Source organism: Garra rufa, chromosome 5, assembly GCF_049309525.1.
Source record: "Garra rufa chromosome 5, GarRuf1.0, whole genome shotgun sequence".
Classification (NCBI taxonomy): Eukaryota; Metazoa; Chordata; class Actinopteri; order Cypriniformes; family Cyprinidae; genus Garra; species Garra rufa.
This window is the reverse complement of record NC_133365.1, coordinates 24,133,882-24,205,970: the sequence shown is the minus strand read 5'-3', so window position 1 is coordinate 24,205,970 and position 72,089 is coordinate 24,133,882. Positions and strand designations below refer to the sequence as shown.

The 72,089-nt window shown below is 37.5% G+C and overlaps 2 protein-coding genes across 7 annotated transcripts in view; both read left to right on the top strand.

Moving 5' to 3' along the window:
• LOC141335682 (uncharacterized) overlaps positions 1 to 11,431 on the top strand; it is a 13,798-nt gene extending 2,367 nt beyond the window's left edge. The window contains exons 3-9 of one of the 2 annotated variants that reach the window (XM_073841214.1): positions 513 to 833; positions 1,684 to 3,454; positions 3,614 to 3,670; positions 7,447 to 7,660; positions 7,794 to 7,927; positions 9,253 to 9,324; positions 9,415 to 11,431. In XM_073841214.1, the coding sequence (XP_073697315.1) occupies positions 513 to 833; positions 1,684 to 3,454; positions 3,614 to 3,670; positions 7,447 to 7,660; positions 7,794 to 7,927; positions 9,253 to 9,324; positions 9,415 to 9,685 (2,840 nt within the window). In that variant the 3' untranslated portion in view covers positions 9,686 to 11,431. The remainder of the gene's footprint in view (positions 1 to 512; positions 834 to 1,683; positions 3,455 to 3,613; positions 3,671 to 7,446; positions 7,661 to 7,793; positions 7,928 to 9,252; positions 9,325 to 9,414) is intronic. The other variant, XM_073841215.1, reaches the window with a different exon arrangement.
• Positions 11,432 to 20,331: 8,900 nt separating this feature from the next.
• Positions 20,332 to 55,754, top strand: pisd (phosphatidylserine decarboxylase). Of its 5 annotated transcripts, none has more exons than XM_073839515.1 (8): positions 20,332 to 20,411; positions 20,920 to 20,978; positions 23,069 to 23,223; positions 44,718 to 44,954; positions 46,099 to 46,237; positions 47,937 to 48,086; positions 48,290 to 48,450; positions 54,454 to 55,754. In XM_073839515.1, exons 1-8 carry the CDS (start codon positions 20,353 to 20,355, stop codon positions 54,676 to 54,678), a joined length of 1,185 nt encoding a protein of 394 aa, XP_073695616.1. In that variant the 5' UTR covers positions 20,332 to 20,352; the 3' UTR covers positions 54,679 to 55,754. The 5 variants fall into 5 exon arrangements, with proteins under 5 accessions (XP_073695616.1, XP_073695617.1, XP_073695614.1 ...); XM_073839516.1 differs by lacking the exons at positions 20,332 to 20,411; positions 20,920 to 20,978; positions 23,069 to 23,223 and adding exons at positions 30,031 to 30,149; positions 32,448 to 32,711; positions 41,410 to 41,575; XM_073839513.1 differs by lacking the exons at positions 20,332 to 20,411; positions 20,920 to 20,978; positions 23,069 to 23,223 and adding exons at positions 30,031 to 30,149; positions 32,448 to 32,911; positions 41,410 to 41,575.
• The last annotated feature ends 16,335 nt before the right edge of the window (positions 55,755 to 72,089 follow it).

Here is a 72,089-nt window from a genome sequence, read left to right as displayed (position 1 = left end):
TTTGTTGTTGTTCTGCACAGGAGTAGCTTTAGAAATGTATGCATGTTTTCCTAAAATGAACATTGCAGATGTATATTCTAAAGCAATTGGTTCCAGATGGAATCAAACCAGGTTTTTGGTACCTAGTTAAGATACAGACAAACCAAAATTTATTAAGACACCTTCAACATTTCTCACATTATCACAGTTTATTCACTATAGTTTGGAAATGGTAATAAATATGACAAGAACTCAAGAGTTAAACTGTGTCAGAACAAATTCATCTTGATAATGTCAGATACCTTTGATAGAAAGGTATGTAACAAAACATGGTCATATTTGTATTAATTTGACTGGTAGTCCACTCTATGAAGAATTTTTGGGTATAATATGTAACATTCTACTTAATTTTGCTATCCTCACTTACATAAATGAACTATAGTGTCCTGCACCCACTAGTAAAACAAATATCACATAATTTTTGGTTTAACTATGTTATAAAGTACAGCTTTTAATAAATTTCTCCTTTGCAGAGGCCAAGTTTAGGGATCCACGATGGACATCTGCCACCTTTAATTCATCTCCTCCACCTGGACCATCAGGAGAGCAGCTTGGAGTTCTGGAACAATTTCTTGTGTCCCATCAAACTGAGATGAAGCGTCTGCTGACTGATACGTTCGGATCTTTGACCCAACGTCTTGAGGCAATGGAGAGGAGGATGGACCAGCTGTGTTCACAAAGCAGTGCACATACCCGCAGTTTAGCTCAGCTGCACAGTAAAGTTGGCCAGCTGGGAAGAGACTTGTCCTTTGGCTGTTCAAATACTCCAAGTATTTCATCAGCTTGCAGTCGTGGTAAATGTTCATGTTAGCATAATAGTCACTTCAGTTAATAATTGTGTCATTTCAAGGCTAGGCAAGGCCTAATTTGAAGCTAAAAATCTTAAAGATCCCATCCCAAATGCTGTGATGAGAAGACTTTTCTTTCCATGTATTTTCTAGTGTAAAATGAAGTTGAAATAAGGAAAAAAACATTTTATTATGTATGTTAAAGCCACAAACCATGATTTCATTAGTACACTAGCAGTCAAAAGTCTTGGACAGTAAGATTTATAATATTTTTTTAAAAGAAGTCTCTTCTGCTCACCAAGCCTGCCTATTTGATCTAAAATACAGCAAAAGCAGTAATATTGTAAAATATTTGTACTATATGAATAACTATTTGAATGTATTTTAAAATGTAATTTATTCCTGTGATCACAGCTAAATATTCAGCACCATTACTCCAGTCTTCATTGTCACATGGTACTTTAGAAGATTTCTAGATTTTTAGAATGATTTCTGATGTTACAAAAGACTTCTATTTCAGATAAATGCTGTTCTCCTTTCTATTCACAGGAATAATTTACATTTTAAAATATATTTAAATAGAAATCAGTTATTTTAAATAGCAAAAACACTTCAAAATTGTACTGTTTTTGCTGTACTTTGGATAAAAAAATGCAGGTTTGGTGAGCAGAAGAGACCTCTTTAACTGTTGACTGGTAGTGTATGTTTCATCTGTTTTTCTGGAAGATAAATTCTTCTAGGTGTTTTCTAAAAGATAATTTAGTCAATTTTTAGAAGTCCACTAAAATGTAGGTGATCTCAAATCTAAGCAAAGACAGATTACATTTTGATTTGATTTACTGTTGTGTCCTTGCAGGAGTGGACACAGACGTGCCAAAAGACTACAAAGGAATCATCTCAAATGTCTCCTCTTCTAGGCCACAGTCTCTTTATAGATCACTGTCTCCTGAATCAAAGAAGGACCCTGTGTGTTCTTGGGCACTGTCAACTCATTCCCAGTCCAGCCAAAGTCCTGCTCATAAGCCAGAGGACATAAGCTGTCAGGATCTAAGTGGAAATTTTAGCAGCTCCAGTTCATCCTGTGGAATTCTAAAATCATCCCCTCAGGGACAAACTGACAATTGTTTGCAGGGTAACTACTCACCCGTTTCAGATTTTGAAGACCTGGAGATGGAACTGGAAGCTGAGAAGGACAGAGTTACGTTAAACCTATTGGTAGATTCTGTGCTTAGCAGCTCAGATGACAATGAAAACCAGGGACTTCCTTGTAATCAAGAAGTACTGTCTTTTGATAGTGTGGGGAATAATAAATCTGATCAGGAAGGAGAAGACATCTTAAATAATCAGTGTTTACATGTTCCTGAAAACCCTCGGGTGCCTTCCATTCAGCTTCTCAGATCTTCAACTCCTAGTGGCTCAAACACAAATACAGATCATCTTTGTTCATCTTTGAACTCGAAGCCCTTTAGGAAACCAGCAGCATTAACAGATTCCTCTAAAGACGAGTTCTTTAGTCAAATTACCTTCCCTTTCTCCACTAAGCTGCTAGGAGTACAACCCAAACCTGATAAACTCAAGGGTTGTTTAGTTCAGACTTCTATTAAGAAAGAAGTAGCGATCTTGGAGAAGGTCAAGCCGAATGGTCTTTTTCACTCTACTACTACCTCATTGAGTAATAGTACTTCAGTCTTGGATCACGTCACAATGTCAATGGATGTAGATAGACTGACAGCGACAAATGTTAGAGATTCTGGCGAGAGCACAAAGATAGGAAGTAAAAGACAAAGCATTGGTTTTCAGTTCTCATTTTCAAAGGGTAGCCCAATGAAACTCTCTATTCAAGGGTCATCAGTCCTGCCATACTGTGAACTTGCTTTTCCAAACCAGTTGGTAAAAGGTGTAGGTGACCAAAGATCACTAGGTTCGATTTTGACATTTCATCAAGCACGCTTCAGTCCCCATCTTTCGGCCTCAAGAAATGGGTCCTTGAAACCATTTTTAGACAGTGATACTAACAAACTCTTGAAACATCTCTCGGATACTGCCTATCGCTTGGTGTCCAGAAGCTGTTCCTCTAATGACTTGATGGACAGATGGACTGGTTACAGAAGAACTGGATCCAAACTCAAACACTGTGGTGGAAAGAAGCATCACCTTTCCGAGTTTTCCACTCCTAAATTTGGAGAAACCCTTTCTTTGTCTTTCTTTGAGCAGGCAGGAGAGATAACCAAACATTGGCAGCCGATTCTTGAGGACTCAATGCTTTCTGTCTCTTCTCAATTGGCTGGTACAATAGCTTGTCCTTCAGATGCTTTACCTATCAAACTGGATAAAGACTCTGCGTGTTGTCCGAGCTTATCTCAACTTTTTCGGCCCAGCACTCCTCCTTTGTCTACTTTAAGCAAAGGGAGCTTCTCTGGCGCCGGTGTTAGTACCGTCCTGGCTTTGTCTTCTCCAACTTCCTTCAGGCTGTGGTTTCGCCACAGGCGGGTCAACTTTCCTCTTATGCAGTTGTCACGTCCTAGTATCAATACGGTTATGAGTCGGATTTTGGGGAGGTGCAAGTGTCATCCTTTTCGACCTCTGGTTGACTTCACTGCCCCACCAGGAGTGGACAACGATCACCAGTGAGTTAAAGCTGTTGAAGATGTTGAAAACTTTGTTTTGCATGTTTTGATTGCAAGGAAATTTGATTTACTTAATCAAAGGTGAATGCTAGTTTTTTACCTGCATGCTGCTTGCACTTACAGTTCAACCCATTTTGATCTACATCTTTTCATTGATAGCTATATACGCCGATCCAGTCAAGAAACTACACCCAGCAGGAAAAGAGCTTCAGCACGGTGGGCATATCCCCCTGCATTTCTCGCAATTTAGCCAGTCTGTTGATTGAAAGACTTTTTTAATCAATCTTTGCTAATCAGTTATGGTTTAGACTGAAGGTGAAGTGCATCATTTCAGCACAGCCAGCAACACAAAATCAAATCGCTGAAAAGCTTTCCAAACCTATGGAAATCAGTAGTGACCAGGTGCCTTTATTATGTTTTGTTTCTTGTTTCCTTGAAACCCATTTTTTGGCATCTGTGGGTTTGATGTGTTTGGAATGCAAGCACCACTATTATTACTTCAACTACACTTATAGATATCAAACTTTGCATTTTTGCTGCATACATGAATGATAAGCTTGGTGTGTTTGAGCTGTGCTGTTACTTTTCTGTACAATTTTCAAGAATAAAAAAAGCTTGTAAAAGGAGTGACCAAGCCAAACCTACAGACAAAGATATCAGAGAGAGCTGAGGGTGGATTCTTTTGGGATGGGCCAGTATGAAACCACCCGGCATTCACCCAAAACATCTTACACTATGTCCTAACCCAGGGGAAGGCATGTTTGGTCGTAGAGAGCCATTGTCCTAATCAAGCTCCGACCCTTATCAAACACACCTGAACAAGCTAATCAAAAATCTGACACAGATCTGACTTTGCACACGTGTAAACACAAAAATCCATGAGATGCCTTTTTTGCATAATTTTAATTGGATACATATTCAATATCTGGACATCTGACCTATGTCTAAACACGCATATCTGATTTCCCTCAGAACTCCAAGCCACCACAATCTGAGAGCAATGCGTTTGCCCATAAAGAGAACATTTTAACGCTGGCATGCTGTATATGTGTTTGCATTTTATTGAGACAGGAACTTTATATGTAAGAAACTGCGCAACATTCAGGAGTTGGTTTTCAACCCATGCCCCCTGAATTTTATAAATAAAATAGCTTTGCTACTAAAACCTACACTATATTTTTCAGCAATGAGATGATAACTTAGCTGTTTTTGTAATTAAACCAACAAGATTCAAGATCAATTCATTGTGTAACGCTTTCCTCCATTTTCTGATACAACCAGACATGCCAAACTGGACATGTCTACGTTTTTGCTGATTGGCTTGCGTGACAATGCGTCATGCAAATTTTCCACTCAAGTTCAAACTTGCATGGAAGATGCATTATCATGCATTCGCGATTTGGGTAATCTGATTTGCGTCACCTGATTTGTGTAATTCGCTTCTTTGCATTGATTTTGTATGTATTCTACTCACACAAATGATTAAATGATCTTTTGTATGCACGCACCATTAGGCTACTCACTCACGCATTATCGCTCTAGATTAATCGCAGAGTGTTTTTCGTGTCACTTGCGCAAATAAAATAACCAGGGAATGCTTTCCACCATTTTCTGATACAACCGGACTTCCCTAAATGGACGTGTACATTTTTTCGCTGATTGGCTTCAAAGACAATGCGTCATGTGAATTTTCCACTCAAGTTGAAATTTGTCAACTTGCTTGGAAGATGCGATGTCCCACGTTTGCGATAATCACATTGCTCAATTTGCGTCATTGCTCACGAGATGTTTTTTGTATCACTTGCGCAAATAAAATCATCGCATAATCCTTTCTTCCATTTTCTGATACAACCAGACATGCCAAACTGGACATGTCTAAGTTTTTCGCTAATTGGCTTACGTGACAATGCATTATGCAAGTTTAAAATTTGTCAACTTGCATGGAAGATGCATTATCGTGCATTTGTGATAATCAGGTCACCTGATTCACGTCATTCACGTCTTTGCATTGACTTTGTATATAATCTACTCGCACAAATAATTAAAGGTGCAGTGTGTAGATTTTTGCGGCATCTAGCGGTGAGATTGTGAATTGCAACCAACGTCTCCCGTCCACCGCTCACCCCTCCCTTTACAGAAGCTACGGTGGCCCACACGGGATTAAGATGTCGTCGTTTTAGACAACAAAGAGTAATTAGGTTTCTTTTAAAACGTAAATTAAGGAATTATATTTACTTAATAATTCAATAAAACGATGTTATTGTGAATATTACGGTTACATGTTCAACATTGTGTCAGTGTTTTTCCGCTAGAACAACAGTGATGAAACGCGATCTGTAAAGCAGTTTGTCCATTTAGGGCTACTGTAGAAACAATACGGCGACTTCCATGTGAGGGGACCCGCGGTGTATGTAGATATAAACTGATAATTCTAAGGTAATAAAAACATAATGGTTCATTAAGTAAGGTCTTTATACACCCCTGAGAACATAGTTATATATACTATATTGCATTTCTGTCTAGAGATCATCTTAAATATTACACATTGCACCTTTAAATTAGCTTTTGGTGTGCACACACCATTAGGCCACTCACGCATTATTGTTCTCGATTAATTGCGGGATGTTTTTTGTATCACTTGCGCAAAAAAAAATAATCAGATAATCCTTTATTCCATTTTCTAATACAACCGGACATGCCAATCTGGACATGTCTAAGTTTTTCGCTGATTGGCTTACGTGACAATGCATCATGCGAATTTTACACTCAAGTTGAAATTTGTCAACTTGCATGGAAGATGCATTATCTTGCATTCGCGATAATTACGTCACCTGATTCACGTCTTTCGCATCTTTGCATTGACTTTGTATGTAATCTACTTACGCAAATAATTAAATTCGCTTTTGGTGTGCACACACCATTAGGCTACTCACTCACACATAATCGCTTTAGATTACTCGCAGGATGTTTTTCGTGTTACTTGCACAAATAAAAGCACCCCATAATGCTTTCTTTCATTTTCTGATTGAAATTTGTCAACTTGTTTGGAAGATGCGATACCACATGTTCGCAATAAGCGCATTGCAATGACATGTATGTAATCTACTCGTGCGAATAATTAATTTAGCTTTTAAGGCGCACACACCATTTGGCTACTTACTCATGCGTTATTGCTCTAGATTACTCACAGGATGTTTTTAGTGTCACTTGCGCAAATAATCGCGTAATGCTTTCGCCAAAGTGCCAAAATGGACATGTCAATTTTTTCGCTGATTGGGTTGCATTATGCGCAAACAACGCATAATGCAAATTTTCTTTTTTTTTCTTTTTTTGTCATCTTTTGTGGAATATGCACACACCATTAGCATAGGCAGGTGAGGTTTTTTTTTTTGGAGCTAAACTCTGCAGGACAGCGACTCTCTAGGACCAAATTTACACCTGTCCCAACCAAATGCGATAAGATTTCTAGTGACAATTTGTCTGTCCACACCAGTTGCGACATATCTACAAGATATGCAAACACAAATCGGTTCAAAATATCGGTTATCTGTCTACTTGATCTGTTATAATTGCCATCATCCCTAAAAAAACACATATCGGCCGACCCCTATCAGTAACCTATGGCTGGTTATGCCAAAAACTTTATTAACATAGAAAGGATGTTATTCATGTTGTGGCATTGCATCAAAAAATGTAAAAAAAAATCTTGTTTTTCTTTTCAGTTTGGTGTTGCTAGTGGTGCAGAAATGACTCACTTGACCTTAAAGTGATCTGCATAGTAAAATAGGAATGAAGCAATAAAATCAATCTGTCTTTTCAGACATTCTGTCATGATGGTTGTCAGATTTGAAGCATGAAGCCAATCCAATTTTACAAATCACAGCTATCTGCACTTCTAAGCTGATCATTTAATGATTTAGATATTGATAGATGTTATATTAGCAATCTGGTACCTGGTATTCTCTAAAATGCTTGCTTCTTTCACTGTGTAGGAAGGCCATCTCATCTTCATCAGTGTGTCATCTGTCAAAAATTCGTCTCACACCAGAAAGGAGCCTGGATCACACCTCTCGGCACAGCATCAGCCCCAAATCGGTGCGATTGGATGGACCCCCCACTGAATCTGTGCCCAGTTTCGTTATTGCCAGTGCAAATGTCAAATACCCTGGTTTGCATAATCGAGGGGCATCTACAGAAATAAACCAGGTATTATATCATCTCGTCTAGCATTTGTACAATGAAGGAAGAATGCAAGCTGGCGAAAATATTTTCAGACAAAATATATTTATGATTGAAAGATTCCACATTTCTCAAGGCTAGACATTTATTTTTCTTGTAGGTGGAACTCTATGACACTAATACTGAAGCTCAAGTAGGTCAACGTTCCAAAAGGGTCTCTCAAATCCGTATTCGCAAGACTGTTCCCAAACCAGATAACAACCTTACTCCAATGGGACTTCCCAAACCAAAGAGGTGAGCATTAAAATAAATGATGATGTGGAATCTAAATAGAATTGGCTGATATATAAATGTTTATCAGCCTTTTGATTTATTTGTGGCAGTTCTTGTAATTGAAAAGAGGGACCATACAAAATGCATGTTATTTTCCATTTAGTACTGACCTAGATCAGATATTTCACATACAAGACGTTTACATATAGTCCACAAGAGAAAATAATAGTTAAATTTATAAAAATGACCCTGTTCAAAAGTTTACATACGCTTGATTTTTGATACTGTGTTGTTACCTGAATGATCCACAGCTGTTTTTTTGTTTAGTAATAGTTGTTCATGAGTCCTTTGTCCTGAACAGTTAAACTGCCTGCTGTTCTTCAGAAAAATCCTTCAGGTCCAACAGATTCTTTGGTTTTTTAGCATTTTTGTGTATTTGAACCCTTTCCAACAGTGGCTTTATGATTTTGAGACACTGAGGACAACTGAGGGACTCATATGCAACTATTACAGAAGGTTCAAACGCTAGATGCTCTTGAAGGAAAAACTATGCATTAAGAGCCGGGGTGTAAACTTTGCTGTTGGTGTGAACAAAATTAAAATATGTACATTGTCATATTTATTTCATTTAGTACTGCCCTTTAGAAGCTACAGAAGATACTTAAATGTTTCCCAGAAGAAAAGTAAGTTAAATTTACCCTGATCTTCAAATTCAGAAATGTTTCACCACCACCTCTTAATGCATTGCGTTTCCTTCTGAACCATCAGTGAGCTTTTGAGCCTTCTGTAGTTGCATATGAGTCCCTTAGTTGTCCTTAATGTGTAAAGAAAGATCTCAAAATCATCCAGTCATTAACCAACTCATTGAACAATTATCACTAAATAAAATAGAAACACATGCAGCGGTGGATCATTCAGGTAACAACACAGTATTAAGAATCAAGCATATGTAAACTATTTTTTTTTTTATAAATTCGACTATTATTTTCTCTTTTGGACAATATGTGAACATCTCTTATGTGAAATATCTTATATAGGTCATTACTAAATAAAAAAAATAACATGTATTTTGTACGACCCCTTATATTTTGGTAAAAAAAAAGTAACATTTAGCAGATTCTGCAAGGTGTTTGTAAACTTTTGATTTCAACTGTATTTGCTTTGAATTGGCCCACAAGCTTTTTTCCTGAATCTTATTCTTTTATATTCAGAGGAACAATTTTCATGACACAAGAAGCAAAACTGTTCATCAGGAAACTTCATTGTAATATTTACGCGTTGGTTAAACATTGATTATATATCATAAATATTCATTCATCTCTAAAATGTCTAAAATATCTCGTTAGGCTAAAGAAAAAAGAATTCAGCTTGGAGGAGATCTATACCAACAAGAATTACAAGTCTCCAACCCCTAACAGGTTTATTTTTACAAATGTATTAACTTCTTTCTTTTATTTACTCTTCGTGTTATTCTGGAAATTTTCTGATTTTGATTTTTGTTCATGCAGAAGCCTGGAGACAATATTTGAAGAACCGAAAGAGAAAAATGGCTCTTTAGTGTGCATCGGCCATCAGAAACGAAAGCGAGTTCTAGACTTCCCAGATTTCACCCTGCCTCGCAAACGCAAGGCTAAAACTAACCTGGGTCCACTGCGCGTAAAGGGGCCACGAGGACGAGCTCGTAGGGGTAGACAGGATGACGTTGACCTTGATGTGTTGCTAATCGAGAAGCTCACAGAACTGGAAGACTACTTTTCTCGCCAAGGTCTCGAGGTTTAAGCTCTTTATTCTCAGTTCGTGTGAACAAGTGATTGGTTACCAAAAATGTTGGTTTTAATCTTTTCGCCTGAACATGAAAATAATTTGCGTTTCACACACAACTTAGCAATAGAGGGAAAAGATCATTTTCCTATAGCATTTACAGTTGAGACTTAAAACATGTGAAACGGACTGACCCAAAAGACATTTGAGTAATGAGTGTGTGTGTGTGTGAGTGTGTGCAAATAATATAAGCACATTATAGTAAACCTTCACCTGAGCACTTTCTGATTCCTCAAAATGTGACTGCTGCAACCTAATCGTGTTTCTCTTGCATTTGCAACACATTGCTAACCAACACGTTCCAAATTGTCATTTTCTGGTGAAAAATTGAATGTAGGAATAATGATTAATAATCCTTTGGTTTAAGCTCTTCAAGGTCTGTGAAACAAGCAGGTGCTCATCCGTGACTACTGATGGAATTGGCAACTTGGATTTTAGCATTACAGAACCTTTTTTCATCATGATTAATATATGTATCTTCAGCTTTCTAGTTCCTAAAGGAAAATGCAGAGGGATTTGCTGGCAAAAACAAGACTACAAAACTATTTTAAGTTATTTTCTTTTAAATAAAACTTTTAAGGTACATTACAGTGTTTGAACACTATATTCTTGCAAGATTTTTTTAAATTCTCAATGCATTTCACCATAGAACTATGACTTAACCTTCTCACCTTTAGCTGCTAGACTGGTCAATAGAATAGAACTCAGCATTGTTTTGAACCTCATTATTTTGACAAAAACAGTTGCAACACACTTAAAGAAATCTTACATTGTGTTCCACAGATAAACGGAAGTCCTGCAGGATTAGAATGAGATGAGGATGAGTAAAGAATGTCAAACTTTCTGAAACAAAGGAACACAGGATAGACAAGCTATTGGGTTGTTTTGATAAAAAAAACACTTGTCTCTTAATGTTAGCTGTGAAATTGCTTTTATTCATCACAGCCTACATCCTTATCAAAAACAGCTGTGATATGTAACACGTGTTTGCCGTGAATCGATGCTTCTGTTTTGCTGGCTTAATATCTGGTTGACATTAGTGAAGCTTTAGGCGAAACTCACCTTCTACTTCTCTTACTGGGTGTTATAGGCAGCTAATAAAGTGATGAGCTGGCCAGATTAGACATATTTTTAGTTTTAGTTTTATCATTCCATTGTGCGAAATACTGCCGCAACGTTATTCTCATTTTCTGAGAATGAAACCAAGGCAACATTTTCTGTTTTGATGTGGTGTGTTGTCATTTTCATTCTTCTTTTTTAAGGAAAGCTTTTACAATTAAGTATAATGTAGCCTTGGACCTATTTACCTATAGCTTTGAAAGTCATTTATCTGCACTTGACCCCCAAAGAATCTGAGCCTTTGCCCGGCAAGCGTCTCTGTGCCAGTATGTGATAGAAATGTGCTTACAACTCAAACTATACACATGCGTTGTCTATTGGAATCACTTTGATCCAAATTGTAAAAAGGCTGGCGTGTGTTTATTCAGTTATGCAGTGGAACCAGTTGTTTAATCTTTTTTCACGATGGAAATGTTGCCATTTGCATTGATCTTTTATTTCTTACCACACTTGCAGTGTTACAGATATTGCTACTGTTGTGCTTCTCTTTGAACTCACCAATAGACCAACACTAAGTATTGTTTGATTGCTGTCAATCAATGTGATTTTATATATATTTTATGAATAAAATAGTGTTAACTAAGACTCAGTGTTTTGCTTGTGTGGTAAAAAAAATTTATCATGTTTAAATGATAAAAAAAAAAAAATGAAATATGAAAAATAAATAAAATAAGAAACGCAGTTTATTTTAACTTTGCATTAAACAAAACACATTATTTTTTCCTTTATGGGCTGTTTGACAGAATTGGTGCAAATTGCTGTCCCACAACAAAAAAAAAAACACATCTAAAAAGCATTTAAGGTCGGCGCCGATAGTCTTGTGGGCAGTGTGCCGACATACAGCGCCGTTGCGCTCCGGGCCTCCCGTGTTCGAATCCCGACTCGAGGACCTTTCCCGATACCGCCCCATATCGCTCTCCCACTTCACTTCCTGTCCTGACATAATAAAGGCAAAAAAAAAAAAAAAAGCATTTAAGTATGCAAATCTTAGATGTTTACTAAGATCCTTTTATTATATATTGAAACCCACAATAATATTTAAAATATCTGTAAGCTTTATATATATATATATATATATATATATATATATATATATATATATATAGTTCATACCCCTGGCAAATTGTGACTTAAAGTTACTTTTCTTCAACCAGCAAGTTTTTTTTTTTGACCGGAAATGACACAGGCTTCTCCCTAAAGATAATAAGACGATGTACAAGAGGAATCGTTGTAGAAAAAAAATATTTCTCAGCTTTTATTTACATTTGAACAAAAAGTGGCATGTCCAAAATTATTCATACCCTTTGCAAACAGTCACAGTCTATGGGAAAATCCAAAGTTTTATACCATTCCAAATAGTCCAAGCTGTTCTATATCATCCTAATTACCCTGATTCATTGGGAACAGCTGTTTTAATCAACTCAACAGGTGAAAAACAGAAGCTCTCTGCTGTTGGTTTGTGGACAGTCATGGCTAAGACAAAGGAGCACAATGAGGATCTGCGGCTGCGCATTGTGGCTGCTCTCAAGTCAGGAAAGGGCTATAAGACCATATCTTAGTGTTTTCCATTGTCTACAGTGCAAAGTATTATTTAAAAAAAAAAGACGTACCACACTGTGAAAAATCTCAGAAGAAGCCAAAAAGCCAAAAGTGACACCTGTGCTGGCCAGGAGGATAGTGAGAGAGGTAAAAAAAGAATCCAAGGATCACCACCAAGGCCATCCTGATGAATCTGGTCTCTGCTGGTAGCAATATCTCAAGGCAGACAGTCCAACAGACACTGCACACTGCTGGGTTCCACGGACGCAGACCAAGGAGGACACCACTTCTCCAGATAAGGCACACTTGGCCTTTGTAAATGCTCATCTGGACAAAGAAGAAGACTTCTGGTCTTCTGTTTTATGGTCAGATGAAACTAAAATTTAATTGTTTGGCCACAATGATGTAGCCTTCATTCGGTGTAAAAAAAGGAGAAGCCTTCAACCCTAAGAACACCATCCTCACTGTCAAACATGGTGAACCTAATGTTTTGGGGGTGTATTTCAGGGGGTGGACCAGGGAACCTAATCACAGTAAAAGGCACCATGAAAAAGAAGCAATACATCAAAATTCTCAACAACAACATCAGGCAGTCTTGCAGAGAAACTTGGCCTTGGGCACCAGTGGACATTTCAGCACGACAACGACCCAAAACACACAGCAAAAGTGGTGAAGAAATGGTTAGCAGACAAAAACATTAATGTTTTGCAGTGCCAGAGTCCTGACTTAAATCCAATTGAGAATCTGTGGAGGGAGCTAAAGATCAGGGTGATGGCAAGGAGACCCTCCAACCTGAAAGAGTTGGAGCTCATCGCTAAAGATGAATGGGCAAAAATACCAATGGAGACATGCAAAAAGCTGGTCAGCAATTATAGAAGTGTTTGATTGCTGTAATAGCCAATAAAGGCTTTTCTATTGATTATTGAGAATGGTATAAATAATTTTGGACATGCCACTTTTTGTTTAAATGTAAATAAAAGATGAGTAATATTTTTTCCCACCATGATGCCTCTTGTACATAGTCTTATTATCTTTTAGAAGAAGCCTGTGTCATTTCCGGTCATAAAAAAAAAACTTGCTGGTTGAATAAAAGTACATTAAAGTCAGAATTTGCCAGGGTACTTTAGTGGGTACTTGCAATTGGGAGGTGGCTGTCCTCTACCCTAGCCCCTAAATTTTAACTTATGAAAATGATATTGAAATAACTTTTGCAATTTATTCCATTGTTATTTTTTAAAATATCTTTTTTTTTTTAAAGGAAAGTTAAAAAATATATATTTTATATTTTCTTTGTAAATTATGAAACTTTATGTTAAGAAATGTGTTTTATGTCACTACTGAAACAGTGTATATTTTATTTAGTCCATTGGCTGAGATTGATTTTACAGTTTTTTTCAATCGCTAACAAGCGCTTACCCATATGTCAGATACTTTTTCTAAACTCTTAACACAGACTCACACCTACAAAACACAATTAGCCAAGTGGATAATTTTCTTCTCAAAAATACATTTTGTTAAATATATACTAACTCTTCATTTCAAAATAGAACACATCTTTCTCTGCACACACTAACTTTACCAAAACACTGGAAATCTGACTCAAAATGAAATTATTCTATCAAAGAATAACACTTGTTTTCACTTCACAAGGTACATGCAGTCAATCAAAGTACACCAGGTTTCAAAATACTGGCTACTGTTGACATTACAAAAACTGCATAGACTTTTATGTTTCAGTTTTATGGGTATTGCATGCAAAACATGCAATCCACCGTTTTGACACTAAATTTCTTGGTTGGGAACTGTATGTCCACATGTACAGTAATGTTCACATTCAAAAACATTCCAGTAAAAAGCAAATAAGTTTTTTTTTTCCTTTACTGTTTACTACAGGAGGTACAATAGAAACACGGTATGATAGAACAGAAAAAGTTTTACAGTATTGTTTTACAGTATTTGGGGGGGGTCAAAAAAAAGCACAAAATTACTGTATCTAATCTCTGCGATCTTCAGGCTTATGCTAAATGTTTTCATCAACATCACTTCTCAAAGTCCTCCTTTTACTGTATAAGTGTAAATGTAATAGAAAAATAAAAATTATAATAAATTTAAAAAAATATATTAAAAAAATTATCCCTGCCTCTGAGTCTAAGCCAGACTGGAATCAGCTGTGGTTGGCACAATTTACCCAACATAAATCAGCTGTGTGTCAATTATTCAATGCCCCCAAAAAATAGATAGATAGGAAAGGAGGTGACGTGAGGCCAAGTATGGTGACCCATACTCAGAATTTGTGCTCTGCATTTAACCCATCCATTGTTGGGTTTACATGTTTTATGGGGACATTTCATTGGCGTAATGGTTTTTATACTGTACAAACCGTACTTTCTATGGCCCTACACCTACCCTACACCTAAACCTAGCCCTCACAGGAGATTGTGCATACTTTTACTTCCTCAAAAAAACTCATTGTGCATGATTTATAAGCCTGTTTCCTCATGGGGACCTGAGAAATGTCCCCACAAGGTCGAAATCTACTAGTATTCCTATCCTTGTGGGGACATTTGGTCCCCATAACGTGATGAATACCAGGTACACACATACACACACACACACACACAGTAGTAGCGAACACACACCCAGAGTAATTTGCATCCATATTGCTATTGCTGCGGCACCCGGGGAGCAGTTGGGGCTTCAGTGCCTTGCTCAAGGGACTCACCTCAGTCGTGGTATTACAGTTTTTTACAGGCGCTAGGACACATTTCTCAATTCTTCGGTCACTTTTGCAAAACTCTTCACACAATTCTCCTAACCGACTTTCAGCTTGTCAAAGCAGTTCATTTCACATTCAAAATGCACTACAACTACCAAAACACTTTATTCAGGTCTCAAATAAACTCTTTCTTCCAGAACACTAGCAAAGGTTGAGAGCCGACAAACACACTTTGTCACCCACAAAACAATGAGCTAAAAAACACTAACAACATGCAATATATATTGTTTATAACTGCAATATATGTTACTGGAATGAATCAGACATGATGCAGAATTCGTCAATATTTTATGTTGTTTATTTTTTTTTATTTTTTTGCACTAAGTAATTCCAAAATACAAGAATTTGTAAACACACCATCCACTGATACAGATACAGTAGTAATGCTAATCTACTGCATTTTTATATTTGAAATATGTTTCAATAAAATATTGCTGTTGAATTTTGCTGTCTTATTCAGTTTTGCATTATGTTATTGTTTTGAACATAAGTTTAACAGTTTTGAAAACAGTATGTAAGCATGTGCAAAATGTCCTGTACGTACAAAGATTTTTGTCAGTTGTTGTGTCTGAGTGAGAAAAGAATTCATGAAATTTGAGAGACGTAGTCATTGAATGCATTTTGTGCCAAAACAATAATAATTGATCCTCAGTTTAGCCCACATTGACTTCTGTTGTGCTCACTGTGTGAAGAGTTTTGCAAAAGTGACCTAAGTATTGAGAAATGTGTCCTAGCGTCTGTAAAAAACTGTAAAGGTGGAGAGAGTGCTGGTAATTCACTGATCATAAATGTAGGGGTGTAGTTACAGCTGTTTTTTTTTTTTGTTTGTTTGTTTGTTTATTATCAGCTGAGATTTATTTTTGATATTGTTTTTGAACTGATATCATTGCAGAAGCAGAGGTTTTTATACTGTATCGAAGGTTTGGAATATTGTTTTTGCTATTGTGGGATGTTGTGTGTTAACATTAGTAAATACTACAAAAACAATCCATGATTTTGTTGGGAGGTAATAGCTTGTCTGTTAAGAAAATGTAAGCATTGTGGAAATGTGTTCACTGACTACATATTGGGTGAAAACGACATGGAATGTGTGAATGGTATGGCCACAAAAGACCGATGCTGTGCTAATTGTGTTTAGAGTTTTGAAAATGTGACAACTGGTTGGACAAACGCTTGTTAGCGACTGAAAAAAACTGGAAATACACCCCTACATTTACGATCAGTGAATTACCAGCACTCTCTCCTCCTTTAATACCACGACTGAGGTGAGTCCCTTGAGCAAGGCACTGAACCCCCAACTGCTCCCCGGGTGCCGCAGCTATAGCAATATGGCTGCAAACTGCTCTGGGTGTGTTCGCTACTACTGTGTGTGTGTGTGTGTGTGTGTGTGTGTGTGTGTGTGTGTGTGTGTGTGTGTGTGTGTGTGTGTGTGCACTTGGATGGGTTAAATTCAGAGCACAAATTCTGAGTATGGGTCACCATACTTGGCCTCACGTCACCTCCTTTCCTATGTATTTTTTGGGGGCAGCCATAAGAGAGTTGGGCTTGTAACCCAAAGGTTGCCGGTTTGATTCCCGCTCCGGCAGGAATCGGTGTGTGTGTGTGTGTGTGTGTGTGTGTGTGTGTTTGTTCACTTCTCACTGCTGTGTGTGCACTTGGATGGGTTAAATGCAGAGCACCAATTTCGAGTATGGGTCACCATTGACAATACGTCATGACTTTCACTTTCACTTTTCACTGTAACAGTCATGACCGAAACAATTGACAACACAACACATAATCCTTTATTTGGGGAAAATAAACAAAAAAATTTACAGTTATGCAAATTTGTTGTTTCAGTATGTTTTATGTTTTAGTATGTGGGTTAAAATTCTGTAATGTTATGTGGGTGCTACCAAAACATGCCGAAAATGTGCAGTCAAGACCGAAACATGGGATGTTTTGTCAAAAATAAAGTATACTGAAATATCAACTAAAATGTTATGATGTTTGGTTCAATGTATATTCAAACTCATGAATCAATTCATTTTGAAATCAGTATTCACATTTTTACGAAGAATAATTGGATTCAAAATACAAATCTCATAAATCACACTTAAAATATCATTAAAATTGTAATTGTAATTGATTTACCTCTGATAAATGTTTTAATAAAATGAAAAAAAGTATATATATTTACAGGGAAGATGTAAGCAAAATCATAATATGTCAATGTAACCCTTCTTATTAAATTATACAGGTATGTGCCAAAGAATGATAATATCGAGGGAAAGTCCATTTATTTCAATAATTTGTTTCAAATAGTAAAACTTGTATGTTACATTAGTTCACTACACACAAAGTGAAATATTTCAAGCCTTTATTGGTTTCAGTTTTAATGATTATGGATTAAAGATAAAAAACAAAAAAACAAATCCAGTATTTCACAAAATTAGAATATCATGACAAAGTTCAACATTGTAGACTACCTGTGTCCCAATTTAGTCAGCTAATTAACGCAAAACACCTGCAAAGGTTTCCTCAGCCTTTGAATTGTCTCAGTCTGGCTTAGTAGGCTTCAGAATCATGCTGACTTGACGGTTGTGCTGGAGACCGTCATTGATACCCTCCATAAGGAGGAAAAGTCTCAAAAGGCAATTGCAAAAGAAGCTGGATGCTCACAGAGCGCAGTATTTAAGTATATTAACAGAGTGTTAAGAGGAAGGGAAAATGTGGCTGGAAAAGGTGCACAAGAGACAGGGATGACCGTAGCCTTGAGAGGATTGTCAAGCAAGGGTGGTTCAGAAATCTGGGGGAGCTTCATAAGGAGTGGACTGAGGCTGCTGTCAGTGCATCAAGAACCACCACATAAAGACGTCTGCATGACATGGGCTACAGCTGGAGAATTACATGCGTCAAGCCACTCCTGAACCAAAAACAACGTCAGAAGCATCTGTGCTGGGCTAAGGAGAAATCTAAGTACTGGGCTAAGTACTGGTCTGTTGCCCAAATTTTGCATTTCATTTGGAAATCAGGGTCCCAGAGTCTGGAGGAAGACCGGAGAGGCACAGAAGTCAAGCTGCTTAAAGTCCAGTGTGAAGTTTCCACAATCAGTGATTTGGGGAGCCATGTCATCTGCTGGTGTGGGTCCATTGTCTTTTATCAAGTCCACAGTCAACCCAGCTGTCTACCAGGAAATTTTAGAGCACTTCATGCTTCCTGCTGCCGACAAGCTTTTTGGAGATGATGATTTTGCAGGATTTGGCACCTGCCCACAAAGCCAAAACTACCACTACCTGGTTTACTAGCCATGGAATAACTGTACTTGATTGGCCAGCAAACATGAGCTGAAGGCCAATATCAAAGCAACTTGGACTACCATAACACCTCAACTGTGTCAAAGGCTGATCGCCTCCATGCCACGCCACCTTGACGCTGTAATTAGTGCAAAAGGAGGCCCAACAAAGTACTGAGGATATAATACAGTACATTAACATACTTTTCAGAGGGCCAACATGTGTTTAAGACCCTTTTTATTGGTCACATGAAATATTCAAATTTTGTGAAATACTGGATTTTTTTTGTCTTTAATCCATAATCATCAAAATTGAAACAAATAAATGCGTGAAATATTTCACTTTGTGTGTAGTGAACTAATATAACACACAAGTTTCACTATTTGAAACAAATTATTGAAATTAAATGGACTTTCCTTCGATATAAATTTTTTTTTGGCACATACCTATATAGTGTTTTGGTAGAGACAAATTTGGGGAGAGGACAAATATTTTTGAAAATACAATATGAGAATTAACGGCACAATTACTAGAAATGTGGACCTTGCATAGACTATGCAATTTGCATAAATACAAAATTTGTTAACGTTTCTAACTCTGAATCAATTGTTCCGCCATGTTGATGTTTCTGAAACTGTAATAACAAAAAAGTTATTTCTGGGTTTATTTATTTAGCTTGTTTATCTTTGTACGTGGTACTATGTCCATACCATCTTTTTTGACATGTCTGAAAACTCTCAGATGGACTTCGGAACACAAATTAAGATATTTTTGATGAAACGCAACTGACACGTTCAAGGCCCAGAAAGGTAGTAAGGACTTTGTTAAAGTAATCTAAGTGACAGCAGTGGTTCAACTGTGATTTTATGAAGCTACCAGAATGAAGGTATTACCAGTTTGGATTGGAACAACAGGAGGGTCAGTATACTCTACCTAATCTGGAGCATGAAGAGCTAATTGTAAATGGTAGAGGAGCTGAACACGCAGCGCTATCATGAGCATGTGCTCTGAGTGCTCCATAGATTGGAAGGGAGTATAAAACTTTTTTTTTTTTTTTTTTTTTGTGCGTCCTTTCTCAAAATTCAGACTCATCACCTACGTAAGTTTAATTTAACATCCAGTACAGTGGGTGGCGATAATGCTCCTAAGGAGTTGTTCGCCATTAAACAAGAAGAAGAAGAACAAGATGAGGGTCATTAATGAACCCTCCATTCCGGTAGATGGCGCTAGTGCGTGTGGTGAAGGATGAGAACACGGGGAGCCTGTAACCAGTGTTGCCAGATTGGGCGGGTTTCCGCCCAAGTGGGCTTCTTTTGATCGGCTTGGACCGGAGAATAACGCATTGGGCGGGTAGACAAAATTTGGGCTGCTTTAAAAAAAACAAAAAGCCGCCCAATCAGCTGTTTTTTTCTTCGCTTTTATCATTAGTCATGTTATTTTAGTACGTTCGAGCTCAAAGTATCATAGTAATATAATGTGTAGTGCAGTCATCAACTCATTTTTGCTTAACATAACCCTTACTGGTTTAGTTTAACAGGGACCTGTCAATCAATTTACGTCTTTTACGTTAGTGAGATGTGATGACTTGTGAGTGAAGGGGTTTTACATTACATTTGTTTCTCATCACTTTATTGTGCACTTTTTGCACAGAAATTAGCATATTTTTTACTGTGGACATTGAAAATTGATGCATGCGTTTTTCCAAGGGTTAAAGTCATCGGTTAATTTGTCATTATTCTTTTTTTAAAGAGATAAATATGGTCCTTATCAACCTTGTCATGGCAATAAAATTCTAATTATTTTGGCTGTTAAAATTTGGGCTGGTTTTTGTTGAAGTGGGCGGGTTTTGGTAAGCTTTTGGGCTGGAAATCGTCAACCTGATCTGGCAACACTGCCTGTAACTGCATACAAGCATCATGGCAGCGGTTGTTCGCAGAGTGTCTATTACCCACCTGCCTGGGACGGGGAAGAGCAGGTATTTGTGTCATGTTATTTTGAGCTTTTGTGAATGAATCTAAATGACAATAGACCTCCGGTCATTTACATGTGTATGGTTTCATTATCCCATAAAGTCTAACTGGCGAACCCGTCAAGACATGTTAAAGTGACGGATCCTGAGACCTAGCTGATCTCAGAGCCTATTTCACAAATAGAGAAGTTGCGTCCGCTCAAGTAATGCAGCATTAGCACATGAGCATGGACAATAGCACATGTTCTTTCTTACCTTAGAAGAACCTCTCTAACAAGTTGGCCCGTATGATTTTTTCTTTTGCTGAGTCTGTCTATATGTCTGTCTATATGTCTATATTAGCTGTGCGAATTTCAAGATTTTCTTAAGTAATGTTTCATTACTACAAATTTCCAAGTGGCGACATTATTTGTCAAGTTTAACATTTCAAAATGGAGACCCTTAGAAATGCACGTGTTGGTTTAGTGGTTGTCGAATGTTATTAAAAAAACGATGTGAATTGTCTTGTATGCAGTTTTCTGCAGCACGGTGGCGTCAGTCTCAGATGGAGTCATCAGAAGTTTTTTTCAAAAGGTCAGTTAATCCTACTAAATATTTTATTCATATTAAACGATCGCACACACGTTTTTATGAGTCACTTCACAATTTCTTATTTTTTCAGAAACTTGCAAAACTAGTATGCCTAGTCTCTTTATTAATTTGAAAGCCTTATTGAGGAAATGCAAAACTGTAGTTCGTCATAATAGCCGCTAGGTGGCACCGCTAAGTCACTGAATGTTTATATCCAGATTTATGTATATGAGGACTTCAGATGCATAAGCTTTTCTTTGCCGTTAAAGTGAAATTACGGAACCTAAACATTGGAGCCTCATACAATGCTTATTTAAAAGAAAATTTTTTAGATGGACTTTGTATCTGGTTTTTGTATCTGAAGTTTTCTTTATATATATAAATATATGTATGTGTGTGTGTGTGTGTGTGTGTGTGTGTGTGTGTGTATGTATATATATATATATATATATATATATATACACACACACACACACACACACACACACACAGAGTATGTGATTATATATAGAGCTGGATTAGCAGATTACTTAAATGTAATCTGTTACTGATTCCAAATTAAATGACAAAAAGTGTAGTTAGTAACGTAATCCATTTCATTACACATTTTAGATAATGTAATCAGACTACTTTTAGATTACTTTTGACCTGTCTCATTAATTGCATTGATTTCAATAGGACAATCGTGTACCATATTGATATAAAATTCAAAGATGAAGAAAATATATTCTATTCAGTGTTATTAAGGTTTCCCAAATTTTTGTTTGTGAAGGAACTGCAGGGTTTTTTTGAGTTTAATGAAAATCTCATAAATAATTCAAACATGAAAGAGTTCGATTAAAATAAGTCATTATGAAATCAGTCAAACTAAAACACTTATTAAAAATTAAATATTTTATTTGTTTACTCGCATGTCATGTGACCATTAACCAATGTCAGAGAACCAGTTAACATGCAATGTGATAGTTAATTATTCAAATATTTATTTTTAAATCTCAGGGGTGTTTAAAGTAAGGATCAGATAAGAAAATAAGTTTGTGAATTTGTTAATTCACAAAGTTATGCATTTTAATGTAGGGTTGCTTGATTATGGCAAAAATCAGAATCATGATTATTTTGGTCAATATTGTAAACAATTATTTAACACGATTATGAGTGGCGTCTGGAACTTTATATGATTGATTAATTTAATGATAGCTATACATAAAAAAAGCTACAAATTAAGCTACTTTTTGAAGGGGGGGGGGTTGCATTAATTGAATGTAAAATAAAACAACATTAACTGTAAGAATTAAGCATGCTTCGTTTCTTATAAAAACTACTAAAGTCCCTCCGTCAAGAGCATTAAGTGATTTTGTCTTTGTATTTTGCTGATTGATTCACGTTAAGCACAGAGATAATGTACTCACCCCCTTGTCATCCAAGATGTTCATGTCTTTCTTTCTTCAGTCGTATGGAAATTATGTTTTTTGAGTAAAACATTTCAGGATTTCTCTCCATATAATGGACTTCTATGGTGCCCCTGAGTTTGAACTTCCAAAATACAGCTTCACAGGGCTCTAAACAATCACAGCCAAGGAAAGAAGGGTCTTATCTAGCAAAACGATGGGTTATTTTCCAAAAATCTTCTAGCTTGCCAATTGTTTTTAGAAAATAACCGATCTTTTCATTTTCGCTCGATCAGACCCTTCTTCCTCAGCTGGGATCATTAAGAGCCCTTTGAAGCTGCATTTAAACTGCATTTTGAAAGTTTAAACTCGGAGGAACCATAGAAGTCCATTATATGGAGAGAAATCCTGAAATGTTTTCCTCAAAAACCACCACTTCTTTCTGACTGAAGAAAGAATGACATGAACATTCTGGAAGTGAAGGGTGTGAGTACATTATCTGTAAATTCTTGTTCTGAAAGTAAACTTCTCCTTCTACTCCTTTAATTGCTCAGCCCAATTTCAAATTATTTCAACCCTAATGGAACCTGGCATGTGTGGTTATATTTGAACAAGGACTTTCTTATGCAGTTGAGCTATAAACGCCATCTTAAATTGACAGTCACACATCTCTAATAGATCGATTTACTGTTCTCTTTGTCTTAGGATTTCCTGGACTACAGGCCCGTGTACGGCCCCTTCCTCTTCTTATAGCTACAGGTGGGAGTTATGTAGCATATGATCAATATGAGCGATACAAAGATCGGCAGCTGAAGAAGTTTGGCGTTGAAGTGCCACCACGGATTGCCAGTGATATTCAGGTAAGGTCAAAACTCAAGATATAGTATTTAGATTTTTTTTTTCAAACTCAGGATACAGGGGGCAGTCGTGGCCTAATGGTTAGCGAGTCGGACTTGTAACCAGAAGGTTCTGGTCCCCAGACGTCGAAGCAAAATGGCTGCCCACTTCGGTGTGTTCAATAGTGTGTGTGTGTGTGTGTGTGTGTGTGTGTGTGTGTGTGTGTGTGTGTGTGTGTGTGTGTGTGTGTGTGTGTGTGTGTGTGTGTGTGTGTGTGTGTGTGTGTGTGTGTGTGTGTGTGTGTGTGTGTGTGTGTGTGTGTGTGTGTGTGTGTGTGTGCACTTGGATGGGTAAAATGCAAAGCACAAATTGCGAATATGGGTCACCATACTTGACCTTACGTCACAATCCTTTCCTTTCCTTCCTTTCCAAACTAAATAACACAAGGTCCTATTGCAAAACATTGCCATTGCAAAAGCATTGTCTGCCATATCCTGGTATAGTTAAGTTGGAAAACTGATGGTATGGCCATGTTAAATGTCTCTGGATACTCTGATGCTCTGTGGAACCCATGTTCAAAAGTGTGTGTGTGTGTGTGTGTGTGTGTGTGTGTGTGTGTGTGTGTGTGTGTGTGTGTGTGTGTGTGTGTACATGCTAACCCTTTTATTCAGTATTATTACAAGAATGAGGATTCATGTATTACATAGTATTACAGTAGTATTACATGTATTACAGTAGTCACTGTGTTTGTAAATTTGATGATGATAATCTTACATGTTTATCCACATGCCTTTTGTCCATCTCCTTGTGCATTTTTTGGCTGGTCATTAAATTGATCAAAAGTTCTTTTGAACTTTCTGTTTATGTATGTACAGAATATGAAATTTTACCAAGCCCAAACCTGCAAACATTAGAGTATGTTAATATTATTTACAATTTTACTTTTCTATCTATCATGTTAAAAACAAGACAAGTTTCGCAATCTCTTTATTCATCATGAAATGAAATATGCCACAATAAGGGGGTCTACACCTTTTTATTATTTAACTTTTATAAGGTTTAGTTACTAAAAGGTCTAAAACGAAATAATCTAGAACTTAAAATTTGATAAGCTGAACAGACACATTAAAAAATAAATAAAAACGACAAAATAAAATTTAAATGTAGTAATTTACAATAAAATATCTACAAAATTGTATTAATTTAAAAAATAATTATAAAATTGAAAACATTTATATAACATGCTTCAAATAGTATCAGGAATACTAAAATAACACTGGCTTGAACACCCGATTTATTAACGATAGGTTAGCTATCTGATTAATGAAAATGCATGTGTAATGCAGACAAGATTTTGCGTCATTCACTGCTCTGTCAGAGTTTTAATTGTGCTGTTGTTTTGATGAAGGGTGTGCAAACATCCAAACCTGAAAGAGTCAGTGTGACACTGCTGGAGATGTCAGGCTGTTACAGGGAAGATTTTGGCTATTAGTTTTGTTTGGCAAGCCTAAGTTCTGTTTCTTGTGCAAAGTTATATAAACTGACTTTAACCAGTTAAAATAACCTTAATAAAAATAAAAATGAGAAAAAAAGTCTAGTCATTCATTTTCTTATCCAAATTATTAAAAGATGATCATATTGATTTTAATCATTTTAATCGCACTCAAGTAATTTATTTGTGGTTATGAAATTAGTTCTTATGTTCCCTTATATAATGACATGTCATAAATCAAGGAAGGGCAAAATGTTGTTCATTTATTGGCCTTTAATACCTGGCAACTGATCTGGTTGTTTGATTGTCCAAATCACCTGAGCATGTTGGACTTCACTGGTGGTGACACTAGCGTCTGATTGGCTGCTTTTGTTTGAAGGCTTTTCTTAGACTGCTGTAGTGTTCTATCTGCTTCATATAACAGATAAAAATCAGCCTCCAACGTGGAGCTGCTGTTTAGCGGCCGGTCACTCATCGTGACCCGTCGATGACCTGCCTTACCGGACAGTTATGTTTGCACACTAAGCTGTTATAATGCCGTTAAGTCAGTTGATCTTTGTGAATTTAAACTTGACATGAGGACATTTTGTTTCAGTAACACACAAAGCCAAAAGTAGCATTCAGAACCATTGCTCTCTGTCTATATATATTCACATATGTATTATATTTGGATTAGCTCTGGCATTCACCCAGCACTCGTTTCCAATGGTATTCAGCGCCACGGCAGACTTGTACCTCACAAACAATAGCAAGATTTCTTCTTGTACAGAAAGGGGGTTGGGCAACAAAGCTACAAGGGACAAGGCTATTCATAGTGTCTGAATCAAGGAGAAAAAACTCTAAAAAGCTATTTTTAATCCTTATGTGATTTCATTGCATTCCAGCCATGTAAAAATACCCAGTGGTTTTGACATTTTCAGACATGTTAAACTCCCTTATGTCTATCTTTATCATGCATATGTATTTGGCTATGGTATTCATGCCATTGAAACACTCACTGTTTGCTTTGTGTGTGATCACTGTTCGCAGACTGTCTTTCATGGACCCTGCATTTATGTTACGCCTGATGTATGAGGAGAGATTTCAGTTCACTGGGTTTGTTAGATTTACAGATAAGACACAGTGCGGCAGAAAGCCTCGCTGCCAGAGATAACGGCGCTCTTTGTGTAGGTGTGCCCTTTTTCCAGAACCTTCTCAGACACACACACAATGGCTTTGTTATATTGCAGCCTAGAGATAATAAATGGAAAAATAATCAGTAATGTCTTCTGATACCTCTACTCTTTTGTCATGATACTAAATTGAACTATTTGTGTTCTGTTTGGGATCTGTTTGTGTATATATTAGTGGTGGGCCGTTATCGGCGTTAACGTGCTGCGTTAACGTGAAACTCTTATCGCGCGATAAAAAATATATCGCCATTAATCTATTCTCAAATTTGGGTTGGGAGCTGGGTCTAAACTACGCAAGCTATGATGACTTTCACCTTGATAGTTTAACGCGGATGTATACCGAAGACTATAGAATATCGCGCGTTTAAGTCTCCTCCGCCAAAACACAGACGGGATCGCGTCGTCCTCCATTCAAAACCGAATCTACTATAGCGAAATGCCACGTAAATTCGTCGTTTTTTGGATTCATGAATCAAATGTTGGTCAGTCACTTAATTCAAATCGCGATATGGACTAGTGTATGTGAAAACTGAAATGCAAAAAGATCGTTTTAATATGAATCCGATATGTTCCGTTTGCCTAGCTGTATGTATGCATTGCGGAGACGAGCTTTTACTACACGCATACTGAAACCCACGTGACGCTCCCGGTAATTTTTGGCATTTTCATCTCACATGAACAGATAAACTCAATCTCCCAAACTGCTGTGAGTGTCACTTTTACCGTTTCATTTGAGAAAACTAGCATCATATCATACTGTATGACACAGAAACTTCATGGCAAACCTGTCAAAATAAAAGTATGGTGTAACATGTAATGGGCTGGGTAGGTGTTGACGTTAAAAAAAACACAATCTAATAGGGAGAAAAAATAATTTCATTGTTAGTTAGTTAGTAAACACAAGTACATCTAATTGAACATAATTTATTTTCATCAACAAATTATCATAGAACAGCTTTATGAGCTTTATGATCCATTCTCAAAGACTTTTAGTCATTATTTGGGTAGCACACATATTCTGAATGCCTTCAGCAGAATTCAAATTAGCCATTTTAATCTAGATTAATCTAGATTAATTCCAAGATTTAATCTAGATTAATCTAGATTAAAAAAATTAATCTATGCCCACCCCTAGTATATATATATATATATATATATATATATATATATAAGAAGTTTATTATGCAATACCAAGGCTGCATTTATAAAATACAATAAAAATAGTCAATAACCCTTTTTTTAAGGTGTCTTTGTTGTACTTGTTACATGCACTTATTGTTAGGATAACAATTAATTAGGTGTAATTACATGCAAGTAACCCTGAGCCAAACCCTAATCCTAACCCTAACTTTAAGTACATGTAGTTAATTAATATTACTCAGTACTAGGGCTGCCCCCTAATAGTCCACAAATAGTTAGTCGACCAAAATATTATTAGTCACTTAGTCACAGAGAAAAAAAACATCCAAAGACAAAGTCACGCAGTCTGTGACGGACAGATCATTAACGGCTGGTGTATGTGGTAATACAGTACTTGGGCAGACATCCAAATGCTCGACTATCATTCATTGACCTAAAATATAGCTGATCATCTGAAATATGTGAGTATTAGCAACTTTACATGACTGCTCAGTCTCATGTTAACACAGAAAAATGTGTGCTATTCAAGTGTCTATGTGGAGTGTGAAAGATGAACAATAGCGTGCTTACTGCATAACAGATGGAGGCACTGGTGTGTTCACTTGCTCTTTAAATACTCTCTAATTTTTTGGTCATACAGATAAGAGTAATACATCTTTCAAACCTGTATAGACATTTATTTGTGTGCACTCATAATAACAAAACTTTTGTAAATAATGAAAGAAAACAGGATGTGCTTTTTGCCGTCTCTGTGAAATTTAGTGTGAAACTCTGTGTATACTTTTTTTCTTTACAGATATGAAAACACATCTATCGAGAGCAAAATGTCTACTTTTAAATTAACCAATTTAAATAGAAAACAAATATTCTCAGATTATGTAATCCGTATGAAACATGCAAACAGGTGCATCACTACTGCGGAGATGACGTCAGTGTAGCCGACTTCATCTCCTAAGATGAAAAAAAAAAAAAGAAAGCACTAGTGTATCAATACATTATTAAAACGTTAATGCGGCCGCCTTACCTTTTTTCCCTGACACATTTATAATCATTAGCTTTTGCCGATGTGCTGTGGCAAGCTTTATGTGTGTGCTTGAGCGCTTATTAAGCTATATGGGCAATCATTACAAATGATTTAAATGGTTTATTAACAAATGTGCGATTAGTCGACTAATGCTTGAAATGAACGACAAGACGACAAGAAAAATCTTTGGCAGCCCTATTCAATACTTAAATGTGTAATAACACTGTAACAAGGACACCTTAAAATAAAGTGTAACCAAATAGTCATACTTAGAATTTTAAAAAGTGTGTATTTTATAATTATAATTAATAAAAACTGAAAGAAAATGTAGCTGCAAGCAGCAATTAAGGGGCCAAGCACAACAGAGGTGAAATGAAGAGCTAAGGAGCATCTTTAATTTACTCAGAAAAGACCAAGGTTCTCCAGCCCTGCTTCTAGAGAGCTACTATTGTTGTTTCTCGGGCTATGTGATGACAGAGCGCGGAACTGGGAGTACACAGATCTAGTACGAGTTCACGGGTGGGAAGTCACGGGTTTGACTGCTGTTCCAGTGCAATTTCACAGGTAGAAGGTTGAAAGAATATGGGTAACTAGTTGCCTCGAACACGGCATTAAAGGGATAGTTCACCCAAAAGTGATAATTTGATGTTTATCTGCTTACTCACAGGGCATCCAATATGTAGGTGACTTTGTTTCTTCAGTAGAACACAAACAAAGATTTTTAACTTAAATCGTTGCAGTCTGTTAGTCATATAATGGGCACCAAACCTTTGAAAGTAAAAAAAAAAAACATGCACAGCACAGCCATTACTTAATCGTATGTGTATTTGATTTCATTAGACAATGTTGTTATGACGAATCAGGATTTTAGTGTAGATTAATATCTTTGAGAGCTGGTTATGTAGTCTTAATAGGCCGCGTTTCAGTCACTATTTCATATTTACCCCGTAGTCTGACAAAAGAAACCGTAAAATATATTGATATATCTATTAAAATATATAAATGAAAATGTTTTATTGAGAATTTGGCTGCATTAAAATGCAGTATGTGATCACAGAGAGGCAAGACAATACGACGCACTGACGTCATGAATATGCTAATTAACATATGACGTTATTTAGCGACATTTGGCGACTTTTCAAGCGGGTTTTAGCTACTTTCGATTGAAAAAAGTTGGCTCCACTGATTGTCCGAAGATGATCTGTGCCATCTGAGACAAACCATCTAGGATGAGTTTGAAAAAGACCCAGTTCAAAACATATTGGCAGAAATATGAGTGCAAATTTGGCCTATTAGTGGCATAGAGAGTTTGAGCATGGTTAGTACTGAGATGGTCTTCTATCTGTGTGCCAAATTTCATAACTTTCCCGCAAGCATTTCTATGGGCTGCCATAGACTCCCAGAGCTGAAGAAGATGCTCTTTCATCATTATGCAAAGTCAGTTCACTAAATAATTTTTAGAATTACAATACAGCAGTCTTCCATACGCCTTTGACACACAACTAAAAATTGCTCATGTCTTACACGAGTCATCTTTTTTTATTAATTTATTTCTCACATTTTGGGGCTGATATTTTCTTCACTTTCATTTTTGTATTTGATAGCAGCAGTAATGAAATATTGAAACGTTTCATTTTTTTCTTTCCTAAATTATTGTTTAATGCATCATCTAGCCCAGCATGTGCTACAGCTTTACAAACCAATTCCCATAAGTAATTCACTGCAACCTCTCCACCCCAAAAACATTGAGTCACAGTATGTTGCAATAGCTGTCGTAACACACAAAAGCAATCACTCTGTGAATATTGTTGTGGCACATAATGTTTAATCACAAGTGCTTGGTCCTGTCAGTTATATTTATTTGTCTGTGGCTACTGAATGCACACACTATAGCTCTCTGCCGTTTGGTGTGTTTATGGAGTGGGATGGGCTCTTTGACGGTCATCGAATAGGAAGTGAGCCCCTTCACTCATTGGTCTGGTTAATATTTAGTGATGACATCACATAACACACTTGCCATATCTGAGCGGATCCTAGTACAGAGACAGTGAGAGGAGTCTAGTCCATTGAGAAGATCGACAGACCTCTTATTGTGTCACTTCGAGTATGAAGATTTCCTTTGTAAGTCATTTTTTAAGTGGTTTTGTATTTGTATTGTGGGAAGAATTTGAATTCTTTCTTTATCAGGATGTCAAATTATTTTATGTGTAGAGTAAGCTAGAAAGTCAGTCTTCAATTATTACTAGTGGGGGATCATTCAAAGTGTTTTTATACAGGGCTTTTCATTTTAAAATATATATCAAAAGTGAGTCGAGACAGGAAGATTTACTTCCTTCCTGTTTAATAGGAAGCCTCGAGTTCATGTGATTTGCTGGTGGTCAAGTTCGCTTTTTGTTTTCCTTTAAAGAATATATGAAGTCAGCTTTAGAAGTGTATTGTTTATTTGATAACATATTTATTTTTGCCAAAGCATAATAAATAGATGTAAATCTTTTTTAATTATTATTGTAATGCATTAAAACTACATAACACCAGAGTTTCCCCAAAGTGGGCTTAATGTAAGAACTGCAGTAGGGTTGTGAATTGATAAGAAGCTAATAATTAAATCATAAAAATATTGAATAAAAGTAAATTATTTTAATACTTGAACACTAAAAATACAAATATTTTATTTGTTTATCTGTCTGTAGTCAAAACTGAATGCTGTGAGACACGCAGTAGGATTTTTAGAGGGGAAATGTAAAAGAGAAAAAAATAAGAATTAGGGACAATTGATAAGTTATAAATAATTGACTGCCATTGTGTGAATAATTTGTAATTATGTAATCCATAAAAAGGTAACTGTAATCTGATTATGAGCATTTTAAAATGTAATATGCTCTAATTACGAGTACTTAAAGGATTAGTTCACTTTCATAACAACAATTTACAGATAATGTACTCACCCCCTTGACATCCAGGATGTTCATGTAAAAAATAAAGAAGTTGTTTTTTTGAGGAAAACATTTCAGGATTTCTCTCTATATAATATATCTGGTGGTCTTATGTGACAAATTGACAATTTATATACTTTTTAACCTCAAATGCTCGTCTTGGCTCGTCTCTCCACAGATCTGTGTGATCCGGGTCAATACTGTTAGGGTATGTCGAAAAACTCCCATCTCATTTTCTTCCCTAACTTCAAAATCGCCTTAAATTGCTGCAAAAGTACCGACACTGTGTTTACAAAGTGAACATACAAAGATGCTCAAACGCCCTTTACAAAAAAAGGTAAAAACAGCATTGTAGGACGATTTTGACGTTGAAGACATAAACGAGATGGGAGAATGACTACACATGCGCATTAAAGAGATGAGACAAGACGAGCATTTGAGGTTAAAAAGTATAGAAATTGTGAATTTGTTTAGAAAATAACCGATCGTTTCACTAGATAAGACCCTTCCTCGGGTGGGATCGTTTAGAGCCCTTTGAAGCTGCTTTTAAATAGCATTTTATGAAGTTCAAACTTGGGGGCACCATACATATCCATTATATGGAGAGAAATCCTGAAATGTTTTCCTCAAAAAACATAATTTCTTTACAACTGAAGAAAAAAAGACATGAACATCTTGGATGACAAGGGGGTGAGTACATTATCTGTAAATTGTTGTTATGAAAGTGAACTAATCCTTTAATATTTGGAATTATTTTAGATTACATGTAATCAGTTACCATATATAATGTATAAATATGTCAATCAAACCTTTGAGATCAGTAAGGTTTTAAATATATATATATATATTTTTTTTTAACAATTCTCATATGCTCATCAAGGCTGCATTTACTTTGCATTTACTGCATTTACTATGTTTGATCAAATAAATGCAGCCCTGATGAGCATAAGAAACTTATAACTTCTTACTGATCCTAAACTTTTGAATGGCAGTGTGTGTGTGTGTGTATATATATATATATATATATATATGTATGTATGTATATATATATATATGTGGTGTATATATAGGAGTATTATTGTCATAACAAATAGATTATTTGAATATAAAATTTATTTAGCAATTCTAAATTTTCTTATACACTACTGTTGCTGTACTGAAATGTTGTACAGAACATGCACAAATTAATATTCTTATAATAAAAAGCAAATTAAAGTAAATGCAATGTATTTTAGGGCTTGGTTGATGTGATGTTCTTTCTAGAGAAAGTGATTTTGAGATCAGAAATCGTTTATCATAACAGTCAGAAGCTCGTTGCTCTTTATCCTTCAGTTAAGAAAGAGATGAGAGAGAGAGAGAGAGAGAAAGAGAGGGGGGATGGGGTCATAGATGGAATTCAGGACCTACTGAGCACATGCTGACAGGATTGTCTGTTTACAAACCCCTCCCTCTCCTCCTCCTTTTCATATTGCCGCCTTCCCAGCAGCACCAGGCCTTGAATTCAGCAGCAGCTTAGAAGAGAAGGTGGACCCATCCGCCAGCTGACCAATCGCAGGAAAGCATCCCACACGTGACAAGCAGGGAGGGCCGGTCTTTAAGCTTCGCAGAGGAAAACCAACGGGCCAGAAGAACGGAGTGAGCGTGAGAGAGGGCTAAAGCCTGCCATACGCACTAAATCCTCTACAGTGATCATGTGTCAGGGGAGTCTGAAGCAACAGAAGGGGCCGGTGCGGAGCGCTGCGGGGAAATGGTGAGATGCTGCAGGTCTTTGCACAGCTCTCCCTCTTGCTACAATCTCCACAGAGTCAGGGTTGATGTGCGGCGTTTCCGTCCGCCGGGCTCCTCAGCGGGAGCGACAGGGGAGCCCGCACACGGCGCCAACAACGCCGGCACGGGAGGCCCTGGAGCCCCTGGGGGCCCGTCTCAGCTCAGCAACCGGAGCCGATTCAGGTACCGGCCTGGAGTGTGTGAGATGCTAGGATGTAGTGCAGGATGAGAATGTGTGTGGATGACGGGTGAATTTCGCTTGTCGGATCTAGAGCAGTTGTTGACGGAACGCTTGTAGAGAGAGAGGACAATTGAAGGATCAGTAGAGCTGGAAAGTGGGCGAGGGAGAGGGGATTATGGAGACCTTGCACGAACTGGGCCACCCTGCAGAGGGACAGTCAGTGTGCGGTGCGAGTTTGTGCGACGGCATTCGGTTGCCCCCGGATAAGCCCCCCTGTCACTGTCTCGGCTCTTTGGCCTATTTGCGACGTAACATTAGGCTGTTGCTAGCACTGTCCTTCCGATACAATCCACGCGGTTTGCATAGCTCTACTCGGAGCAGATGCTGTTCCCCTTGAGTGAGCGAAAGATGCAAAGAGCCGAGGGAGGCTCAGATTCAGCCAGTGATTGGCCAATGTGTGCCTGCAATGAAGAAACAAGGGGGGCTATGTAGAACAGAGAGTGTGTGAAAGAGAAAGACTCTGAATCCATAGACTTCACGTTTGTCTTTTTACTGGCTGCAATCATCACCTCTCAAACGTCCTTCGCAGTTTGAGTAATGCGCTGTGAATAGCTATTGAACTACAAGGTTTTCGATGGCTATTCATCTGCTCTGGACAGGTTGGGGGAGGGGATGAAACGCTCTAAATTCAATTGAATGATAACCTGATGACTGAAAGCTCTCGTAAAAACCCACAGTCATTGTTTGGAGCCGTTTAGGCGTACCGGGGCGCGGCGCACACTTTGGCATATTAACTGGATTTGCCAACCGCTAGAATGAGGTTGCGTAATGCACAGCGCTAAAAGTGTTGAATGTGAAAGGTTATACCAGGCACTTGCACAGCTCTTTACAAACGTAGTTATAGGACGGAAGCAACATTTGCACAGAGGAAGCTGCTAAATGCTGGTTATCAGGTTCATTGTTAGGTTGTATAATGAGTATTGTAGATTTAAACTAGATCTTTGCATTTTGAGTGGCAGTGGCATTGGCAAAGTTGCAGCTGTGATTCTAGGACGTTGCTAGGGCCTTCTAGGTGGTTGCTTAGTGTCCCAAGTGAAGTGAGCCCTCTATAATGGCTCAAATCCAACCTTCAATGCAAGTCTTTTGTCTTTTTTTTTACTGCCAGGCAGAAATGCTTGTCTGCCAGGTGCAGAACGAGTTAGGTGGATTTTAAATGTAAGAATTAAACAAATTTATACCATTAAATGTGAGCAGAAACTAGGAGATCGTCTAATCATAGGCCATGTTGGACATTATGTGGTCACGCTTCACAGATTAAAGACCTGAACACTTTTTTTCATGGAGGCGTTACCTGTTTATTTACATTTTAATGCTCATGTGTATTAGTTGATTAACCTAAAAATACAGCTGTGTTTGTATTACTGGAGCTAAAAAAGTGCAACATACAATACCAGTATTACCAAATCCACGCACGCTAGAAAAGAACCTGTCAACATTTCAGCAAAATTATATTGCATTGCTTCTTACACGTTTTGCAACACTCACTTTGAAAGTGAACGTAAATGTCTAGGGATGCACGATATTGGAGTTTTGCCGATATCTTTTATGATGATATTTTTCAGCTCATTTTGTCCGATACCAATATTTCCTTTTGTTTGTAAACAACATCAAGTCTCTCCTGTGCAGAAAAGATAAGCAAATTATTTTTAATTTTGGTTAGTTTTAAACAATAACTTACAAACAATAACTAGTGAAGTTGTTTTACAATGACAGTACAATAATGCTTTGAAAATAACTATAAATAAACTATATATCAATCACTGTATTTTATTTTTCAGAAAAATGCAGTGGTAACCTTAACATTTTATTTTAAGATTTATCATTTGTAGATGGTCTAAAGCAGGGGTCTTCAACTAAAACGGCTCGAGGTCCAGTAATGAACCCTGCTCACTAACTGAGGTCCGGACAATTATATATATAAAAAAAAAACGATTTATGTTTTTTGCGAGACCAGGGTATATGCAGCATATTTTAACTTAAATTCTAGACATTTAAATACCTTTTAAAGACCTGAGCAATCAATAAATAAATAAATAATTAAAATGACTGTAAAAAGCATGATTTACAATTCAGATGCAGGTTTCACAAAACAAAAAAGATTTCTTAAGAGCCAGAATGATCAATTCTTATATTTATTTAAACAATTATTTTCAATTAAGTATTATATTAATTAACATATACATATATTTTACTGCCTTAATTGTTAAAATTTGTATAACATGTTCTTGTCAATCCATCAGTTCACATTTACGACTCTACGTGTTTGCTGCTTAAAATCCATGGATTGATTTTTTTACATTGGTCTTTTTGACAACAGCAGACATATGAGCTGATTAAAAATGGCAGATCATGCTCTTCCAGCAGGAGGCGCTATCAGAATGGTACACAAAGCAGCGCTGCAGCTGGCTATGAAACGTGCAGCGCTCATATTTATTCAGTGGGTAGCCTTATAAAGTTTCATCGCAATTCTTGCCTTTTAGTCCCCACATTTAAGACAACCTGAAGCCATAATTACGACTTTCTTAACCCCTAATAATACTGCAGTCATCAATGAAAATTAAGAGCTTTATTTTAAACACCGACTTTCAAATAAATGTTTCTTTTTATTTTTTCCCCAATGTGTTTGGCGCACAAGAGAAATATTAGGGAAGTAAATTAATATCAGCATATTAAGTATAATCGTCTATCATTGTCTTGAGAGAATGTGCACGTGAGATGCTGGAAGCGCTGTTTTTACTTTCACTTTAACATATTGTGCAGTTTTCACGTTGCTTGTGTGATATCAATTAGCTCACCGTCATGGTTTAAAACATAAATATGCAAAAAAAAATACAGTATAAAAAGATATATTTACAATATTTTGCGACGTAACCCCAACATAATGCGTTTTCCATCCCAATTCTGAGAAAAAAAGTCAGAAGTCAGAGTTCATATCATATCTCTGATATTTCTTACAGTTGTGAGTTTATATCCCACAATTGACCCTTAGCAAACAGCTTGATTGACAGGCGATCTGATGCCGAATCCGTTATTTTTTTCGGCAAACAATTTAGACAGGAGAGTGGTTTAACTTAAAAAAAAATAATTGTGTGTATTGACATCTTTCCATGGTGGAGATGTGTGCTGAAGCAACCATGCCATTTTAGCTAGCTTCTACAAGTTTTTGAGCTCTCATATTTCACAAGACTCCTACAAGTATGTGCAGTGTTGTACCGGGTGGGCTATCGTGCAAGTTTAATATATAAAAAATGCCGTACATATACAGCATTTCATGACGCCAACTAGGGCTGGGCGATAAAACGATAACGATATATATCGCGATAGACAAGAGATCGATATCAATAAAAAATGTGTTCGATAAAACGTTCGATATTTTGTATTCTTCGTCAGCCCGCCCAGCCCCCCTTTAACGTCCAGTTAATTTTATTTTCAATATAGCGCCAGATCACAATAGAAGTTAAGGTTATCTTTCCTACAGAACGGGCCCTTGTTGTTGTATTAAACAAACTAAATAGCCTTATGTTATTTATCTTATTTACACGACGGCATGTGATTTCTGTCTCTACATGATCGCGCGTTTACAATGTCTCCTCACAGACGGGAAGGCGGACTCCATTCATAAAAACGGACTTTACTATAGGGCGGAATGCCGCGGAATTCGTCGATTTCAATACGTTTCAATATGAATCCTGCATGTTCCGTTTGCCTCTGTATGTTATGTATGAATGGAGGAGACGCGTTTTATTTTCACTACACGCATACTGCACACATGACGCTCCCGCTAATTTTTGGCCTTTGCATCTCACATGAGCAGACAAACTCCAATACATCTCCAAAGCTGCTGTGAGTGTCACTTTTTGTCAATTTTACCGTTTCATTAGTGAAACTAGCATCATTCATACTGTATTACACACTGAAACTTCACGGCAACCTGTCAAAATAAAAGTGCGGTTTAACGTGTAACAAAACAATATTAGTCTTGTATTACTTTGTACAGTATAATGTAGGTGTTTATATGTTCACATTTAAATAATTTACATAAAACAATATATATGATAAAAAATTATATAAAAAAGAGTCACCACTTAATTGTTGAAAAAATACTATTATTATTAAACCTTTTTTTTAACTGAATATAATTTTCCTTCTATGTATTAATTTTAACAGTAAAGCTCCTTTTATTTTTATTTTAAAAAATAAATCAGTGATTTTGCTTTCATTTGATTATCAGAAAAATGAAAACAAGAATTTCTGAAAAAAGCAAAAGATTGTAGGGCCCTATTGTTCAAAATGTTGAAAGGTTTGGACTTATTTTTTCACTGAAATAAATGTTTTCGTTATTACACAAAGTAGGCTAAAGTACCGGGAAAGAAGTAACGTTGGCTACTGGCAACCAGCAATCTGTGCAGCAATAAATATTATCAGCCAAGTACTTTGCAACAACCTCTGACCTGTGGTCAAGCCGTACTTCTGAGCCATACATTAGCTTGACCATTCACTTCATCGACAATGAATGGGGTTTGAATTGAGCATTAAGAGATAATTAAGTGTATATTGTGACTTTAGACTTATGTTTACATTTTAATTATTTACGTTTTCCAGGGTTGTTGAGATTTATGTCTTAATAAATGAGGGGATTATGATCAGAGGAAGGTTAAGTTTAAAATAAAAATGTTTGAATGTAATATATTTTTCTCCTGGTCCTTATTTTAAATGGGTCATAAAAAAAAAATCAATAATTATCGATATCGACCGATATGAAACACTGATATCGTGATATAGTTTTCAGCCATATCGCCCAGCCCTAACGCCAACATCAAAATTTACAGGCATGAAAATCCCTCACCTTTCAGCGAAATTCACCGTTTTAAAGCCAAAACAGGTGACCCACGTGAATCGTGTAGATCCGATGAGAAATAATTTGAGGGGGTGGGGGGGGGGGGGTCTTGGATGGTATTTATTGATTAATTAAAACTCAATATAAAGTGGATTTGAGCCATTTCAAATCGTGAAAGCTGATCGTCCCGCGTTCGTAGACCGTGCGCGCCATCCACTGACATCCAGGGCGCCATTTCTTCCTGCAGGACAATCCGCGTGGGAGAAGACGACAGGGGAGTGATCCACAATTTAATTCCGTGGTGTTTTTGTGTCACCAAAGGCTTAGGGGCCGTTCACATGCAGCGCGTTTTGCGCATGCAAGCTCTTTATTTTCAATGGAGCCACGCAGTTTTAAAATCCAAAGCAGAAATGTTTTTGTAACTGCCTTCATGGTTGCCTAGTAATAGCAGACGCTACAGAAGCGCGAGAGCTCAAGTGCTTTTAAATTGGTGGAGGAAGCGACACACCTCGCGTTTTCCATGCGTTTTTAGACGCATCATGTGAACGTACGCTTAAGAGAGTAAGTTACATTTAATGCTAAAGTATCGTTAACACTAATACAAACATTATTTTTGCAGTATGAGTGTGTTAGGGCAGTGTTAGGCCATTTCTTCAGAACCTGTGCTTGGCTTATTATTCCATTCAACTTATTTGGCTACTGTAAAATTGGCAAAGGGAAACTTTTTATCAAACATGTTTTTGTTTTTTTTCTGGCATGCTCTGTCTGCAATAGCAAATAGCATTTGTGGTTGATGGTATGTTTTTCAATAATGGTAGAAAACACTTATTAGGTTGATTTCTTTGCCCCCCCCCCCCCCCAAAAAAAAAAAAAAAAAAACTTGGCTGTCAATCATGATGGAAGAATAAACAAGTTAAGTTACAGCATGTCACCTAATGAGGCCGTAATATTTATTCTGTGGGAGTCCCCCCCACCTCCCGGCCCCATTAGAGGCCACATCACCCCTCGATCACCCTTCTCACCTTTTTCACCCCTGACCCATTTTAATGCCTGGATTTAGTAGTTTACAAATTAATAATGTACCACTATAATCATAAATTGTCTGAAAAGGAATTACAGTTGCAGTGTTTTACTGCCACTAGTATTAACTTTTTTACAAATATTAATAATTGGTTTTAGATGGAGACATGATTTTTAACAACCTGTAATTATTTGTAGTTTAAATATTTTAATGTTACATTGACAAACAGATTCAGAGATTTCAGTCTTCCATCTCGTTACCAAGATGGCGAAGTGGACTCATTTCTTTTAAAAGGGACTTTTCTCTCGTTGTGACGAGACTGGTCTCCAGAGTATGGTTCGATGTTGTGTCTATTTAGAGTAATAGCAATAAAAATTTACACCTTTCTGTGGGAGAGACCTGCACGTCAGATGCCCTTATGACACATGACGGGTCAATGTACTTTTAGATTGTGGAGGGAAATTATGTAGCCCAGGCACCAAAAGGTTGCCCGCTGAGCCTGACAAACCTGGCACGAGCTAGCGTTGCTATAGTTTTTATCATCAATACACTGAGGATTATTACTGTCTGATTACTCACCCGGACCATGATGCAAATGTTTCTAACCAAGATTATTGAATAGTACGTTTTGAAAGGGTCAAAATAAAGATGTTCTCATGTGCAGCATTGTGAATATACCTGACAAAGTCAGGTGACACCTTGAGCGTTTGCGTTAGGCCTTCTATGGCTAAGTCTCCTCTGTGCACAGGTCAGAACAGGGTTTCATCCTGATTAGGGTGGACACAGTATTATATTCTATAGATAGCTTGTGTTGCTGCAGCCCTGGACAGTCCCTGTCAACTCGGCTAGTGCTGTGTCATCACTTTCAGAGTGAAATATGACCCACTTTACTGTCACACTAAAGCTAATCTCACTTTAGCCAGAAGCCAGTAGTTCTTAGTGTCATTCTCAATAAAAAGCGAGCGGTTGTAGTCAAACAAGGCGATGCGTTCCATCAACAGGACCAGGATAGAGGTGCAACATTTTTGCATGCTCTGTTCCACTCGTCTAACAGTTGTGTTGATCCGGAATGTTATCCGCCCGCACAGATGCTAAAAATAGTGCAATGGACACAAAAAAATTATAAAAAGATTACTGGCAGATATCCCTCATGGCCTCAGTAGTTCTGTGGAAGCGTCCCACTCGGCTTGACGCATAAAAACATACATGTTCGTGTTGCTTAAATAGGTTAATGTTGATTAAAATGTGGCTTTATAGTGATTATAGTGTAGACTGGCCTAGGATTTCAGTCATGTATTTCTCCTTATGTACCATTTCTAGTGCAAGTGTAGCAGGAAGGTGACGATAAACCCTAAATGAGACTAAAGGTGTTAAGCAGGTGAAATCAGCCTTTGCTTAGACTGATGTAAGTGGAGTTGAGCTGAAAGGAGTATATGGTTGGTGTAGATAAGAGAAACTTAGATTTACAGTGGAGATTTGCTATTTCTATATCTTTCCTATCTCAAGTATCTTTTCTAGCGTTTATCTTCTGCTGTTTATTGTCTTCTATATGGCGTCTTTGTGTTTGGTCTTTGGTATGTTTGAGTGGGCTGAGTGTGTGTTTCTGCAAGTTTTATAAATCTTTCCTTCCTTCCTTCCTTTCTAGTATTTTGATAGAGCAGCCCAGTTCTGCTAAATGGCGAATCTCAAAAAGACATGTTTATGTTACATTGCACCCTAAAACCAATAAAAAAAAAAAAAAAGAAAGTATATTTTTAAAATGGAAGGTAATGCCAATTGTGGACAAATATTATGATTGTCATTAACTTAATTATTTGCCACTCAATAAAAAATAAATGTAATTGATCATTTAAATTTTATCTGACAATTCTGGCTTTTTTTTTTTTTATCAAAATTGCATGATATAAATTTGCAATTGTGAGAAAATTGCGAAGGGAATTGCGAGAAACTTGCAATTGCAAGAAAAAAATCTGAATTGTGAGATAAAATATTGCAATTCCATTTTTTAATTCAGCGGCGGAAACAGGTTTCCATAATATGATATTTAGATTACATTGAGGTTTGGAATGACATGCTTAATTGTTATAAAAATGTAAAATGTAATTTTCTATCATTAGTGTAAACAAATGGAGTTGCAGAAATACTTTTTTTTCCCAGCAGGATTTCATTTCCACCATCTTTCATTGGCAGACATAAATCATCCAGCTCCAATTTCACACCATTCATACTTCTTTCTCAAGATTTTTAGGGTGAAATATGATCCGGACATAGTCTTGAAGGTTTCTTGAGATTCCCGCTATAACAGTGATGTTCAATCCTCTTCCTGGAGGTCTGCATGCACAGTTTAGCTCCAAACCAATTCAATTACACCTGAACCAATTAGGTTCTTCAGAAACCTTGGCTAATTACAAATAGGTTGAAGCAGGGTTGGAACTGAACTCCTCATTAACAGGATTGGGCACTCCTGCTCTGCAACATTTAGACCATCTGGACATAATTTCTTTAATTTCCACCACCTTTATTCTTCATATATGTCTGTCTGGGTATTTTGTGCACTTTGGCATCATGGATTTGTTGTGCAGGTTGCAGTTCCCACAGCTGGCCCTGCGGCGGCGACTAGGCCAGCTGAGCTGCATGTCCCGGCCTACTGTCCGCCTTCGCTCATGGCCTCTGTCCTTCCTCTACTACATCCTGCCCTTTGGAGCGCTCAAACCTCTCGCCAAAGTAGGCTGGAGGCCGACAAGCAGAGTAAGTATAGGTGGAAACATCAAACGGAGCCTGTGTTTGTTTGAGTTTGCAAAATCTCACTATCCAGAGACATTAATGCCATCCATCAGTGTGTAACCAGTGTATAATGGCCATTTGGGATTTCATCTTTGATTACAGAAAATGTTACTGGAACCATTAAGGAATAATGACCTAAATAAAATGGATCTAAGATCAGTTCTTTTCATTTATAACCCAGAGAAAGGAAGCTACAAAATTGATGTGAGGTCAGCAGAAATAGCTGCTGCTATCAGCAGATGGCTACTTGCATATGGACCCGCTGAGCTCTGAGCTCCATTGGGACTTGTGTGAAAAGAGCCATTGTCCCATGGTGCAGCTCTGAACTGAGGAACACTATGTCTCTAGACTCAGTCGAGGGCATCGTGCCATGGTGGTTCTGACACCGCTATTGTTCAGTTCTCACGAAAAAATTGCCAGTCAGCCCATGCTGATGCTCTGAAGCAGATAACCGTATCTCCAGTGGCAGACAGGAAGTTACAGAGAAACAGAAAAATGTTTAGTCTGTTAATTGAAATCTACAGGAGGAGTCATGGCATCATGACTATGAATCATGAAATAATTTATGAAATCTTCTGATTGTACTGATATTAGAACACATTTTACATTACCTTTTGTCATTTAACGGATGCTTTTATCCACTTACAAATCACTTCACATGCTATTTACCACTAGAGCAAGCCAATAATATGTGCACGTAATGAACTTTTAAGTATATTTAAATGCAAAATGTATAGAAATGAGTAATTCTTATTTAATAAGTAATTATGTAAGTATTAAGTACACTGCCGTTTGGGGTCAGTGACATTTTTTTATGTTTTTTTTTTTTTTTTTTTTTTAAAGATGTCAGCATTTATTTGTTCAAAAATACAGAAAAGCTGTAATATTGTGAAATATTATTACAATTTATAATGACAGTTTTCTAATTTAATATACATTTAAAATATAATTAATTCCTGTGATTTTCAGCATCATTACTTCAGTCTTTAGTGTCACCTGATCAATGTTGAGTTGTACTACTAAATTTTATATTTTACATATAAACATTACTTATGTTTTACTGTGATACTTAAAAAAAAAAAGAAAGAATCTTAAAGGTATTCTGAAGGATCATGCAAGAAGACTGGAGGAGTAATGCTGAAAATTCAGCTTTGATCACAGAAATAAATTATACTTTAAATTAAAATAGAAAACTGTTATTTTAAATTGCAGTGATATTTCACAATTGTACTTTTTTTCAGTATTTTTAATCAAATAAATGCAGTGTTGATGAGCATACAAATCTTCTTTAAAAAAGTAAAAAATCTTACAGATGCCAAACTTTTGAACGACAGTGTATAATAAGAGAATATAAGTATATTTTTAATATATTTTGTTATTTAATATATATGTAATATTTTTACATTATTCAGCATTCAGTGCTGAATATTTTGTTAATGAAATGAGTTTTTTAAATTTTTAGAAGGTATTTAATAACCCTCGCAGCATCTGAATTGGGGCTGGGCGATTAATCGAAAAGTAATCGAAATCGACATTCAGAACCTATAATCGATCAAATTTTTCCAGGTCAATTATTTCAATTACTTTCCCTTTAAAAACACTACTGTGTGTGGAGTCACGTGACCCCGCTCCGTTACGTTACGTTATTCCGCCGACATGTCGATGGAGAGCTTAAACAGTATTTATACAGTAAAAAGTATTTACAGGATATACAAGAGTAATTTTATTTAGAAGAGATACTGCTTATTTTGCTTATTGCTTATTTATTTTGTTTCCAAAAGTGCAAGTTATTTATTTTCACTAATTTAAGAAAAATGTGACTTTTCATTATAAGCAATGTGTGCTTTAATTTCAGTTGTTCAACACTGATGTTCAATAAATAATCATAGATAGTGTGTGCACCCTTCATTCAAAAATGTCTCACTTGTAATATGTGCGCATATTTACTGTACAAAACTTGTCAGTGAACTATGAGGGCAAAAAAATAAATATTATTCAAATATAATTTTATTAATGAATAAAATAATCGTTCATTAATCGTAATCGGGTTAAAATGCTCAATTAATCGAGATTTTGATTTTAGGCCAAATCGCCCAGCCCTAATCTGAATAATAAAAAGAAACCGAATATTGCATCCCAACTATTGGCCATTTGCTAAAACTATTGGTCATTGTTGAACCCACATAAAAAATAATGCAATCAAAACAAAACCATTACCACTAGCAACTGGAGTTCAACTAAATAAATAAAATGCTGTTACTAAAATTGCTGTTTAAAATGTGAGGTTGTAATGACACACTTTTGGTTCTTAAAGAGTATTTTCTGGGTCAGGCAACATTAGACATCCTACACTTCCTGCTTGTTAAACCCGTGACTATCATCTACAACCCACCACCCTGTAAGATGCGAGAGTGTCCACATATAGCCTCCTGTCTGTCAGCTGGGATTGAAGCTAACTACAGTAATCCACTTACACTGAGCACTCAGGTCAGCTCATGTCATGCATCAGCCTCCATGCTATCTGTAGCACTGATCTAGGATCCCTCCTTGCCACATCAATAATGATCAGTGAGCTACACTGATCTAAATACTCTTAGAATCCAAACACTGGAGCACATGGAGCACAGCGGGTGATGTAAAGCCATATGCAGGTGCTGGACTCAATACAGCAGGTTTTAAAACACTTTAGATGCTCACCTGCATTAACAATGAGTGCGCTTATCTATTTTACAAATATCATGAATTATTCTTAAATATCAGGCAAATTTACAACCTGAACTAACCTTGCCTTGTTATATAAAGTTCAAATTTTGACCTGCCATAGGGTCATGGGGGTCTGTAGGAATGTGCTGCTGAAATTTCAGGGCATCACTAATTTTTATGCTGCTTTCCATTTCAAAATCAGATGTGGGATATTGATATTTTACATTTGATAATAAAGCATTTTATCAAATGATGTATAAAGAAACAAAGTGGCACAGCTTGCGTTTGCTTTGCTGGTGGAAGATTATTAAGTGTGTTTACTTCCCGTTCTGCAAATGTTTGCTTTTGTGTTTGAACAGGTATTTGAGCATGGCATCTCTAAACTCTGTCTCTTGGGATGTAGGTTACAATCTACAAGTCCATACCCACAAGACTCCTCTCCAGAGCCTGGGGTCGCTTGAACCAGGTGGACCTGCCAACTTGGTTACGGAAACCTATCTTCAGATTGTATATATGGACATTTGGAGTAAACATGAAGGAAGCGGCCGTAGAGGATTTACAGCACTACAGAAACCTGGGCGAGTTTTTTAGGCGCAAACTCAAACCGCAGGTCCGGCCAGTGTGCAATTCGCACTGCGTGGTGAGTCTGGGTTTGTAACTGTAAAAAAGCCATTATTTGAATAGATTTGTCATCCCATTCACTTTCATTCATATGCACACCCAGGATAATGGGTACATGTCCAAGCATTTAAATCGAATTTTCATTCCAATAAAGCCAATACATGGCCTAAATGTTATAATTCAGTAGAAGTTTAAAAGAAATAATGAAAGGAAGTAATATAATAGAATTTTTTAATACAATATACAGAAAACATACCAAACAGACAATATACAATGCCCTTCTCCACTAATATTGGCACCCTTGGTAAATATGAGCAAAGGTGGCTGTGAAAAAAAAAATCTGCTTCGTTTATCCTGCAGTTCTTTAATTAGAAAAAAATTCACAAAATTCTAACCTTTCATTGAAGTAAAACAATGTAAAAACTCACTTTTCTCTAGTTCACGTTGGCCACAATTATTGGCACCCCTTAGAAATTGAAGTAAAATATCTCTGAAGTTTATTACCAATAATTTAAAAAATGTTTAGCACACCAGGGTGGCTAGGAGTATAAAATTGTCCAGCCATGACTTTGTTGCACAGGATTCTAAACATGATGAACACAAAGGCCAAATTCCCTAAAGTAAGCAAAACCAAATAATGTAGTTCTGATGTGCAGAACAAGTTTGTTGAGCTTCACAAAAGAGAAAGTGGCTGTAAGAAATAAGATAATGCACTGAAAATTCCAGTTTCCACCATTAGGGCAATAATTACATTCCAATCAACTAAAGATGTTACAAATCTGCCTGGAAGAGGACATGTCTATATCATCCTAATACACGGTGAGGAGGAGACTTTGAGGGGCCAAAGACTCTCCAAAGATCACAGCTGGACCAAATGGATAAATAATCTAATAATTGGGTGCCAATAATTCTGGCCAACGTGAACTAGAGAAAAATAATTATTTCATAATGAGATTTCCCACCAGTTTGCCTTGTTTTACTTCAATTAAATGTTAGATTTTTTTTAATGAAAGGTGTAAAGGATAAACAATGCAATTTTTTTTTTGTTCACAGCCACCTTTGCTCATATTTACCATGGGTACAAATATTAGTGGCGGGCACTGTATCGACAGAGATACTTGCAGACTAGTTTGGTTCACCTTGACTGTTCATTTGCTCCACAGATCAGTCCAGCTGATGGCAAGATCCTTCATTTTGGCCGTGTGAAGAACTGTGAGGTCGAGCAGGTGAAGGGAGTAACCTACTCTTTGGAAACGTTCCTCGGGCCACACAACTGGACCGAAAATTTAACTGCTAACAGAAGTAAGTCTCAATAAAATTGCCATTTGCCCAAGTAGGACATGTTCCTGGATTGAAATCCTTCAATACTGGAACATCACAAGATTAACGTTAGAAATTTTGGAAAAGTGACTTTAATAGGTTTTTCAAGCAGCTAAATCCATTTTTAGATTGTAAAAATGACTTGGGAAAGAAGATTATCACTCACTCTATCAATTTCCATGCACGCTATACAGTCAGCGGAAAATAAGACATGTACTGGTTATCACAACAGTGGTAGTTGAAGCAGTGCTAAGGCATTTTTAAGTTTGTTTTTAAATTAGCAAAATATTATAAATGTAACATTTTGGTTTACATTTAAAAAAAAAAAAAAATTCCCCACAGTCTGTATTGTATATTTTTTGAATCACTGTATGTTTTACTTCATATTTCTAATGCCTCAACAAATTTAGCTTAATGTTGTACCCTAAGCATAATCTACACTGTAGTTTAAATGTTTGGGATCAGTATAATTTATCACCATGGCTGCATTTATTTGATCAAGAGTACAGTAAAAACAGTAATATTGTGAAATAATATTACAATTTAAAATAACTGTTTTGTATTTGAATATATTTTAAATATATATTTCTGTGATGGCAAAGCTAAATTTTCAGCATCATTACTCGAGTCTTCAATGTCACATGATGCTGATTTGTTGCTCAAGAAACATTTCTTGATATGTTGATGCATTTTAAGGATTTCAGGGGGTTTTCAGGATTTTTGATAAATAGAAAGTTTAAAAGGACATTTATTTGAAATAAAAATATTTTGTAACATTATACTTTACTACGGAAGCCTGTTTCTGCCACCGAATAAGAATAAAAAAAGGTAATTGCAAATTTTTCTCTCACAATTCTAAAGATATAAACTCGCAAAACAAAATCGCAAGATACTTACAATTTTCTAATTTGTTTTGAAGAATTGAGTTTATATCTCATAATCATACAAAACAATTGAGAATTGAATTTTTATATTTTGAGAAAAAAATTTTCCCCTCAGAATTGGACTTCAAAACTCACAATTTTTATATATTGAGAACATATCAGTGAGATATATTCATTTGTGCTTAATGGAATCATTCCCCCCAATATTAACCTTTTGAAACCTGACATAACACCTAAAAATTATGTGAGTTCTACTTTTTTTTTTCTTGCAATTGCGCGTTGTTTTTTAATTCTAAAAAAAAAAAAAAAAAAAAGTATAAATTGCAAATTTGTATCCCAATTCTGAGGGGAAAAAATGCAGAATTCCAATTACCTAGTCATCAAGGAACATGTCCTACTTGGGTAAATCATGCTAAGCTTATCCATCTTATTTTTCAATGCCGAAGTTTTCTGGTAATATGTGAGAATTCTAGTTTATAAGCCGCTGTACGAAAATAACGAGAAGAATAACGAAGTGCCGTAAACGGTAAAACTGATTGTGTTCATAATTAAGATAATAAATGAAAATAATATGGTAAGACACACCAGTTTGAAAAATCAAGCAGCAAAACAAGCCGTTTTGTACAGCTAAAAATACCTGGACACGGATGAAACCAGAAACCACACCTATAAAATTTAAAGTGGATAGTGCCATGTGAAAAAAAAAAAAATTCCAGTATGTTTCATATTAGTTTTTCTTACCAATTATTGAAAATAATCACTTCTATTTTTCTTCTCTTATTCCTTGTCATGCTCAGATGAGGATGATCCTGGCACGTACCAGGATGCCCTGGTCACTAAAGAGGGGAATGAGTTGTTTCACTGTGTAGTTTATCTGGCTCCAGGTGACTACCACTGTTTCCACTCGCCTACAGACTGGAGGGTGGCACACAGACGCCACTTCCCAGGTCAGTGCATTAAATGTTCTCTATTTTGCTTTCTGAAAATATGATTTGTTATTAAAAGATTAATCAACAAAGACTTTACGTCTTATATGCTTAAGTTATAACCATCTTTTCTAATCTGGAGGCGACTGAGCAGTGCGATACCATCAGTGTGTAGTTACATAACTGAAGCACAGTGTAGTCTGATATGCACGTGTTTATTGTAGGTTCTCTGATGTCAGTGAACCCAGGAGTTGCACGATGGATCAAGGAACTTTTCTGCCATAATGAGCGGGTGGTCTTGAGTGGGGAGTGGACGCACGGCTTCTTTTCACTCACAGCTGTAGGAGCCACAAACGTGGGATCTATACGCATCTATTTTGACAAGGTTAGAACTTTTTTGTTCATGCTGATAATTTAGCAGCCTTAGAAATTTGCATATCAGATATAATAAAGGCTTTATAGAGTCTTCTGATGACGTACAATATCATCGCGTGATACAAAAATTTTCATATTGTAATCTACATATTCAGTCTTTGCATGACATGAATAACTCTTACCTTCTACTGTAAAGTACTGTCTATGAAAATCTCCAATACACATCACAGATAAACCAGATATGCATTCCCCGAAAGCAGAATGCATTTCAGCGTATTCCGAGTGCAAAGTGATTCTCTTCGTTCAAAAGTTCATAGCTGTTAGATTAGAAATATTGTGGTTGTGCAACATCTAGTTCATGATGGGTATCCAGCTGTTTGTTGAGCCATTTTTGTACTGTGACTATTTTTAAAGCAGTCTGTTAGGTCTGAAGGGCTCCTGGGGACAAGTAGCACCATAAAGAACCAGCAACAGACTATAATTTAATCTCTCCATAACACCTCACAAATAAACCTGCGGATTCTACGTAAAAACAGGAACATTGCTCACAGCAGGTGATTTGTCCAGCAGTATTGAAATGCCGGTGAATTTGTGTTCAAGCACTGCTTTGAAAGCTGTAGCCATGATGCTTTAAATTAAATCCTGGACATGAATATTAGATTTAAAAACTAAACAAAAATTAGAAATCTTGCCTCGGCAACTAACTGAAATTAAAGAATTAGTTGACTTGTAGAATAAAAATTTACTCTCCCCTATGTCATCCAAAATGTTCATGTCTTTCTTTTGTCCATTTAGTGGACTTCAATGGTGGCCAGAGGGTTGAAGGTCCAAATTGTAGTTTCAATGCAGCTTCAAAAGGCTCTACACGATCCCAGCCAAGGAATAAGGTCTTATCTAGCAAATTGAAAGTGAAGTTCCCTTTACAAAAAAAAGAAAAATGAAAATGATTTTCACCCTACCCTACCTTTTTGAACCGGAGTACACAGATGAAGAGCTAACCGTGTGTCATAGTGCAAGATGAGCATTTGTAGTTAAAAGGTGGGTGTGTGTGTGTGTGTGTGTGTGTGTGTGTGTGTGTGTGTGTGTGTGTATATATATATATATATATATATATATATATATATATATATATGCTTTTTTTTTAAATGACCAATGGTTTCGCTAGATAAGACTCTTATTCCTCGGCTGGGTTTGTGTAGAGCCCTTCGAAGCTGCATTGAAAAAGCAATTTGGAACTTAAACCGTTGGCCACCATTGAACTCCGCTATATGGAGAAAAATCCTGGAATGTTTTCCACAAAGACCTTAATTTCTTATCAACTGAAGAAAGAAAGACATGAACATCTTGAATGACATGGGGGTGAGTAAAATATCAGGGAATTTTTATTCTGGAAGTGAACTAATTCTAGTACAAAAGTACTAAAATGACTAAAAGTGAATTAAAAATAATGCTTTATAGAAAAAACAAAACAAAAATGACATTAGTACATAGTTATTGAAACCTAAAATGAACACTGAAAATATAAACAAAAGCTAATTTAAAATATTAATTAATACTATAATAGTGTATAACTAATACTATATTAAAACCATAATTATATCACATTTTAGTAAAATGATCTTTAATAAGCAGCATGTCTGTTATTTTTTTTTTTTTTTTTTTTTGAGAATTGCTGCTGCTTCTAAATGTGTCACCCTTTCCAATCTGCCTCTAAACAGATTAAAGCTCATCTGTCAGCCTTACTAATCAACTAGTCGACCACAGACCTTAGTCAGGTTAGACGCCATATTGAATACTGTGAAGGCTGTAAAGGACAGATGCCTTTTGTGCATTTTTGCTTGCTAACCCCTGGTCACTGCAGTGTATGGAAAAAAGCAACATAAACGTGTGTGTGTAAGCACAATAAGACATGAAAGAGAACTTAGTTTAGTACTCACACGCCGAGTATAATCGATATACAAACGATTGCTAATACAATCTATATCCTCCATTCTTTCTAAATATATGTGCATTTTAATATTTTTGCATGTCCTCAATGAGCCCTGTTTCTGAAGAGTACTCATGTGCATAAACCCCAGAGTATGACGTGAGAGGGAACCCACGATGAATCAAACATCAAATAAAGCAAAATGATAGGAAACGAAAAATAGTAAATTGGTCATTAGATGTCATGTTCAGTACAGCAGCGTCTTAGAGATCGCGAATCAGTTAAATAGTAGAAGTTACTTCACCACCACATGCACGTGACATTATTAACAATGGCATTATATTATATTTTTGAACTAATGTGGTTCAACACATGTTGTGGTTTCCACAACAATGCATCGTACTATGGTTAGACAACAAGTTACAATGTACAGCAACGTGGTGCAAACTTTTCTCGAGCTTTGGACTTCAAAGGAGCTTCATTTCGGCCTGATTTTGACCTTTGTTTGAGATGACATCACGCCCCTTCTTTTGCCTGAAGTATACTGGCGCCTACATGATTTAATTTCTGAATAGCCACAGAATCACTCTTGTTGGTGTGCGATTTATTTTTTGTAATACCATTTGTGGTTTTTCAGCATTAGCAGAATATTGAGCTCTACCTCTAAGAGTGAATTTGTCCTCATTCCTAATAGGCCATAATTAGACCACCAGACAGTAGTGGGCTTGTGTAACAATGTGGGTTAATGGGTAAGATGAGTGTTTGAAAGTAGATGGTAGTGACACCTGTGTGTTGTATCCTCACTTGGATAAGTGGTGTTTCATTAGCAGGATATGACCTCACATGACCCATAATACCGCATTTCTTAAAGTGCATGTTTTCCTTAACCCCTTAAGCTCTGCAGCTATTTGGGGGATTTCCGCCTGCATTTGGCCTACCTAAATTCAAATGGTTCCCCTATACACATACAATGGAGGAAATTTTAAAAAATGGTTTCATTGTATAGAAAACCTTTTAAACTACATAATATCAGTGTAATTCTTTATAAATAACATTATATAGGTTTCAAATATTACAATAAAAACAAAAAAAAACATAGGCGCTTTTTGATTTTTTTTTTTGAAAGTCTGTTACTCAGGATTTAGGTGTCTCAGTTCTTTGCAAATTGTTTTGTTTGATTCCACTAGGTCTCAGGATATACCAGAAAAAAGATTATTTCATATAACAGTTTCTAATTGAAAGTTATTGAATTATAACCGAAGGGAGTCGCATTGCCCCTTTTCCCCCTTTTCCCCCCTTTTTTCCCCCTAAAAGTGTCCTTCTGTTTCTTTGCAAAAACAGGTTTTATAAAGCACATTACCCCTTAGAATACTATTTTACTATGTACCATAGCACTTTTCATGATAATTGACTGAATTATGTTTCATTTTTATGTTTGCCTGTGTATTTACTGAAACACCTACTGTACTTTACTGTCAATATTCAATATACACTCAATACATAGCTTAGCAGATTGTTTTGGTGTCCTTTACGTTTCAAAGTAATTATAAGAACAAAACAAACCTGAATAGAAGCACTGTTATACTTATAGACGCGCTTATGAGCCGCGGATCCTCTGCTCTCCATGGAAACGGCCCGTTATTTATTCATTTAGCGTCTATTTTGGATAATGGAGACCGCTATATTCCTCTGAGATGCATATCTCCGGTTTAAGAGTCCAAAAACTGCATATCCCACAATGCCCTGCACCGTCGAAGCATCTTTTGTGACCCGGAACCTCTCCATGCCTCTTCTTCGCGTCTGGAGAGGGAGAGGTGTCATCGTTCACCTCTGTTCGGCCGGAGACTGTAGGCGTTTCTCAATGTCAAGGAAGGATCCTCGGAAGCCAGAATTTCGAGGATGCTACGTCATCGACATCCGTCGAAGGACTGTTCCAATGTCGAGGATCCTCGGAGTTTCAACCAAGGACTGCGTCCTTCGTTCGAAAAATATCCCATACACAGGAAAGGATGCATAAGGCCCTGATCACACCGAACGCGTCTTTTAGTTCTAAAAACGCGAGGCGCACAGCACTGCCTTGTTTGGTGACTTTTAATAAAAGAGCAGTGTGCTGCGTTTTTTTTATGTTGCTAAGCAACGACCAAAACTGCTGTCCTGTCAGTCAAATCAAAGGATTATAGCGCGAGCCCTCTAAAATCTTTGTTTTTTTCTGTTAAGTAAACTGTCATTTTAGCAGAAACCCTAAATAATACAGCTCCGGGTTACCCACGATAGACACTAAAGGTTTCTCCTCCTTTTCTGCAGTCTCCGGACTTTTTAAACAACGGTAAACTTTCGTCACCACAACAGAAGGCCCGCCTCTCCATTCATTCGATTGGTCAATGAAAAAGAACGCGAATGACGTTGGGCGTTTTTCTGCTCAGAGTTGATTTTTTTTCAACTTCAGGCGCTCAGAGCGCTGCTGCAAAAACGCGAGGCACAGCAGGCGGCGAAAACGTGAGGCGCCCGGGGCGCATAAGCAGCGCGGAGAACGCTCACTGCCAACAGAAAACCATTCAAAAGAGGCGCCTCCAACTTCAAAAACGCGTTCTGTGTGATCGCGGCCTAAGTGTAGCCTTCGCGCTCTTCGCGCTCTAAAATCACCCACAATCCTATGCGCGCAGCTTTGCTATCTTGTTCAAAAATACAAATGTCGGACGTTAGCGGAGTCATGAAGGGATCATTTTGCTCAATAGGGTAAAAATAGTGTAGTTGGGGAAATTAAAAAATAAACTTGTTTGTGAGATAGGACAAGTCTTTAACAAATAGTTGTTAAATTATAAATATTTTTCAATATCAAATATTATTACAATATTATATTATTTTTTAATTTCCCCAACTACACAATGGCTTGGTTGAATTCCGGTCTGTTATTTCTTGATAACAGACAACCGCGAAATATACGGCACACGGTTGCCATGAAAAACAGAGCGTTGCTATGGACGCAGTTCTGTTCACTCAGGCAATATAATCGTTTTTAAATCAATAAACTCCTTTTTAATCATATTGATTTTTTGACTGTCAAGTGTGTTTAAACAGTGCAGGGTCAATTTGACGTAATGGATGTAATTATTTTTAAATAAATGATAAGAGCGGACCTTTCACTGAGGTAATGACGCAATAACGTGCACTTGTTAGCCTGTTCCATTTATGTGTTCTCCGAATGCTTAAGAGGAGCCTCGCCTAGCCTCTGAAGGAAGTGACTTGGAAGGACCAGTCCTGCCAAGGACGTATCCTTGACATTGAGAAACACCTTGAAATCTGATCTACTGACACGCTCTGAATGCAGCCGCAGACACACACACACCTGCTTGAGCGGTTCAGAGCGCGCTTGGAAAGCCGCGCCCGTTCTTCCTTGAGCGCGTCTGGCAAAACAACGGATTTCTCAGCAATGAAGCAACGCAGAAACGTGAAAATGGTCTTGTTTGAAAGAAGAGATCCTAATCTAAAAGATAAAATGGAATTTGTGGCTCACTGAAGCAGTAGTATGTGGAGGAAAGTAATATAATATATTATCATATTCTTCAAGTATATTCTGACATCGCGATTCAATTGAAGATTATTTGATCTGTGTTTGTCACACAATAAAATGATTTACATGGTCAGATTCTTGAGAATGAGCGCTTTCTTGTGATATATGATTTGTCTGTTTTGAGAAAAATATAAGAAATACACATTCTTTGTAATAATTCTTCACAATCGTTAGGCGGAAATGTGTGTGTGGTACGACATAAATTCTAAGCATAATTTTACTACTTTATGTATCATAAAACTAAAAGTTATGGTATTCCTAGTAAAGAGGAGACTCTAAGCTTTCAAATGAGATCATTTATGGGCTGATACTATATGAGGAAGGTCATGTAAATGAAGCATGAAACATTTCGAAACACTTTTAAGAGGTTAAATCGAATGGATTTGGATTTTATACATATTAGAGAGGTTCCCCATCTGTTACAAGTACCAGATTTGGAGGGTTGTTGAATTTTTTTAAAAGGCAAACAATTCGGTTTTAGTGCACTGACATTAACTGTTTTTTTTTCTGTTTAGGAGCTTCGCACCAACAACCCTCGATACAACAAAGGAACGTTCAACGACTTCAGCTACGTCACAAACAATAACCAGGAAGGTGTAAGCATGAGAAAAGGAGAGCACCTGGGCGAGTTCAACCTGGGCTCCACTATTGTACTGTTATTCGAAGCTCCACGGGATTTTACCTTTAATTTGAAAGCAGGCCAGAAGATCCGTTTTGGAGAACCTCTCGGGACAATGTAACGCCGACAAGAGGGGAACGGAAACTGATGATGGACACGCGAAACTGTGTGCAGATGCATTCAGGGTCTCAAAAACTAATACACTTACATTTGCAGAGATGTACTCTGTTTAAACTGAGATACATGTGTGTTCATATGTACTCACTCAAACACCACTGTTGCATTATTGCCATTGGGTTCTCCCAGTCGTTTTGTTAGGGTTCATAGGGTTTTTTTGTTGTAAAGTAAGCAAAGCTTAGACCATCATGTTGTAAAGTATTTGTTTACCATGAAATGCCATCCAGTTTTTTTGGGCTCTAAATTATTTTTCTATTTTATTTTAGTTAAACGGTTGTTTTGTTTTTGTGTTTGCCCATATTGCCTTTGGCTGGAGTCAACCTGCGTGAAGAGTTCAGGATTTCCACAGCTAACTCTGCAGTCATTGGGAATGTATGAGAGACCATCACTATTTGGTACCTTCATATTTCACAACATCTTTAAAACCGTTCTCTCTGTCCAACTTTTGCTCTTCACGAAGGTGCAAGCCATTTTGACAGTAAAATCGTGGCCACATTTAAGAAAGAGTTTTGGAAAAGACAGGCGACAGTTATCACTGCCGTTGTTCTCTGGCATTGAATTATGCCTTTGCTTGTTGGTCCAGCAATTAGTTGGGAGATAAATGTTAAGTGTTATACTGTCTCAACTTGATTAGTGCCAAAACGCAAGATATATTTTTACTAACACACCTTTTTTTGCCCTTTTGATATGAATCAAGTTCTTGTGATCTTATGGCTTATGTTTTTCGTTCTTGGACTTTTCTTTGATTAACCAGCACTTGACAAGTTCTACACCCCGAGCTAAGGATAAAGACCCTCCGGACTCCCCTGATCTGGACCACACATGTGTATGAGGATTAGGGGAAGGAATGTGGAAACTTAGCTTTGAATGTGTTGAAAACACTGGGCTTTTATGTGCACTGGGCCACACTTCTTTTGGAGAAAACTCTTGGTAATACAACTCATGTAACATAGACATTAATTACAAACTAGTTCAGAGTGCAAGAAACATGTCATTAATAAATTTTGACAGTTATTTAAATGTGTTGTATAAAAGTGTGATCATTTGATATCATTGTAATTCTTTTTCATAAGTTTGTACTATCTTTACCAGGAAAATTCCTGAGTTTTTCCAACCCATTCATTTATGTAAAGTATCTGGCAGGTTTGGTTTCGTAACTTTTAAAGATGAAACAATAAGTGGAATGTTAATATACACAGTTTGTGGAGGATTAGTACAGTAAGCTTCTCAGGACAGTTGTGTATTTATACACGGGGGAATATAAAAAGGAGAAATCTGACCATGGTATTTGAGGAAAGTAATTTATCATTACGTAAGCCTGATTAATAATGAACAAAATCTCAGCGGAATATGGATTAAAATGTCAGGTGCTTTGAAGGGGTTGAATCAGGAACGGTATCAAGCAGTGTGTACTTAATTTAAACTTAGGTAAAGGATGTTTTTATAATTCTTATTTAAAAATTCATTGTTTTATTACTTAATAATAATTAAAAGACCGCATGGAATATTTGTACTTTAAAAAATGATGTCACCCACAGGATTATTGAAAACGAGAAGCTTCTAGAAGCGAACCGGCCGACTGGGGTGACCCCTCCCTGAGTCCCCACACACAGAATGCCCGCCCTGGCTACCCTTCTAGAAGCTTCTCGTTTCTTCTCCTTCCTCCAATCACAAGCAGAGCGCTACACTCAACTCACACGGGTAAAGACACGCCTGTTATTATTGCAAGAAAAAATAAACCTGAGCAAACATTGAATACTACAATTTTACAGCAGTTAACGGTCGTTACCTCAGCACTGTATTTTGATACCACCATTTGATAAATGGTTAACGGCTTTTGGTCAATAAAAAATTCTAATTGGGTAAATAAAGAATACGGATTAAAGTAGTTTTAGATTAATTAAAGTATATCATGTCACAGTGGTCTATGTGTAGCTAAGAAAGATTTAGACAAGATGCCAGAAATTTGTCTTCAACTTGCCTAATGTCTGTTGTAGGCAAAAATAAGGTTTCTCTGTATTTTAATAAGCACACTCCCCCTACTGGCGCTAAGTCTGTAGTGACTAAACACATTCATTATCGTGAGAACCGACATTAACGCTTGTCCGCTTGTCCGGGACAAGTGGATTTTGTGAAAGGGCAAGTTAAAGAGAATTTTACTTGCCAGACCGGACAAGTAACCGGAACACAACATCAATAACAAACAATAACTAGCGCAGCACCAAAACTTTGGTGAGACTGAATGATTCTGATTGTATTACTTACAGTGTAAATGGTGATTGAAAACGGACAGTATCAAGTATCAAGCTCGTGCAGCCTATCTGACTCACAGAATATCAAACTAATAGGCGCAACAGCATAACGTTACACAAAGAAACAAACATGAACAAATTGTGGTAGAAAAAAAAAGATAAATATTGTATTTACATACTATATAGGTAAAATACTTTTTCTAAATGCTTTTAAATTTGTAAATATGGCTGATTTGATAGGGGAAGGGGAACCACATGACTGTGCTCCACTGGTAGAGAGGGACAACAAAATTAGGGAGAACATACCATTGACAGGTAACATGATGGGACTTTTTCTGTGATGGATGCTGTTTCCGGAGAGCTGATGACAACTTGTCTGCAGGGTATGCGGTGGTAAAAAGGTCAGATGTAGGGTTTGACACAGTGGTGAGTGAGGTAATGAGTGACCACCCCTCAGCACAATGAGCTGAACTACGGGCTTTGATATGTGCTCTAAAATTGGCAATAGGTCAACATTTATTCTGACAGCATATGCAGTATCAGCAGCACTTACTGAGCTGCCAGGGTGGGCAAGATGCGGTTTTGTAACCTCAACAGGGAAGCCAATTAAACATGCCCAAGAAGCCACTGAGCTATTGCAGGCTATACATTTTCCAAATGAATAGGCTATAATAAAGTGTGCGGCGCACACAGCGTTGGGTAACGCTGCAGCTGATGCAGCAGCTAAAGGGGCTGTTGGCTACACTGACAGTCAAATGCTTTTAACAACGAGCGATGAGCAGACCTCATTGGCTCCAGAAATAACAGTTCAATATGTGAAAGCACAGCAATTGGCGGCATCTCCAGAGGAACGCACTTCCTGGTTGGGTAAGGGGGCTGTAAAAGATGGGGAGGGAATTTGAAGGGGTCCAAATGGTAAACTGGTACTACCAGCTTCGAAAGCTGTGTCAGTACTGTCAGAAGCTGACAGTCTGAGCCAAAGTGGGGAAAAAGACATGACAAAGCGTATGAATCTGACTTTGAAACAAAAATTGGCTAAAATATGTTCTCATACAGGGATTAATTGGCTTACTGCTATTGCAATTGGTTTGATGTAAGTATGTTGCTCTATTAATAGCACAACTGGTTTAACACCTTAGGCCCCTTTCAGTAAGGAAGCTGGCCAGTTGACACATGGGGACTACTATGACAAATTAAGGGCGATAATTAACATACTTTCTCCCCAGAACCCCACCTTTTCACAGGACTGGCAGCAGGTGACAGAAGCCCCCAGAATCAGTGGGTAAGACTGAAATTGATTAAATGAAAATGGCTGTCTCCTAGATGGTCTGAGCCCATGAAGGTCACTGCAAGGACCTCACATTGTGTTCAACTGGCGAGTAAGGGAAAAACTTGGTATCATTTGTCATCATGTGTGAGCTGTGATCCTCCTTCCAGGTCGCTTCAGGAAACCAGAGTTGACCTGCGAGCAGGTCAAAGAGAGGGTGAGCAGGAAGAACAGGAAGCAGAAAAGGACACAACAGAAGAATCAGCTCAACCCTCAGAAGCCAACACAGGGACACAAAATTATCAAAAAGACACTTTTGCTGTTCTAGAGAGGGTGGGAGATTTGCTAAAAATTAGCGAAGATATTCCAATTGCACATTGCATTAGCGCAGACCATGCACTAGGGGCGGGTGTAGCAAAGCAAATAAGACACAAATACGGGGTAGAACAGTTGCAGAAACATATAAGCTCCCTGGGTCAATGCATTCTAACAACACACGACAAGAAACAGATATTTAATTTAATTACTAAATGGTGGTGCATGGACCTGCCCACGTACAAACACTTAAGAGACAGGCTAGAAGAGCTCAAAGAGCTGTGCAGGAGAAACAAAATACAGGTACTAGCTATACCAAAAAAGTCAAGGAAATAATTGAAAGTGTGTTCGCAGACGGGGACATACAAATAATTATACTGAGCAGAGATGGGTTTTAGGAGAACTATGTTTTGTGGGCTATACTAGAACTATGTTGGCAAAAAGCCCTATGGCCAGCCCGGATTCGCTACACCACGGACTCAGTCTATATAGGGGACACCAAACGGCGTGGGGCAAATGGGTAAACAAACTGATTGTCACACTGAAAGACGGGCCAGACAGGGTTAAAATGTTTATAACATTGTGAGTAGATGTGTCAGGAAAAGACCCATTCCGACTTATACGAATACTGGTAGAGAGCAAAAACACCACAACTGCAGCCCCGGTGGTCAGGGATCTCACAAAGCCAGGTAAAGTGGTTAGAAGTACTGATTACAGCAATATCACCCCACATGACATAGTTACAATGGAAACAGGGTATAAAGAGACAAATTTATGGATTGATTGGTTACACGGGAGTGCAGCTGAATTGAAACTGAGTGGCTGTCTGGCTTGTGCTGCGGCTAGACCTGAACTTAATACAGAACCAGCTCCTCTGCATCCTGAAGATAAATGGGGTTAGGAGTGTATACTGAGCATGACAAAAATGGCAGAACCAAAGAACTGTTCTGAACTGAGCAAAATCTATCCTGTTACCACTAATATCACTTCTGTAGGGGCTGCACATAAGGTAAGAGAGGTAAATTATACCTGTTTCAATTTCACTTCCTCTAGAAACGATAAGCTGATAGTAGGGAACGTCAGAGTGTCATGGTGCACGGTAATCCATCAAAGGGGGCAGGACATGGTGGGGTTATGGGCTAGAGCAGGTCTGTATTGTGCATGTGGTACAGGTGTGATGATAGTTAGGCCCACAGAAATAACAGAAGGATTGTGCGCTATGGTGAGGATGGCTGTCCCTTTAACTTTGATTGGAAACAGGTGGAAGCATGTTGAGAGCAGTCTGGTTAGGAGAAAAGAGAACCTCCCCGGTACCAGATGCCTTTGCTGGCAGATGAGGGAGCATATATGATGATGAGGATGAAGAGGTGTGATCTCTTTCAGAGATCAAGAGAGGGAATTGTAGAAAATACTTTTTCTAAATGCTTTTAAATTTGTGTTTTGGATGTTCTATGCTTATGAGAAGACAGAATGTTCTGTGTTTATGAAAAAGACAAAGAAGACACTGTGTAACAGAATCTGTTTAGTAAAATGTGTGTGTAGTTGCGAACTCTCTACATTCATGTAATTTCTTAGAAACCTCTGGTTACAGGCACGTAGGAGAAAAGAAGCCCTGCAACAGTAGCTTTTTTTAAGGTCGCTTTTGGACCTTTGGTTACTCTAAGAAGAATGGGGTGGGGGCTGTATTTTCTTTTCTGTGCAGGAGCGGTTGGGGACAACAGGCCCTGATTGGAGGAGGAAGCTGAAAGATGTCAGAAGGAGGGGCCTGCAGAATCAAGATTATAAATAAATAATATTATAATAATAAAAAATGTTTTAGTTTTGTGAGTTTTGTGGACTGCCCAGAATGTCAGATTTGATATTGGCTGTTCTGGAATCCTGAGCTCAGCACTCTTTGACTTTACTATTAAATTGGCTTTAAACTTTAACGCGGACTCGAACTGTTTTATTTAAAGGGCGGATAAATGGACTGGGGGGAAGTATGTATTTTTAGAATACCGGCAACTTCCAACAGCACCATTACGACTCAAAACGTGACATTGATTTTATACAACAGTAGTTTAATAAACTAGCAGTTAATATTAACTGACTTACATTTTAGACACATCCCAGTCAGCAAATTTCCTCTGGGCCGGATCTGGCCCATACCAACAGCTAAAGTGTGGCCCAGATAAGTTTAGGTTCCCCGGCCCAAAACTGGTCCACATCTTTTTACCCAGAACCGAACCAAAACAGTGCCATAACCCAACCTAAAATGAGCCAAATCATGAAAACAGATGTGGCTGATATATGGATCTTATGTGGTGTTCTTATATGGCTGAGTTCTGTAAAGGGCAATGGCCCCTATGTGGACCACATGTGGCTGATAGATCAAAAGCCATAATTTAACCATATTTATGCCACACCTATTATTTATTTAAAATACCAATTACACAGTAAATCTTAAACACGTATTAAACAGAAAATTGATTCCAGACATTTTTAATATAATACAATTTTAATAACAGAAGTACAATACAGAACATAAAATGTGGTGTAAATGTCAAATGAGTAAATAAATGTACAAAAATGGATACTTTTAGTAAGTCTCACCAGCCTTTCTTTCACAATCTGTCAGGAAAAAGGAGAGAAAAAAAGATTATTAGCATATCATAATGAGTATTAGATATTATTTGAATATTAAAACAAGCCATGACATGAGTGCTCGCTGGTGGTAAAGGTAATCATGTTTATTAGCGTTTTTCGATGGTATTCAAACTAATTGAGATTACGTGAGACGAAAGATTTGTTAGTTTTTAAATCACGTTATAACTTAGAAAGGAGAAAGGATGATCGAATTCATGCGCTCTCCGCTTGTAACATTATACAGCGCTCTGTCACGTAACATCAAAGAGCGTCAAAAAGGCATTTATCGTTTAAATTTTCTGATATAATAGACATAATTTTAAAGATGAGACTTATCGAAAATAACAAAACCCAAATCTTATCATGATTTCTGGACAGCAGGTATGTAACGTTATAGTGACGTTTTATTCACGCATATGAATTCAGCACATGATCGTGGGCAAAACGAAACTGTGTTTGTTCGGTACACATACCTAAGCACACAATTTTTTTCTGTACGAATAAGCGTACCATTACATCCCTAGAAAACATTTAAAACACCAAAACTGCACTTACCTGAATAAGAGTGTGTCTGGGCAAAGGCTGTTGTAGACTCAGGAGCAGAGCGGGAAATAACGGACATATATTTTCAAATTTTCAGTAATCCACCAATAGGAATACAGGAAGAATGAATGAATGGGCTGACATTTGGACTGCCACAAACCAGCCACACATGACTATAGCAGGTTATGTGTGTTTTTCCAATAAAAGCCAAATGTTAACCATAAGTTAACATATTTCAGGATGTGCCATAGCCTAGCCAAATATGGCTCTTGTCTGTGTACTGTCATATGGGCCATATACCTTAATACAAAAAGTCACCCAAATGAAAATTCCCTCCAATTCTAAAGCCATGGCAAAACATATATGGTACAAGTTTGGCCCATATGTGCTCAGCCATGCCATACCTAGGCCAAACGTGACAGCAATCAGCCACATTTGGCCCAAACGTTCTTGCTATCTGGGATCATTATCTAACTGTTTCATTACTGAATGATGTAGCATTTTTTTAATGAATCGTGTGAGTCCGTCTATGGTTGAATCCGCGACTAACTCCTTAAGACTTACTGCCACCTATTGGTGGTTCGGTTTATTTAAAAGTTTTGCATTTTTCCAACATTTTAAATTTATATGTTAAAAAAGTACCCAGCCAACATGCATATGTGGGGCCCACATGGTTTATGCTTGGGCTATATGGGTACCAAGTGGGCATGGTCCCAAAATGGGCATCTTATCTGGGGCCCACTTGAGGTAGCTAAGTAGGTCCCACATGGGTCAAAAGAGGTGGGCTCCCCATGTGGGTCCCAGCTGGGTCACTAATGAGCAATGAGCATATGGGCTCAAAATGGTCTATACAAGTGGGGCCCATATGGGTTTAACATATGGGTCAGTCATGGGCAAACTCAATCAATCCCATACAGGCTGCCTACATGGGGCCAAGGTAGTACCCATATAGTTACCGTCTATATGGTTTAAGAATGGGGAAACACATACGGGGCCCGCTTTGATGAACCATATGGGTTTGGCATGGGCAAACTCAATCAATCCCATACAGGCTGCCTGGATGGGGCCAATGTAGTACCCAGATAGTTACCATCTATATGGGTTCAAAATGGGGAAACACATATGGGGCCCACTTTGATAAACCATATTGGTTTGGCATGGGTAACCTCAAACAATCCCATATAGGCTGCCTACATGGGGCCAAGGTAGTACCCAGATAGTTAACGTCTATATGGGTTCAGAATGGGGAAACACATATGGGGCCCGGTTTGATAAACCAAATGGGTTTGGCATGGGCAAACTCAATCAATCCCATACATGCTGCCTAGATGGGGCCAATGTAGTACCCAGATAGTTACCATCTATATGGGTTCAAAACGGGGAAACACATATGGGGCGCACTTTGATAACCCATATGGGTTTGGCATGGGCAAACTCAATCAATCCCATACAGGCTGCCTAGATGGGGCCAATGTAGTACCCAGATAGTTACCATCTATATGGGTTCAAAACGGGGAAACACATATGGGGCCCACTTTGATAACCCATATGGGTTTGGCATGGGCAAACTCAATCAATCCCATACAGGCTGCCTAGATGGGGCCAATGTAGTACCCAGATAGTTACCATCTATATGGGTTCAAAACGGGGAAACACATATGGGGCGCACTTTGATAACCCATATGGGTTTGGCATGGGCAAACTCAATCAATCCCATACAGGCTGCCTAGATGGGGCCAATGTAGTACCCAGATAGTTACCATCTATATGGGTTCAAAACGGGGAAACACATATGGGGCGCACTTTGATAACCCATATGGGTTTGGCATGGGTAAACTCAATCAATCCCATATAGGCTGCCTACATGGGGCCAAGGTAGTACCCAGATAGTTAACGTCTATATGGGTTCAGAATGGGGAAAAACATATGGGGCCCGGTTTGATAAACCATATGGGTTTGGCATGGGCAAACTCAATCAATCCCATACAGTCTGCCTACATGGGGCCAAGGTAGTACTCAGATAGTTAACGTCTATATGGGTTCAGAAAGGGGAAACACATATGGGGCCCACTTTGATAAACCATATGGGTTTGGCATGGGCAAACTCAATCAATCCCATATAGGCTGCCTACATGGGGCCAAGGTAGTACCCAGATAGTTAACGTCTATATGGGTTCAGAATGGGGAAACACATATGGGGCCCGGTTTGATAAACCATATGGGTTTGGCATGGGCAAACTCAATCAATCCCATACAGGCTGCCTACGTGGGGCCAAGGTAGTACTCAGATAGTTAACGTCTATATGGGTTCAGAATGGGGAAACACATATGGGGCCCACTTTGATAAACCATATGGGTTTGGCATGGGCAAACTCAATCAATCCCATACAGTCTGCCTACATGGGGCCAATGTAGTACCCAGATAGTTAACGTCTATATGGGTTCAGAATGGGGAAACACATATGGGGCCCACTTTGATAACCCATATGGGTTTGGCATGGGCAAACTCAATCAATCCCATATAGGCTGCCTACATGGGGCCAAGGTAGTACCCAGATAGTTAACGTCTATATGGGTTCAGAATGGGGAAACACATATGGGGCCCGGTTTGATAAACCATATGGGTTTGGCATGGGCAAACTCAATCAATCCCATATAGGCTGCCTACATGGGGCCAAGGTAGTACCCAGATAGTTAACGTCTATATGGGTTCAGAATGGGGAAACACATATGGGGCCCGGTTTGATAAACCATATGGGTTTGGCATGGGCAAACTCAATCAATCCCATATAGGCTGCCTACATGGGGCCAAGGTAGTACCCAGATAGTTAACGTCTATATGGGTTCAGAATGGGGAAACACATATGGGGCCCGGTTTGATAAACCATATGGGTTTGGCATGGGCAAACTCAATCAATCCCATACAGGCTGCCTACGTGGGGCCAAGGTAGTACTCAGATAGTTAACGTCTATATGGGTTCAGAATGGGGAAACACATATGGGGCCCACTTTGATAAACCATATGGGTTTGGCATGGGCAAACTCAATCAATCCCATACAGTCTTCCTACATGGGGCCAATGTAGTACCCAGATAGTTACCATCTATATGGGTTCAAAACGGGGAAACACATATGGGGCCCACTTTGATAACCCATATGGGTTTGGCATGGGCAAACTCAATCAATCCCATATAGGCTGCCTACATGGGGCCAAGGTAGTACCCAGATAGTTAACGTCTATATGGGTTCAGAATGGGGAAACACATATGGGGCCCGGTTTGATAAACCATATGGGTTTGGCATGGGCAAACTCAATCAATCCCATACAGTCTTCCTACATGGGGCCAATGTAGTATCCAGATAGTTAACGTCTATATGGGTTCAGAATGGGGAAACACATATGGGGCCCACTTTGATAACCCATATGGGTTTGGCATGGGCAAACTCAATCAATCCCATATAGGCTGCCTACATGGGGCCAAGGTAGTACTCAGATAGTTAACGTCTATATGGGTTCAGAATGGGGAAACACATATGGGGCCCACTTTGATAAACCATATGGGTTTGGCATGGGCAAACTCAATCAATCCCATACAGTCTTCCTACATGGGGCCAATGTAGTACCCAGATAGTTACCATCTATATGGGTTCAAAACGGGGAAACACATATGGGGCCCACTTTGATAACCCATATGGGTTTGGCATGGGCAAACTCAATCAATCCCATATAGGCTGCCTACATGGGGCCAAGGTAGTACCCAGATAGTTAACGTCTATATGGGTTCAGAATGGGGAAACACATATGGGGCCCGGTTTGATAAACCATATGGGTTTGGCATGGGCAAACTCAATCAATCCCATACAGGCTGCCTACATGGGGCCAAGGTAGTACTCAGATAGTTAACGTCTATATGGGTTCAGAATGGGGAAACACATATGGGGCCCACTTTGATAAACCATATGGGTTTGGCATGGGCAAACTCAATCAATCCCATACAGTCTGCCTACATGGGGCCAATGTAGTACCCAGATAGTTAACGTCTATATGGGTTCAGAATGGGGAAACACATATGGGGCCCACTTTGATAAACCATATGGGTTTGGCATGGGCAAACACAATCAGTCCCATACAGTCTGCCTACATGGGGCCAATGTAGTACCCAGATAGTTAACGTCTATATGGGTTCAGAATGGGGAAAAACATATGGGGCCCACTTTGATAAACCATATGGGTTTGGCATGGGCAAACACAATCAGTCCCATACAGTCTGCCTACATGGGGCCAATGTAGTACCCAGATAGTTAACGTCTATATGGGTTCAGAATGGGGAAAAACATATGGGGCCCGGTTTGATAAACCATATGGGTTTGGCATGGGCAAACTCAATCAATCCCATACAGTCTGCCTACATGGGGCCAATGTAGTACCCAGATAGTTAACGTCTATATGGGTTCAGAATGGGGAAACACATATGGGGCCCACTTTGATAAACCATATGGGTTTGGCATGGGCAAACTCAATCAATCCCATACAGGCTGCCTACATGGGGCCAAGGTAGTACTCAGATAGTTAAAGTCTATATGGGTTCAGAAAGGGGAAACACATATGGGGCCCACGTTGATAAACCATCTGGGTTTGGCATGGGCAAACTCAAATTAATCCCATACAGTCTGCCTACATGGGGCCAGTGTAGTACCCAGACAGTTACCATCTATATGGGTTCAAAACGGGGAAACACATATGGGGCCCACGTTGATAAACCATATGGGTTTGGCATGGGTAAACTCAATCAATCCCATATAGGCTGCCTACATGGGGCCAAGGTAGTACCCAGATAGTTAACGTCTATATGGGTTCAGAATGGGGAAACACATATGGGGCCCGCTTTGATAAACCATATGGGTTTGGCATGGGCAAACTCAATCAATCCCATACAGTCTGCCTACATGGGGCCAAGGTAGTACCCACATAGTTAACGTCTATATGGGTTCAAAACTGGGAAACACATATGGGGCCCGGTTTCATAAACCATATGGGTTTGGCATGGGCAAACACAATCAGTCCCATATAGGGAGCCCACATGGGGCCAAATTGGTACCCACATAGTTAATTGATAGTTACCAAAAAATAACTACAATACTTGTATATTTTTTTTTCATTGTAAAACCATTATAAATTTTCATAAGGGACATAGGGTCCTCTTGGCCAAACCAAATATGATTCTAACCCTAATCAAACATGACTGTGTCTAATTTACAAATAGTTTGGAGCATTATGATTAGCTTTTTGTTAGAGCCGTGTTTGGTTAGAGTTAGAACTAAACTCAGCAAGACAATCGTCACAATTCTGTCGTCATTTGCTCATTCTCTGTTCAAAACCTGCATGAAGTCTTTCTTCTGTTGAACATTATCTAAATTATTTTTGAAATAGTTATTTTAAAGAATGTTGGAAGCCAGTTGCTGGACACATCTTGGGAAATAAAAATTAATAAATAAAAAGGCTATGGAAGTCATTGGGGGCCAGAAACTTTTTGTTAAGATAATTTCCCAAAATATTTGTGTATATTGTTTTTATTACACAGAAAAAATTAATACAGGTTTAGTACAACTTAAGGTGAGGTAATGATAGCAGAATTTTGGAGCTGAAGAACCCAGCTGGTACAGGCAAACCAGGTCAAACCTGGGTGTGGTCAAAAATGTCCTGCATAGCACATGTCTTTTGATATCTGAAATTGGGCAAATGACCTGTACACTCATAGGACATTACATATTCAAAGTGTCAGTTTTTAGTGGTCTGATTTTGTGAGTTACAGCACAATGCTTATCACAATAGATGTTTTTATATAAGAAAAAAATAAGGAAAACTGTGCACTTTAATGAAAAGGTTAGAGATTACTAATTATCTCTAAATAATGGGATAACATATTTGGATTGTAATCGCTTTGAGACGGGTAGAAGAAATCAAACCCTCTAGCAGCTTGTCATGTGCCCTGATTTAGTGAAACTCCCCCAGTTTTATGGTCAGTCGGAGTGACAAATGCATTTCTAGAGATATTCTTTTAAATTTTGTAAGGTCATCAGTTCATATAATAAAATAGCCCAAGTAAAGAAAGATATTATGGAATTTTATGTTTCTGAAATGTATCATTAGCTTTTTTTTATTTTATTTCCCAGCACATGACAAACCATCAAAGTTATAAAATGGTTTGCTAAATGATTGAAAAGGGTTAACAAAAATACTTGTAAATCAAAGTTGATTTTTTTTTTACATGATACACTATTGCCATTATTTTCTCCCTTCTAATGAACAGGTTTGACTACTTTAGTAATTTCCATTAGAACAAACTTAATGTTTAAGCATAAAATGATATTATAGGGAATTGTGTGCTTCTAATTTTATAGCAACAGTTTGGACAGGAGCCTCTTCAATTGTAAGATGACAATGCCTTTGTGTATAAGGCAAGGTTCAAACCGAAATGACTGATTCAGTCAGTGTGGAAGAACTTGACTGGTCTGCATAAAGCCAAGTCCTAATCCCAGTTGAACACCTCTGGACTGATTTTTAAATGACCTTGAGCCAAAAACTCATCGCCAAACACCAATGACTTGTACAAACACCACATGGACAAAAGTATTAGGACACCCCTTCTTTAAAACAGAAATAGGCACTTCTAAAACTGTGGCAACAAAAATGGGAACATAATTAATGTAGCCTATTTAAAAATTGTATTTCCATCTCTGTTGAAAAAGTTTTGGATTTGTCCAAAATGACTGTACCGATATGTACAAGTCATTGGTGTTTGGTGATAACTTTTTGGCTCAATGTCTGCATTTAAAGTCACACCGAGGTGTTCAACTGGGATTAAGACTTGGCTTTATGCAGACCAGTCAAGTTCTTCCACACTGACTGAATCAATCATTTCAATTTGAACCTTGCCTTATACACAAAGGCATTGTTATGTTAAAACTGTTGCTATTAAAATTAATTCCCTAGAATATAATTTTATGCTTAAACATTAAGATTTGTACTCATGGAAATTACTAAAGTAGTCAAACCTGTTCATTAGAAGGGTACTTTTGGCTATATAGTGTATGTATTTTGAATCAATATCTTTGTTTTGATTTTGTGGACCTACAATTTTGTGAATGGCTACAACTGCATTTTTATTTCATACACTGAAAACAATTTTTGAACAACTATTAAAATAATACAGCCTACAAATAACACTAAACACACATATTTCTTTAAAAAAAATTTTATCTTGCCATTACCACGCTGGTTGTATAACCTTGCTGGAGGGATCATGATTGGTTAAGCTGACTGCCATCTGACAAGTAACTGGCCAATGACAGCTGTGCGCGCCTTTACTGGTCAAGTTTGAAAATACGTTAGTTTGTTACATTTTTATTTTAAATTAACTCGCGTTGTGACATGTGGAGAACAAAAGCTGGAATGTGAACACAGAGGAAGACCGGACTGGATCTGTGAGGTCCTGCAAGCAGATTGCTGATATCAGGTAAGGGAACATATTTCAGTCTTTCTAGCTTTATGTTCTTTCTGTGTAAATTCCACATGAGGTAACAGACGCACTATGACTTGCATCTGTGCTTCATCAAAGATGTTACACCAGATGCTAATCGCGATTAGCATATTAGCACGTATTTGTAGCCCCTGATATTGCTATGTGTTAAAGATAGGCTACGAATGTTGTCAGCTAATTTAAACGCAATGCATGAGAAGGAGCAATGAGTACAGTGATGAAAGTGCTATTAAAGCTCGGAAACACAGGAATCTAACTATAAAACACAAACTGCTACCAATAACATTATTTTTAATCTTTGATTCTAAATCTTTCATGGGATTAAAATATAAAAGTATGGTTCTTCTCATAATCAAAAATACATTTGTAAGACATTTGCCCCACTGATTATCAATATGACTAACTTTTTTATTCTTTTGTCTTTCTTCATCTGAGATAACAAATACGGAGAACATGCTACCATCATCAGTCCTTTAGTTGTTTCACTACAAAAAATATTATGAGTCCTTCATGAGCCTTAAATGGGTCTGGATAAATGCAGCTGCAGGTAAAATTATGTTAAGTTTTGGTTTGATTTGGGTGCACTAATTTTTAAGCTACAATTGTGTTTACCTTGTTTTGATACATTTATAAAAAGAGTCTATTGTTGTGAATCCAGTGTCTTTTTGGGGATTCACATTTTTTCTTTTTGGATTGCCATGAGTTAGGCATATTCTTACATTTTTAATTATATAATAACTAACAGTCTCAAAGCTGACTGTTCATGTTTTCTGAATGATTTATAGTGGCAAATGTTGGTACGATTGAAAAACATTTTGTATAAGAGTTCAAAAGAATTTTAAAAGTGAAATCTTTATTTTTAAGGACTTATCAGCCCACCCCAGACCGACTGAGGATTCAGCTGATTACTGGCAATATAGTGGAGGGCTCTTCTTTATCTGCTACACTCCACTAGAACTTCTGGTATGGATTTATTAACTATTTGCAAAGTTTTGATTTGATGTAATTTAATAAAATGTACTTTTTAATTTACTTTTATGTCCTATTTAAATTTGTTTTTACATAATTTACTTAATACAGTGTGCAGTTAGGATTCTGAATTATGTGTAATGATTTAAATTCTAAATTGACTCTAAAAATTAATTTGCCAGAACCTACAATTACGTGTTATTTTATTTTTTATTTTATTATTATATATTTTTTTGTTAAATCTTCAGGTAGTAAAAAAAAAAAAAAGTTTTAGTATTTTAGTTTATCTAAGAGCTCTAACTTATGTTATTAAAACTGTAACCCTTAAGTCGATCCATCCTGGAAATTTAAGAATGGTCCAAATTTGTGATCAACTCAGTTGTTTTCCAACGGCACAAAGCATTAATAATATTAATAATAATAAAAAATACTTAAAAGGGATAGTTCACCCAAAAATGAAAATTTGATGTTTATCTGCTTACCCCAAATGCATCCAAGATGTAGGTGACTTTGTTTCCTCAGAAAAACACAAACGAAGATTTTTAACGAAAACTGGTGCGGTCTGCCAGCCTTATCATGGACGTGGATGGGCACCAAACCTTTAAAAGTAAACAAAAACATGCACAGACAAATCCAAATTATACCCTGCGACTCGTGATGATACATTGATGTCCTAAGACACGAAACGATCAGTTTTTGTTAGAAACTGAACAGTTTTTATATCATTTTTTACCTTTGATACACAGCCACGTCCATCTGTCCTGAGCACGGGCTCATCATCCGGATCGTTATACGTGTAGCGCTCTGGTATAGTATACACAAACACCGTAAGCGATCTGTCGCATGAATACAACACTCATTGTTTCCACAGTGCTCAGAGATTGTGGCTATAGCCGATATTTAAAATGGTAATTACTTGCGCGTATCCTGATTGTTCAAACCGATTTAAAACTCATCCGGGACTTGTACTGATTTCCCCTTACGGCGTTTGCGTATTCTTCGCCTGAGCGCGAGCACATGTAACGTAACTGATGCCAAACTCGTGCTCAGGACAGATGGACGTGGCTGTGTATCAAAGGTAAAAAATGATATAAATACTGTTCAGTTTCTCACAAAAAACGATCTTTTCGTGTCTTAAGACATCAATGTATCGTCACGAGCCGCAGGGTGTAATTTGGATTTGTCTGTGCATGTTTTTGTTTACTTTTAAAGGTTTGGTGCCCATCCACGTCCATGATAAGGCTGGCAGACTGCACCGGTTTTCGTTAAAAATCTCTGTTTGTGTTTTTCTTAGGAAACAAAGTCACCTACATCTTGGATGCATTGGGGGTAAGCAGATAAACAAATTTTAATTTTTGGGTGAACTATCCCTTTAAGCATTATTTTGTTGGTCGATTCCATCCATGGACATAGAATATAAATGCGAGAATCTGCCTAATAGTAAAATGACAAAGTCTTGATAAAAAAATGTATTATCATTTTTGTTGTTATTATTATTATTATTTTCTAAATGGTTAACTCATAACAATAATTGAAGTGGTCCTTTAAAACACATTGCATATTTATGCTTCATAAACTGATTTTATCAATAAAAAATTTAATTAGATTAGTTTGAATGATTGAACAGTAATTCTCTATTGATTTCCCTAATGCCCCTCCAATGACACTCCAATTCTATGACAATTTAGAATTATTTTTATAATTATTATTATTTTTAGTATTATCCTGAGTAATAGTTGTTTTTCTTTAATATGTTGTTTTAACATGTAAGTTACATTTTTTTTTAACAATTTACTAAACACATCCTAGAAAACCTGTCTATTGGAATAGAATCTGTACAGCT

Excerpts from the sequence above, each read along its gene's own strand:
- pisd (XM_073839513.1), top strand. The coding sequence starts at position 32,709 with ATGGTGAGATGCTGCAGGTCTTTGCACAGCTCTCCCTCTTGCTACAAT. Across the intron at positions 41,576-44,717 it reads GCTGGAGGCCGACAAGCAGA|GTTACAATCTACAAGTCCAT; the intron begins GTAAGTATAGGT and ends CTTGGGATGTAG. Across the intron at positions 44,955-46,098 it reads TGTGCAATTCGCACTGCGTG|ATCAGTCCAGCTGATGGCAA; the intron begins GTGAGTCTGGGT and ends TTTGCTCCACAG.